Source organism: Capsicum annuum, chromosome 9 (genome assembly GCF_002878395.1).
Source record: "Capsicum annuum cultivar UCD-10X-F1 chromosome 9, UCD10Xv1.1, whole genome shotgun sequence".
Lineage (NCBI taxonomy): Eukaryota > Viridiplantae > Streptophyta > Magnoliopsida > Solanales > Solanaceae > Capsicum > Capsicum annuum.
The window spans coordinates 6,712,073-6,784,161 of NC_061119.1; the positions used below are offsets into that span (position 1 = coordinate 6,712,073).

The window sequence follows — 72,089 nt, forward strand, 5'->3', positions numbered from 1 at the left end:
ATGTTCATTTATTTAGTCATAACTTAGTTCATAAGAGTTCAAAACATAATCTCAAATTTTTTCCAGCTATTTTTGCTCCGACAGTGTAATACCTTTGTTCGATCTAAATCTTGTTGCCTCATGATTCATACTTACCTAAGTTATCACTTCAAAATCCAATGTGTGTGATTTGAGCACAAACACTTTGGGGAAAATCCTAAACTCTCAACATGAATCAACTCCCTAAAACAAGTAAGTTCAAGTCAGGTCAGAATTCAGTTTAATGATAGAAGTTTAAATGTTTCAGATTAGTTATATCCTTTCATAGAAGAAACATCATGTCCATGTTATTCCACACCTTTAAGCTTCAAAGTTCCTACCCATCATTCGTGGATGAATGATCCCAAGGGGGAGATAATGTAACACCCCACATTTTGGGCTAGAATGAAAATAGCTAGTTCTATGTGTAGATGATCCAAAAGCCATAAATCCTATGCAAATTTTCCATGTTAATCAATTATGTAGTATGGGAAATTGAATGAGCTTTCCGTTGATATAAGATTCGCTCAAATCCGATACCCAGGCTAGATGTTATGGCTAATTTAAGTCCTAGTCGTAAAACACCGTCATTTTGGTGCTTGGCGCATCGCGGAGGGGGTCTATTTAACCATTGACAAATTCATGTATCCTAGCGCGATTGTGGCGCGTCGCCCTAAAGTTCTAGGCCCCAACCGGTGGGACAAATCTATGGCTCTGCATCGCGGTGACCCTAAAAATCCCATTCGTTAATTTCTAGTGAGCCACCGCGATAGTGGTGCATCGCGGTGGCCCATAAAATTGGACTCCCAGTTATATCTAATTCTATCTCATTAAGGTATATTGGGTATTTTGCACTCCCTTACCAGCTTATATATGGGATTATACTCCTAAGTCACCACATTATTCATATTTTCATCAAAAATTCACAAGAACACTCTCTAGAATTTCAAACTAAAAACCCAAATAACTCAAGATTTAACCGTGGGTTTTCAAGATTGATTGAAGATTTGGAATCCCCAGATCGTAGGCTTCAAGAATCATGCGCTAAATTCCTAAATTGAGGTACATGGGGTATTCCTAAAAATTCATGGGCAAATAAACATTCTTCAATTCATGCTAAAGATTTAGAAATCCTGATTTTACGAGAGGGTTTAATTTTACCATTACTAGAATGTTTTAGAAGCTTTAATTAATATTGTTTGGTATTTAGGACTTTCCCCAAATTGATTTGAAATCCTATATATATGTGTGCATGTGTTTAAGGATGAATATTCAATTGACAACATTAATTAAAATGAAATCCCTCTCTTGTTAAGATTTTTATTTACTTATGATATGCTATGAATCGTTTTGAATGCATTTTGAAAAGCATGATATGAAACATCTTGATTTATACTATGACTTGAATATGATTTTTTAAAATCAAAAGAGAGGGTTGTGCATGTTGACAAATGTTGAATATGCATATGATGAAAGAGTGCACGATTTTTCCAAAATCATATGACCACCATATGTTTGAAGAATTCTTGCATAGTTTTGACTTATTTTTCGGAACATGAAATCTCTTATAATATTTGCATGTTTGGGTGTTCTGGATTGAGTTTTCATGAAAGAGTCATGCATGGCGCATTATGGCTCAAAAATAGGACTTGCAAGTCATGGTGTGATGACACCAACTCAGACAATGCCATGTTAATTCAGAACAGAATAGAATGCATGTTTGAAATATGATTTTCATATTTTGAAACAGGAATGATGCATGTTTTAGAACATACTAAAATTGGGCATAAAGAAAGCTTAGGTGATTCCTCGAAGAAGGCACGAGTTCAGACAAATCATTGCTCAAAATCATGTTTTATCGATCCGAGTATATTATTATACGCTGGCCTAGTGCCCTGTGGCGTATCAGACTTAGACACTCCAACCCTTGTGGCATATTTGGGTTGGGGGCTTCCCCGCCGAGTCAATGGCGGATTCCATAAAGGTCGTGGAATATCATACTTGTAGGGGAGTGCCACCTAACTCAGAAGTAATACAAAGATCAGAAATTTGCATTGACCAAAGGGTTTTATGATTATCAAAAATGCCCATGTGTTTTGGAATTTATAACCTATATGATGTTTTATTTTTAGCTCTCTATTATTTTATTCATATTAAAAGCTTTATTTTGGATTGCTCTACGTACCAGTCCATTTGTATTGACCCCTACCTTCAAGGTTCTGAGGCACAACCTAGGGGTCCTTATAAGAAGTGGATTTTTTTAGACATAAGTGTAGAGTCCAGTCGGTGAACCTTCTATATTTCAAAAGGACTATTTATTTTCATAAATTTATTATTATTTATAGTTTTGGTCTACTGGGCCTTGTCCCAGTTTTCAAACAGTTGTTTTAGTCATGTAGTAGAGAATTCGCAGACGGTTTTTAGGTGTTTCTAAATGGTTTTCGATTCCATTTTCCATTATTGAATTTATATCAGACTTATGAACATGATCCCATTTTGTTATATTTTCTGCATTTCCTAATCGTGTATGAATGGTGTATATGATTACAAGTTAGAAGGGCTCTCGGGCCTTGATGGTTCGGGATATCCATCAGGGCCAGGGCCCCGGTTCGGGTCGTGACACAAAGTTGTTCAACTTTTAATAGATATTCCAAAAAAACTATATTTAACCTATATATGCAAGAAAAATTTTCGACTAAGGTTGTTCATTTGACCACGTTTGTAGCAACATATCTCCGCCCATGACAAGAAACTTCTAGAGTTGTTTTTGCATTAAGTATCTTTTTTATCATCCAATACGCTTGGTCTACCTATATATTCCAAGGGTCATCACTTTTTATGTATCCATAATATGTTCTTCTTCAAGCATAAGTCCCAAAAGTGTTTACAAATTGCATATTTATTCTAGTCTATAAGGTCAAGGAAATCGATACCACGAATAGTTTTTGGGCTACAAAATTTCTTCTAAGCTATGAAGCCCAATTTGTTGGTGTCTACTCCTCCCGTCTATAAGAACGATCTAGATAATGAAAAATAACTAGTCAAACGGGCCATTTTTTTTGACTTTTGGTGCATGTTATCCCACTGATGTGGGGATGGGTCAAGGGCCTGGGCTTGATTTGTAGAGAAAATTGATCGGCGGTCCCTCACGAGCATTGGAGTGGATTTTGGTTGTCCGATGAGGTAGTTGGATCCATTTTTCAAGTCAAGCGGATGACACGGTGTGAACTATCATTTTTTGCAATTTTCGGTGTGTGTTATGATACGAGCCAAACGGCCATCATAGCTTTTGAAAACATCATTGGAGACCAACACTTAAAGACTCAAACTTTGGTCACCTCAAGGACATAATAGAATGCATGGAGGACTCATTTGGATTACACCATTTAAAGTAATCCTGCACGTGGAAGGTTGTTTGGGGGCTTGCCTTTGATGCATACCCGAGACAACAAGTTGAACCCACAACTTTGGAGCTTCAAGAAGGCGCCTTTGGAGTGTTGGAACTCATTAAGGGCATTTAAGTGATTACATATGTTGATTCCAAACACCCCATGACTGCCCCTCTCATTAAGGGTGTTGTAGTCATTTTACCTTTTATTTGTAATAACCTATAAATAGCCTTCTATTAGGTTATTTGCTCTTTAGCTTTTTAATGATGAAAATATGAGACATTGAAAATACTCTCTCTTGAGAGTAGACCACCATACTGTAGTTCGTACATTGAAAATACTCTCTCTTGAGAGTAGAACACCTTAGTGTAGTTCGTATTTACGGCTTAGACTAGCCACTGTAACTTAGGGCTTGGAAAAGCCAATATTTTTCTTTGCTTGGAAACAATGGATCTTGAGGTGAGTTGATTCCCTTGGCGGTCACCATAAGAACTTGGTGCTTGTTAAAGTATTTTGTAGAGGTTTTAGAGTATTAAGACACTTTTTAGTTGTTGCATTATGAGTTCTCCTTGCATCAAGTTACATATCTTCTTTATCGTTTAAGTTTGTGTTTGTTGTTTCCGTTAAGTGACTTATGCATGTGGACTGTTTGTGTAATTGCAGACTGATTTCGTGCTCTCTTAGATACCGTTTAGTGTCAGTATTAGCACAAAGTTGCTGGGGTGAGATCGGGGTAAGGGCTTAATTTGGTATGAATATTAAGCCGAGCCTCTCCAATGGGTTGTGGAGTGGGTCTAAGTGGTTCGATGGGGCCACTGGGGCCATTTTGCAAGTCAAAAAGGTGAAACAATTAGGGGGTGGGTTTAGAATTTATTTGAGATAAAACTCAACCCGCGATCCCTACTATGGGCAATGAAGTGGATCTTTGCAATTTGAAGGGGCCATGGGGGCCATTTTTTGCAAGTCAAACAGGCAAAACAATGCGAACGGGTCTTTTTTTAATGTTTAGGGTGTGTTAGCCCATGATTGTGTGGTTGGGTCGGGACCCAGGCTTGATTTTAGGAAAAAATAACAGACGGCCTTTGACGGGCTGTTAAGTGGATCTCAGTGGTTTGACTTGTTTAACTGGGGCTATTTTCCATCTTAAATGAGTGAAACGCCGTAAACAGACCATTTTTTAAAAATTATAGTAGGTGTTAGCCCGCGTTGTAGGGTGGGCCCATAGTTAGATTTGATTTTGGGAAAAAATTAATCAGCGGCCCCCTCGTCAGGCTACAGAGTAGACTGGGTGGTTTGGTGGGGCCGTTGAGACCATTTTGCAAGTCAAATTGGCAAAACAGTTCGATTGGGCTATTTTGTGACTTGTGATTCGTGTTAGAAAATAGTTGTGGAGGTGGGATCAGGGCCCGAGCTCTATATACGGGAAAAATCGACCGACAATCCCCTAACAGGATCTGGTATGGATTTTGTCTGATGGACCTGCTGGGCCATTTTGTAGGTCAAACAACCAAAACAGGTCGAACGAGTTAATTTTTTGAGACTTTTGGTGGGTATTGGCCCACGATTGCAAGGTACTCCCGTTGCTAGGGCTAAATTTGTGAAAAAAAATGTCCGGTGGCCCCTGAAAAACTATGGAGTGGATTTGGGTGGTCCGACAGGGCTGCTGGGCATTTTGTAAGTCAAACGGAACGAACAAGCATTTCTGTGACTTTCAATAGGTGTTAGCCCACGGTTGTGGGGGTGGGCTCGAGGTTCGAGCTTGGTGTAGGGAAAAATCAATTGGCACCTATAAAGTGGGTTGATATAGATCTGGGTTGTCCGACAGGGACATTGGAGCCATTTTCCAAGTCAAAAGGTAAAAGCGGCGGAAATGGTCCTCTTTTTGTGGTTTTTTATGGGTGTTAGCCCACAGTTGTGTGGGGTGGTCCCAAGTAGCGAGTTTAATTTATGGAAAACATCAAATCATGGCCTGGGTTGTCCAACGGGGTTGCTGGGTCCATTTTGCATGTCAAATGAGAGAAACACCGTGAGTGGGCCTTTTTTTGTGACTTTTAGTGAGTATTAGCCTATGGTATTAAAGGTGGGATTGGGGCTCTGGCTCAGGTTAGGATAACAATCGACCAACGGTTGCTCTCTTGGCAGACTGTGGAGTGTATCTAGGTGGTCCAGTGGGCTACTGGAGCCATTTTACAAGTCAAATGGGCAAAATGGCGCGAACGACCCTTTTTTTGCTATTTTCTATGGGTGTTATCCGATGATTTTAGTAGTGGTACCAGAAATCGAGCTCAATTTAGGGAAAAAATCAGTTGACGACCCTGGGGTGGGATATAGAGTGGATGGCTTGATGGGGTCACTAGGCTATTTTACAAGTTAAACGAGCAAAACGATTACCGAACGGGCCATTTTTTGCTACTTTAATTGCGTTTTAGCCCACAGTTACGGGATCGATCTCAGTACTTGAGATCAGTTTGGGGGGAAAATTGGTCCTGACCCCCTACAGGGCTGTGGAGTGGATTTGAGTAGTCTGGAGGGGTTACTGGGCCATTTTTCAAGTTAAAAGCGTGAAATGGTGCAAACAGACAATTTTTTACGACTCTTGGTTGTTGTTTGCCCACGGTTACAGGGGTCCTTTTCATAGTCTTGGTTTTGGGAAAAATTGACCGATGGCCCTCTATCGGGCTGTGGAGTGGATCTAGATGGTTTAGGGGAGTCCCTGGGGAAATATTGCAAGTCAAATCAGTAAAATGGTACGAATAAGCACTTTTTTGCAACTTTTGGTGGATGTTACCCAACGATTGCAAGGGTGGGCTCAGGGCTCAGGCTTAATTTGCGAAGAAAATCAATCAAAACCCCTGCCAGGTTATGGAGTGGATTTGGGTGGCCCAGCAGTGTGCTTTTTACTAATAAAACGAGCGAAATACCGTGAATGGGCTATTTTTACAACTTTTGGTGGGCCCAGGTCCTAGGCCCAATTTAGGTAAAAAATCAGTTGATAACCCCTCGGCAGACTGTGTATTGGATATAGGTGGACCAACAAGGTAACTGGGGCCATTTTCTAAGTCAAAAGGGCAAAACCGCGGGAATAGGTCATTTTTTATGAATTTTGGTTGGTGTTATCCCATGGTTGCGGGGTTGGGCATGGGGATCGGGCTTGATTTTGTACGAAAATTGGCCTGCAGTTCTCCAACGGGCTGTGGAGTAGATTTGGGTATTCTGATGTGGTTAATGGGGCCATTTTGAAAGTCAAATGGTCAAACAATGAACGGGCCATTTTTTATGACTTTTGGTGGGTGTTTACACACGTTTACAGGGGTGGGCCCGAGGCCTGAGGACTAAGTTTTCTTTGGATAAAAAATCTTCTGGCAACCTCAGCGGGCTATAGAGTGATCTAAGTGGTCCAGCAAGGGTCGCTGGGGCCATATTACAGGTTAAATAGGACAAACGGCTTAAATATAACATTTTTGCAACTTTCAATGGGTGTTAGCCTATAGTTGCCGGGGTGGACCGGAGGCCTGAGCTCAGTTTATAGTAAAAAATGATCGATGACCCCCAGTGGGCTATCTATTGGATCTGAATGGTCTGGCGGGTTTTTTAGGGCCATTTTGCAGGTTAAACGGGTGAAACAACATGCATGGGCCATTTTTAAGGAAATTTGAGGTCGTTAACACAGTTGCAATGGTGGGCCCGGGGTCATGCTTGGTTTAGGGTAAAAATAAATTGGATACCCCCGACGGGCTGAGGAGGAGATGTGGGTGGTCTATCGGGGTTGCTGGGGCCATATTATAAACAAGTTGTTTTTTGCAACTTTTGATGGGTGTTAACACACGATTGTAGGGTGGGGTGGGCTCGGGGCTCGGACTCAGTTTACGGAAAAACTCAAGCGAAAACTCTCTGACGTGCATCGCGTGGACTATTTTTCAAGTCAAACGGGTGAAATGGCATGAACAAACCATTTTTTATGACTTTTAGTTGGTGTTATCCAACGGTTGAGGGATGTGCTCGAGGGTTAAGCTTGGTTTGGAACGAAATTGACTGGTAGCCTTCCTGGCGGGCTATAGAGTGCTGTGCGGTCTGATGAAGTCGCTAGGGCCATTTTGCAAGTCAAACGAGAGAAATAGTTCAAACTTCAAACAAGAAAAATTGAGCGAATGAGCTTTTGCGGCTTTTGGTGGGGGTTGACCCATAATTCGGGGAGTGGGCATGGGACTCTGGCCCCATTTTTAGCATAAATTGCTCGGTGGCCCCCCGACAGGCGGTTGGGTGGATCTGGGTGGTTCAGCACCATTATTGTAATATTTCTTTTTCATTAAACTGCATCTTCATTGACAATTGATTGCAGGGAGTTATGACAAGCAGCTTTACAACTGGACGTAACTTGAGAAACTTTATGAGAAATAAAATGCTAGATGTAAAGAATGTTGTGTGTTTATTTAGAAGTCTGATTAAACTTTGACAAGATCCTGCCAATTCAAACTATAACAAGCAAAATTGGGCAAGCATTTAGCATTTCCTAAGGATTAAATTTTAGGTATATACAATTCAAACAAGGTATGGGTTTAATAACAAAATATTAATTTATTTTTCAATACTAAATAATAGAAAAATGATCGATGGCTATGTTGTCTAGTCTGAAATCTATTATCAAAAGCATAACAACATTTCGTTAAAGCCCTTCAAGTTTTTAGTAAATATATTTATACTAAAACTAATTTCTATAACAATCAAATAACACTAAAACATCGAAAGCTATTATAAGTGAATCATAAAAGCATCCCTTTCTTTAATTTTATGTGATCAATATATTAGTTGGAGAATCAAATGATGATTTCTCTACTCATTATTGTTTTAAAATACTTTTGTATTATTAATTATAACAATTTATAATACTTTTATGCAATTTCTAAACCTGAAAACTTATTTAAACGAAACATATTACTTCAAATTTATATAAAAAATAACTTATTCAAATCTTGTACAGCTATGAATCTAGTCACGTACTAAATTGAAATAAAACTTTTCCCACTCTCCCTTCTCTCGGAGATCTCTTAAATAATCATTAAACTGAGGCAATTTCTCTCATAAAAAATATCCCTTTTTCCCAACCCTCTTTGTTTTCCTTCCATCTTTTCCCAGAGAAACTCTAAGCCTGCAATGGTTAATTTCTCTTCTTGTCCAGCCAGAAAGGAGTGGAAAAATCTTATATTCACAGATAGAAAAGGTCTGAAAGAAGGTGACCCCTTATCTGCATTTCTGTTTGTCCTTGCTATCGAGTACTTTTTTTTTTTACTAAGCCATCACCTCAGGTTGTGGTGCCTTTGGTGAGGGGGGTTAGGCTTGACCCCTACCATGTCTATTAATCAACAAGATCCATGAAAAAGATCCACAAAAAAGAGTGAGTAAGGAGTAGCCTATACAATCTCCTTGTTTACCAACGCATATATACGTCAACATACAAAGAAATTACATTTTTCATATTTTCCCTCATATAAGGTAATTGCTGCTTGTCTAGTTGAATTAAACCTTTGATATCTTGAGGAAGGGATTGCCAAGAGTAAAAAAAAAAGGTTTCATTTCCACTAGTAGAGGCCATTTTAGCAAAGTAACCTGCTACCAAATTAGCTTCTCGGTAGCAATGGTTGAAATCGACGCTGGTATTTATAACACTATAGTTAGTAACATAAATGATCTGCAGATTGAGATTAGCGTTACCTTTGTTTTTCAGCGCTTGAGCTGACAATTAAGTACAATAAAATAACAACCTGATTTCAGCTTGGATTTGCAGATAACCTCTTACTAATTTGTTGGGGTGATCTGTAGTCTATGTTGTTGCTTCATAATTGTTTTACAGTTTTTTTAAATGCTTTTGGCTTGGTAGCTCATGCAGAAAAAAGCTCCCTTTACTTTGGTGGTGTTCATTTGAGTATACAAGAGTCCATTTTGCAACCTTTGGGGTTCACTAGAGGATCCCTTTCTTCTAAATACCTTGGCAAACCTTTTACTGCCAAGAAGACTACTATCCTCCAATATAAGACACTCCTAGATAAGAAAATTGCTAGAGTAAAATCTTCGACATATAGGAACCTATCATATGCTGGCGTAGTGCAGTTGATTAAGACTGTTATTTTTCATCCAAGTCTACTGGTGTAAAGTATTTATACTTCTATGAACTTATATGTAGATCCAATGAGTGTGTCTTAATGCACAACATACAATAATTAATATAATTCTAAAAAGCAGATTGGATTCAATTAAACAAATCTATGACTAGTTATGAATTTTTCTACATCAGTACATTAGTTAAGTTTTAGCTCACATTCTCCAAAGGAGTTTCCTTAATTCAATTAGTGCAAGAATTTTTATCAATGAATTCCAAGTATAAAAGCAGATAATAAAATATAAATATGATTTAAGATTTATTTTCATTTTAAGCGGCTTGCAGACTTGCATTACTGCGGAAAGCTCAGGTGGCAACCTATTAGAATTAGGGGTTTGGCCCGTCAATCTTAATTTTTCGAATTTTGACTGTTAGCGTGTTTGGTTCCGTAGTAAATGTTAGATTCATCTATTTGGGTAGGTCTAACTCCGTTCTCTTATAATTGCTTACAACTAGATGGGTTCAACAACCCTTTTCTGACAGAGAACTCTAGATCTTCTCTGACGAGAATTCACGATAATCCGAGCACCAGAGAAACTTCATTTTCTACTTTCAGGTAATCTAGTTCACTAAACCTTCATATCGTTTGATTTTATATTAGATTTTAGCCAAGAGAGTTTGTTGAGTAGTATTAAATTCGACTGACATTTCTAACTTGCTTCATCTCGATTCGTTAAATTTGTGCTGTGTAGATATGTAGTTCACTTGCCTTTAACGAGATCTAATTTGTACTAATGACAATCTTTACTAATCCGACGTTGTTATATCAAGTCCGTATTTTTTGACTTCCGAAGATTTTTTTCTAAAGAAATACATTTTGAAAAAATAAATTGATTTCAGGAAGTCAATTTTTTTTTTTAGGGAAAAATGCCGATCTCATGATGTCGATTTTCAATTGCAAAATAATAAAATGCACTCTTGGGATTCACTTAGCATTTTTTCAAGAAATTTAAAAACCGACTTCCTAAAATCAGTTTTATTTTTCAAAAAATATTTCTTTAGAAAAAATTCTCGTAAAGTCAAAAAATACAGACCACATATAACAACATTAAATTAACAAAGATTGTCATTAGTACAAATCAGATCACGTTAAAGGCAAGTGAAATACACATTTATGCAACACAAATTTAACAAATCGAGATGAAGTTAGAAATGTCGGTCTAGATGCTCATGCGAGGAAGATCTCAAATCAAATTTTAAATTGCGAATGAATGAGAATTTAATACTACTCAAAAAACCCTCTTGGCTAAAATCTAAAACAAATTCAAACGATATGGAGGTTGAGTGAATAAGATTAAATGAAAGTAGAGAAGAGATTTCTCGGGTGCTCAGATTATCGAGAATTCCCTATTGGAGAGGATCTAGACTTCTCAGTCAGAAAAATATTATTGAACCCATCTACTTCTAACCAATTATAAAAGCGCGTAGTTGGACCTCTCCCAAATAGATGAATCTGAGATTGACGATGGAACCGAGCACACTAGCAGTTGAAATTCAAAAAAATTAAGATTGACGGTTCAAAATCCTAATTCTCGAATGGGCCATTACCTGAGCTTTTTGCTGTAATGCAAGTCTACAAGCCGCTTAACTTGAAAATAAATCTTAAATTAGATTTTTGTTTTATCTGCTTTTATACTTGGAATTTATTTGATAAAAAATTCTTGCACTAATTGAATTATGAAAACCTTGAGAGAATCGGAACTGTAACTTAACTAATGTACTGATGGAGAAAAATTTTATAACTAGTAATAGTTATGTTTTAATTGAATCCGATTCTTTTTCTTAGAATTATATTAATTATTGAACGTTGTGCATTAAGATGCATTCATTCGATCTGCATATACATTAAGAGTACCAATGACTTTTTGACTTGATTAATGTTGAAGTGATAGATCATTTATTAATGTTATTAATACCAATTTTAGTAGAAGAAACACAATCATTGGGTTACTTGGGGCTTTGGGTTGTAGGTGACTAAAAAGTTTAAAATGAGGTGAGGGTGGCACAAGTCTTAATAATTGAGTGGAGGTGACAATTACTTTATTATGGATTAAGAAAGATAGGTAAGTTTGCGAATAACTCAGAAGTTTTTAAATTTACACATTGATGCAAATGTTTACCTAATATAACGGGAAACGGAGGAAAAAAAGGCGCCTTTCTCCCTCTTCTCATACATTGTTGTTTTTCTCTCTCTTACCGATTTTTGTTGTTTATTGTTGCAACTACTTTATTCATCATCTTCTGCTTCATTATCATCATCTTCTACTTCATTATCATCTCATATTCTTCTTGTTGACCATTGTCAGTGTTGTTACCGCTACTGTTTCTATTTGACCAATTTTTTAGGTCAAATTTTATATCGTACATGACTTTCCCACTTTAGCAGTACTTCATAGGAGACTTTGGTAAGTCAAATTATGATTTTTTGATTAATTTGTCAACTGCATAACTATTATTGTGCTGTTTTTCCAACAATAGATAGAACCCGACCATGAATCCAACATAAGAGCCATCTATTTGAACAGATCAATCATCTGTTGCGACAAGCGAGACATCTGTTTCAACGGAAAACTAATATGTTGGATTTATGTTTATGGTTCTATAGGTCGTAACATGAATCAAACAAATGAGTCATCTGTTACAACTTTATCTATTTAAATAGATTAGTTAACTGTTGCAACGTGATAAATATCCGTGCAACAGATTATTAACCTGTTGCAACAGAACCTGAACTCAATTTCAACAGACGGTAAATATTTGTTGCAACATATTAGTAACCTGTTGAGATAGAACCTGACCTCAATTCCAACAGATCATCATCTGCTGCAACATGTAATTCATCTATCGCAATAAGTTAATTATCTGTTGCAACATGTCATTCATCTGTTAGAATCAACTTCAAAGGTGCCTCAATCCCAACAAATATATAGTCTGTTGCAACATATGATTCACCTGTTACAATAGATGACTCATCTGTTGAAGTCAGCTTCAGGTGCGTAACATGAATACCAACAGGTAAGTAATCTGTTGCGACTGATTACATAGCTATTGGGATTCATTTACGACACTATGAAATCAATAGCAACTTTTTTTAATAAATAACTATATTTAGGTACCGCTAATGGAGGGATCAATAACAATTGGGGTGGATTGTCATGGTCAATAGATTGAGAATAGCAGTCGATATGTACGGTGTTGGAAGGAGGGTGAAATGCTTGAGACGATAGCTATGATAGTCCAAAGAGATGTTTCATATGATGATTTTGTGAACTTAATCATCACCTATTGTGGGATGAATTGTCAATCGAAAGAACTCGTCATCAGCTACATGCACAGCTTCTTTCAAATTCAGAGGGTACTGCCTTTCAAGATATTCGATCAGTTTTGGTTGCGTGCTTATCTTAGTGATTTACCCAGGCCAGTGTTATAGGTGAACATGGTTGAAAAGACGAGAGAGAATGAGAACCATAATGTAGAAGAAGAAGAAAAAAAAGACATCTTTGATGATAGGTTGGATGATCTAGACATGAATACTCCAAATGATGATCAAACACCTACGCCCGTTGATCCGACCAATACGATGTGCAGTTCTTCTCAATCGACACAGTCTGGAAATCTTCAAGATAGTGGGACCGGCTTTTTTTTTGGAATTTCATTCAAGGACAAGAATGAGTTATCTAACACATTATTTATTTCCTTCTTGAAAAAAGATTTCAGAATAAAGAAGGTGGATAATTAGAGCAGTGTCTTTGCTTCAAATGTGCTAATTCGAACTGTAAGTGGTAGTTGAGAGCGGTGAAGTATGCAAGTTCTGACAGATTCGTCATTCATAAACATTAAAAGCATCACACATGTGGTTTGGAGCACATCTCGGGACAAAATTCTCACGCCACGGCAAAGGTGCTCGGTGAATATTTCAGGAGTAGTTTTCCCGATAACAAAGTCCCTTCAACAAGGGTTATGGCCAATCAACTCCTTACGAATTTGGGTGTCCTAGTCAGTTATTAGAAGATATATATGGTTATGGGGATTTCCAAGGACTTGGTTAGGGGGACACACAAGCATGGTTATGCAGTCCTAGATGCCTACCATTACATGATTGAGTCCACGAATCCTGGAAGTAAGACGACTTTGCATCTTGATGAAAACAGAAGGTTCAAGTACTTTTTTGTATCATATGTTGCTTGGATTCAAGGTCTTTTATATTTGAGAAAAGGCATAGCCATCGACGGTACCTTCTTGTGGAGCAGGTATAATGGAGTTCTCCTAACGGTGGAGGAAAAGGATGCGAAGAATCATATCTTTCCTATCGTTTTTTATGTAGTGCACATGGAATGTAATGCCTCTTATTTTTTTTAACAACTGTAAAGCTGCGTTGAAAATACCGAAGAGTTGTGTTTTGTATCAGATAGGCATCCAAGTATTCCAAAGATGGGTTCATGTGACGACCCGAACCGAGGTCCTAGCCGTGACGAGCATCCCGAACCATGATGGCCCGGATGCCCTTCTAACTTGTAATCACATACACTATCCTCATTTGAAAAAGATAATGCGAAAATACATGATGAAACAAAATCATGGTCAATAAATTTGAATTCAAATCTTAATGAAAACTGTAATTCAAAACATCTTAGTTATATCTGAATCAGTCTGTGAAATCTCTACTACATGCATAAACCCAACTGTCTGAAAACTGGGACAAGGCCCCCAGTAAACCATAACATAATAATGATAAATGACTGAATTAAACTAGGCCTTTCAAAATATAGAAGGCTCACTACGTAACTCTACACTTCTGTCTGGAGAAAACCTACTGCTTATCGGGAGCCCCTAGATTGAGCGTCAGAACCTGGAAGGGAGGGGGGTCAATACAGATGTACTGGTACGTAGAGTAATCCAAAATAATATATTTATATATATGTATATCATAAGTGAGAGAAATTCATAAAACATTTTACATATAATATATAAAAACACATGGGCACATTTTAATGACTTTGAAACATTTCTTTGAAACCATGACTCACTCTTTGTCTTACTTCTGAGCTAGATGGTACACTCTACAATCTGTAATTCTATGGGCTATTTGGAATCCGCCCTTGACTCGAAGTCCAAGCTCCCAATCCAAGTTTGGCACAAGGATTGGAGTATCTATAAGCGGTCCACGCCAGATAAAACAGTAGGGTGCCAAAAATCACCAATCAAATCAATATGTCATTGTTGTGCACAAGATCACAAAGCAGGGATCCTAACCATAGTCCCAATTTGGGATGACATGAATCAAGGTACACAAGATCACAAAGCATAGTACCATAATCCCGTGTCAGCAAATCAACGTTTCTAGCATAGAATCTTTCAACACGTACTTTCTTTGGGTAACCATCTAACTTTCTTTAAGCCCATTTTAGAACCTTTTCTAAACATGCATCTTTCTGAATTCATAATCTGAACATCTAATTTCAAACATGTGTTGTATTCTGTTCCGAATTACTACGGCTTTAACTGAGTTGGTGTCCTCGCACCAAGACTTGCAAGTCCTATTTCTGAGCTATATTGTACCATGCATGATTCTTTCATTAAAACTCAATTCAGACCACATAAACATGCAAATAGTATAGGAAATTTCATGTTCCGAAAGCACAAGTCAAAATCATGCTAAGATTCTCATTCTTTCAATAACCATGTGGTGGTCATGTATTTTTGGCAAACATGCAATTCTTTCATTAAAAGTGTATTCACTATTTATCAACATGCACAACCCTTTCTTTTGGATTCAAAATCACATTCAAGTCATAGCAATAATCAAGACATTTCAAACTCAATTCATATCATATAAAAGATGAGAAAAATGATAACAAGAGAGGGATTCTTTAGGATTTATGCTCTCAATTGTATATTCATCCTTAAACACATGCATACATATATATAGAGTTTCAAATCAATTTGGGGGAAGACTTAAAGGCCACAACAATAGTAATCAAGGCTTCAAAAACATGCTAGTAATCGTAAATTGAAAACCTCTTTCTTAAAAATCATGATTTCTAAACCGTTAGCATGAATTAAAGATGGTTTATTTGCCCATGAAATTTTAGGAAAACCCCACGTACCTTAATTTATGACTCTTGAATGAACTCGTGCTTTAGGGATGCTACTCGAAAAATTGATGGGTGGTTCTTGTAGCCCTCGCAATGGGGATTCCAAATCTCGAAGAATTATTAAAAACCCACGGTGGAATCTGAAGATATTTTGATCTTTCGATTGAAACCCTAAGAAGTGTTCTTGGTGATTTTGAAATAGAATGGCCTTATTTTGGTGTTTAGGGGATTTAATCCCTTGTTATGCCTGAATAGGGCGGGTGAAAAATACCACTTTTCCCTTAAAAATGTGAAAACAGGACCTAGAAATTGGGTACATGCGACAGAGCGTGGTTGCACTCTAATCGCGTGTGCTGCTGTCTCAGTCACAAAAATGTCCATAACTTTTTGTGAGGGAATCAGATTTTTGCAAAATTTGTATCGTTGGAAAGATAATTTGAAGAGATTTTATTTGATATATAGTAGGCCCTATAATTCTTCATATACAAAGAGTTATGGTTGATTGAAGTTGACCCAAGTTTCGACGCTCACTCAAACTCGAACGATAGGAATGCTTTCAACTCGTCCTTGAGTTAGGGGACCTCTATGATCTCAATTTATGCTCAAATAGGTTCCTACACTACATAATTGTTTAACATGCAAAATTTGCATAGCATTTATGGCTTTTGGATCATCTACGCATAGAAATGATGGTTTTCATTACAGTTCACTTTTTTTTACAAGTAGCCCCAAGCTAACCTTTTGAGCTTGCTACTTCATATACTTACTTACTTAAATGTAGAATGCATGAACTTTAACATAGCAATATCAAATGGTAAGAAAATATTAATGAAATACTTGGTTTAAACAAACTGAAACTCAAAGGAAACCTCAAAATACTGGTAATCTGATGACTAGTCTGACAAACCTTTACTACTCCAAACTAGAGAGCCGTTGGGACAGGTCCCCAACTGACTCATACTCAACCGACAAGAATTAAACAGCTACTAAATAAAATTGGAAGTCTGAGAATAACCAATCCCGAAATATAAAGACTCACCACGGTTGATATGTAGGTAGGAGTGCTCGAAAGGATCACTGATGAGGGTGAGACTGAGCACCTGAACCTACATTACGAGAATATATGGCACACAGACAAAATATGTAGGTCAGTTCTTTGGGAATGTACTGAGCATATGGGGGAGTGTGCAATTAAAATAACCAATATCATAAGCTTCTATAGAAACCTGCATGGTCTAAAACATACTCACATAGCTTGAAATAAATATATGCCACAAGACTCATAAATCATCATACTTTTTCTTAAAATCTCAAATTATCATGACACTTGAAATTATTAGGACCCTAGCTTTCAAAACACTTATACATTAAAAACTTTGTAACTTTAAGGCTAAAACTCTTTGAAACTTGGAAGGCATTAGGACTTAGAGAACTTTAGGAACTTAGGGAGTTTCTCTTAACTGACATAAATCATGTGAGCTACATAGAGTCCAAAGTCTTACCCATGTTGGAGAGAGCTATTCTATCCTTGCCATCGGATAAATCCTTAACTTTAGTTATCACTATCTTAACCCACTTGGAGTATATCAAGAACCTACGGGGGCACGTAGTTCTGGGGAATGTGACCTTGGAATCAAGCCTAACTCGGTGCTTAATACAACTCCCTTACTTAGCTCAGAACTTTAGAAAATCCACCTTGATAATGGGAGGCAAAATGCATTCCCTTTACTTCAAACTCAAGAATGTGGATTTCTATCTTAATTTACAATCAAAACTCACTTCTTGATACTCTTTAAAAATTGCTAACATCTCATTCTCAATCTTATGCTTTAACCAAAGGTTCAATTCACAACAATAGGACTTGAAATTCACAAAATATGATATAGACGTTGAATTATGCAACTTAAACCATAAATTGACAATTGAAACCATTAATATGCATAATAATATTACAAATCAAAGCTTGGGTAAGACATAATTTCATAAAAACTCACAATGTAATAACATTATAGGGATTCTCCATGAATTTACGAAATACTTTATGAAAATATGTAATATTTGGGCACAAGAACAAAAGGGTGTTCTTGTTCAAAACCACATACCTAAAACTTGGAGCTTTTGTATGACTTAAAAAATTTCAAAATGTTATTCATGAACTATTCGTTGTCCCTCGTAGCCCTCTTAACGTGGAATACAAATATGCAAAAATTATTGAATTCTCACAATTGAATCCTAGATAATTGGGTTTTTATGTTGAAACCCTAACCTTGCGGTTGAAGGTATGCATAGAATTTTGAGATGTTTAATTAAAGAGAATAGAAGAAAATACGTTCTCTGAGAGTTATAAGTCGTGGGAAGTGCAGGAAAAAGATGAAAATACCCTTACTAAACCGCTTCCGAATTGCTGGAAATCTAAGGTTGACGACATTTGTGATAAGTCGTCACAAATGTCGTCACTGGAGGGCTGGAATCTGCCTAAGTTTTACTACATTGGTGATAAGTCGTCACACTTGTAATAACTTATCACAAAATGTCGTCACTGGGGGTGGAAATCTGCCTAAGGCTAACAACATTGGCGATAAGTCGTTACAGTTGTGATAACTTATCACACAATGTCGTCACTGAGGGTGTTAATCTGCCTAAGGCTGACGACATTGGTGATAACTCGTCACACTTGTGATAAGTTATCACAAAATGTCGTCAGTCAGTTTTTCAGGCTGACATGCTGGACTAAAATGGGAATAACTTTTTGCTCCGGTATTGGATTTTGGCGAAATTGGTATCGTTGGAAAGCTAACTCAATTATCTATCTGTTGGTGGGTTATGAGATCAGAAATTCATAGTATAATGACAGATATACTTGGTTTAATATACTATACCAATATCCATCTCAAAAATTCAATCGGCAAGGAATGTTTTGATTCGTCTAATAGCTAGGACACTTTTGAGGCCTTAATAATCATCAAGCTAGATCATGTAGCTACCAAATCAGTAACTTTATTTCTAACAAGATTGAAATAGGGTTCTTCTATTAGTTGGAATTCTCGGGGTATTACAATATCTCCCCCTTGGAAACATTTAGTTAAGCTGGAAATGCAAAGAAACTTAGGATGCACAGTTTGAATAGTTCTATGAACTGAATCTATGTCATTCTAAAATTTTGAGTATTTCTGAGAGTGCACAAATTTGCAACAAAATAGATATATAGCTGAACCTTTGGTTAGATAGGGGCTGAATTAAGAAAAAGTAATACCTCCGGCTTGCTCTGAACTTGTGAAGAAGAGGTGTGGGTACTTGGATTGTATATCTGCTTCGGCTTCCCAAGTAGTACCCTCAACTGATTGGTTCCACCATAAAACTTTGACCAATGGAACTTCTTTGTTCCTTAGTCTACAGACTTGATAATCTACGATCTCAACTGGAACCTCATCGAATGAAAGGTTATTCTGAACATTTAAGCTATTTGAAGAATCAACAATGATAGAATCATCAATATGCTTACTAAGAATGGAAATATGGAAGATATGATGAAAAGCGGGAAACTCTGCAAGAAACTCAACTTCATAGGCTACGTTCCTAACACGGTTGAGAATTCTGTAAGGGCCAACGTAACGGGAACTAAGTTTCCCTTTCTTCCCAAACCTTTTCAGCCCTTTCATGGGCGAAATTTTCAAATAGACCAAATCATTAACTTTGAACTCAAGGTCTTTTCATCTCACATCTGCATATGACTTTTGATGACCCTGAGTGATCTTTAACCTTTCTCTAATCAACTTCACCTTCTCCATCGCCTCAAATACTGCATCAGGTCGAACCAAAGTAACTTCACCCACTTCGAACTAACCTATGGGTGATCTACATCTCCTACTATATATTGCCTCAAATGGTGCCATCTTGATACTAGCATGGTAACTATTATTGTAAGCAAACTCTATAAACGGCAAATGATCATTCCAACTACCTTTGAAATCAAGGGTAAACGCCCTAAACAAGTCCTCCAGAGTTTGGATAGTCCTCTTAGCCTGACTATCTGTTTGCGGATGAAAAATGGATCTTATATGAACTTGGGTACCAAGACCCATCTGAAACGCTCTCTAGAACTGAGAAGTGAACTTAGTACCCCTATTAGAAATAATAGACAAGAGAACTCTATGCAACATGACCAACTCCCAAAAATATAATGTAGCATGGTCCTCAACTGTATAAGATGTATGTATAGGCAAGAAATATGCTGACTTGGTCAATCGGTCAACAACAACCCAGATAGAATCATGATGGCGGCGGGAAAGAGGTAAGCCAGCCATAAAACCCATATTTATCTCTTCCCACTTCCAAGTTGGGATACTAAACTCTTGTATCACACCACCAGGTGCTTGGTGCTCAACCTTAACCTATTGAAATATTGGACACTTTCCCACAAAATCAGCTATATCCTTCTTCATACCACACCACAAATAGATTTCTCGCAAGTCGTGGTATATCTTGGTAGTACCGGGATAAGTAGAATACCGTGCACCATGCGCTTTAGCCATAATTCTCTGTCTCAGATCACCAACATCAGGAACACATAATCTACCCATCAACCTTAACACACCATCTCCCCTTTGAGAGAAAACCTCTACCTTTTGTTCCTTGACTGACTCTTTCAGTCTGACCAAGCTAGCATCTAACTATTGCCTCTCCTTCACTTCCAAAATTTAAGAGGATTCAGAATTACTCTGCACCAAAATATTTCCCTTATTGGAATCAAGCAACTTAACACCCTGTCTATCCAGAAGATGCACATCACGAGCCAACTCTTTCTTACCTTACTCCACATGCGAAATACTACCCATAGACATCATGCTTAGAGCATCTGCCACAATATTAGCCTTGACTGGATGATACAAAACACTTATATCATAGTTTTTTAACAATTCTAACCACCTCCACTGTCGAAGATTCAACTCCTTCTGAGTCAACATATACTGCAGGGTTTTGTGATCAGTAAAAATATCAACATGTACACCATACAAATAATGTCTCCTGATTTTCAAAGCAAAAGCTACAATAGCCAACTCTAAGTCATGAGTTTGGTAATTCTTTTCATGAGGTTTCAACTATCTAGAAGCATAGGCTATAACTTTACCCCTATGCATCAACATACAACCCAAACCAACTATCGAGGCATCACAGTATACCACAAAACCATCTACACCATTAGGCAACGTCAACACAGGGGTGGAAGTTAGTCAAGTCTTTAACTCCTGAAAACTCTTCTCACAAGAATTCGACCAGAAGAAAACTTTATTTTGGGTCAACCGAGTCATAGGAGATGCAATGGAAGAGAACCCTTTAACAAAACGGTGGTAATAGCCAGCTAGACCCAAGAAACTTCTAATATAAGATGGAGAGATAGGCCTAGGACAATTTGTTTCAACCTCTGTCTTTTGGGGATCAACTCTAATACCTTTAGTAAAATAATATGACCCAGAAATGCTACGGACCTTAGCAAAAACTCACACTTACTGAATTTGGCTAACAATTTATGATCTCTAAGAGTTTTTAAGATGATTCTAAGATGGTTTGTGTGATCACCCTCACTACAGGAATACACAAGGATGTCATCGATAAACACAATGAAGAACATATCAAGATATGGGTTAAACATTAGATTCATGAGGTCCATGAAAGCTGCTGGGGAATTAGTTACACTTAAAGACTTGACAAGAATCTCAAAAAGACCATAGCGGGTTTGGAAGGCTATCTTCAGGATATCACACCCCCTTACTTTAAGTTGGTGATAGCTAGATCTAAGGTCTATCTTGGAGAAATAACTCACACCTTGCAACTTATAAAATAAATCATCTATTCTTGGAAAAGGGTACCTGTTCTTAACTATGACCTTATTAAGCTGACGATAGTCAATGCACATATGCAAATAACCATCTTTCTTTCGCACGAAAAGTACATGTGTGCCCCAAGGAGATACACTAGGCCTTATGAAACCTTTGTCTAAGAGATCTTTGAGTTGTTCCTTAAACTTCTTAAGCTCTGCAGGTGCCATACGGTAGGGAGGAATATAAATAGGTTGAGTGTCGGGAAGAAGATCGATCCTGAATTCTATCTCTTTATCAGGAGATACCCCTGGGAGATATTCTGGAAAAACATCAAAAAACTCATTGACAATGTTGACTAAATGGATACTTGGGGTTTCAGACTTTGTTTCCTTAACTCTAACCAAGTGATAAAAGAAACCCTTAGATATAAACTTCCTGGCTTTGAGGTAAGAAATAAAATGACTCTTGGGAGGTAGTGAACTCCTTAACCACTCGAACACAGGTTCATCAGGAAACTGAAATTTGACTACCATCTCTAGTCCATACCAAGGATAACATCAAAATCAACCATCTCTAACTTTATCAAATCAGCAAGTGTAACTCTATGAAGGACTGTAACAGGACAATACTTGTATACTTTCTTAGCAACAACAGACTCCCCTACTAGAGTAGAAACTAGAATTGTCTCAGAAATACTTTCATGACTCTTCTCATAATTGGCAGTAACCTGTGGAGTCACATAAGAAAAACTTGACCCGGGGTTCAATAACACATATACATCAAAATGAAATACATGGAGCATACCGGTAACAATATCGGGAGAGTCCTCCTACTCATGATAGAAAGGTAGGGCATAGAACCTATTTTGGTACTGACCATCAGCAGTACAAGAAAAAGCACCCTGAAGAAGAGCTGGACGGACTACGGAAGCTGATGCACTAGCGGCCTGGGTCTGGGGGGGGCGAGTATCTCTTCTTCTCTGTCAGGCATGTGGGCACTCTCTAAGCCTGTGACCTATCTTTCCACACCTGAAAAAACCACGATGTTCTGCCAAAAACATACCCGAATGGGTCCTACCACACTTGGCACAAGGAAGTAAGTTGGGCTTGCTGCTCACACTCTGCTGAGGCCTGGACCTAGAAGACCTATTTCCCTACTCTAGCCTACCTCTAGGCACTAGGGAACTAGTGGATGAGGGTCCTGGCATAGAAGAACAACTTTTGAACTCAGGGCGGTTCCCTCCCTGGGATCTAGCCTAACTGTACTTGTGTTGTTCAGACCTGGTCCCCTTGTTACCTCTCGCTCTATCTCTTTTCCTTATCTTATTCTTCTCTATTTGTTGTGCATAGATCATCAACCTAGACAAATCTATATCCTTGTTCAACATAGCAGAGCGATATTCTTTCAGTACTCAGCCAAACGCATCTGTCACAAACTTTCTCATACCAGTTCGGGCGTCGGAGATCAAGTCAGGTGCATATTTTGCTAGCTGATTGAACTTTAAGCAGTACTCCTTAACAGTTATGGAGCCCTGCCTCAAGTTCATAAACTCTTCCATCTTTGCCTACCTTAACTCCAAAGGAAAGAACCTATCCAAGAATGCATCTTAGAACATCTGCTAGGTAATGGGAGCATCACCCTTCCCTCTATCCTTCCTCCAAAAAACCACTCAGCCATATGCAATGTCCTTCAACCTGTAAGATACTAAATCCACACACACTTCTTCAGAAACACGCATTACCTGTGTGATCTTTCTTATCTCCTTAAGATATAACTGTTGGTATTCCCCTGCCTTTGACCCATAAAACTCTAGTGGACTCATCCGCATAAAGTCACAAATTCAGGCAGCAGCTAAGTCACCTCCCTACTGCTGAGGAGCTGCGGCCTGATTGTCATCTACAGTGACAGCTTGGGCCAGTGCCTAGAAAACATCCCTGAATTCAGCATGGGATACATTTTCATTCAGAGGATCAGCGGACTGAGGTTGTTGATCGTTAATATTTTTTCAAGCTCGAAGAGAAGACATATTCTGAAATAAGAGACCACGAATTAATAGCTTAGAGAGGAAATTTTCATCACGATGGACTTGAGAAGAAAAAATAACTTTCCCTAAAATGTTTCATAGCCTCTTGCTCATAGATGTGGTGTGCTACACACCAATGATCAAGACTCTACTTAACACGGCTTGTCAGAATCCCTAGGACTCTCTAATCCGTAGGCTCTTATACCAAGTTTGTAAGTCCCAAAAACCGGGTCCAGATACGTCACACGGTGCTTAAGGCTACAAGTAGCCCCAAGCTAACTCTTTGATCCTACTACTTCATATACTTACTTACTTAGAGGTAGAATTCATGAACTTTAATAAAGCAATATTAAATGGTATGAAAATATTAATGAAATTCTTGGTTTGAACATACTGCAACTCAAAAGTAAACCTCAAAATACTGGTAATCTGATGACTAGTCTGACAAACCTCTATTGCTCCAAACTAGAGAGCCGTTGGGATAGGTCCACAACTGACTCATACTTAACTGAAAAGAATTAAATAGCTACTAAATAAAGCTGGAATTCTGAGAATAACCATTCCCCGAAACATGAGGACTCACCACGGCTGATATGTAGATAGGAGTGCTCGAAAGGATCCCTGATGAGGCCGAGACTGAGCACCTGAACCTGCATTATGAGAATATATAGCACACAGACAAAATATGTGGGTCAGTACTTTGGGATTATAATGAGTATATGGGGGAGTGTGCAATTAAAATAACCAATATCATAAGCTTCTATAGAAAACCTGCAAGGTGTAAAACATACTCACATTGCTTAAAATAATTATATGCCACAAGACTGATCAATAATCATACTTTTACTTAAAATCTCAAATTATCATGACACTTGAAATTATTAGGACCCTTGCTTTCAAAACACTTATACTTTCAAAACTTTGTAACTTTAAGCCTAAAACTCTTTGAAACTTAGAAGAGTTAAGGACTTAGAAAACTTTAGGAACTTAGGGAGTTTCTCTTAACCGACATAAACCATGTGAGCTACATGGAGTCCAACTTCTTACCCACGTTGGGGAGAGATGTTCTATTCTTTCCATTGGATGAAACCTTAAATTTAGTGATCAGTATCATAACCTACTTAGGGAATATCAAGAACCTACGGGGGCACGGGGGCACGTAGTTCTGGGCATGAGAGCTTGAAATCAAGACCAACTCGGTGCTAAATACTACTATCTTACTTAGCTCAGAACGTTAGAAAATCCTCCTTAAAAAAATTCAACAATATATATATATATATATATATATATATATATATATATATATATAATGGGAGCCAAAATGCATCCCCTTTACTTCAAACTCAAGAATATGGATTTCTATCTTAGCTTACAATCAAAACTAACTTCTTGATATTCCTTAAAAATTGCTAACATCTCATTCTCAAACTCATGCTTTAACCATTAGGCTCAATTCACAACAATAGGACTTGAAATTCTCAAAACATGATATAGACATTGAATTATGCAACTTAAACCATAAATTGAGAATTTAAACCATTAATATGGATAATAATATTAAAACTCAAAGCTTGGATAATACATATTTCCATAAAAACTCACAATATAATAACGTGACAGGAATTCTCCATGAATTTACGAAATACTTTACGAAAATATGTAACATTTGGGCACAACAACAAAAGGGTGTTCTTGTTCAAAACCACATACCTTAAACTTTGAGCTTTTGGATGATTTTAAAAATTTTGGAAGGCTATACACAAACTATTGGGTGCCCCTCTTAGCCCTCTTAACGGGGAATTCAAATATGCAATAATTATTGAATTCTCATGGTTGAATCTCTAGATAATTGGGTTTTTATGTTGAAACCCTGAACTTGAGGGTGAAAGTGTGCAGAGAATTTTGAGATGTTTAACTAAATAGAATAGAATAAAATACATTCTCTAAGGGTTACAAGTCATGGGAAGTGTCGAAAAAGGGCCAAAATACCCTTACTAAACCGCTTCCCAATTACTGAAAATCTAAGGCTGATGACATTTGTGATAGGCCGTCAGACATTTGATAAGTCATCACAAATGTCGTCAATGAAGGGCTGGAATTTTCCTAAGGTTGATGACATTGATGATACGTCGTCGCACTTGTGATAACTTATCACAAAATGTTGTCACTGGCGGTGGAAATCTTCTTAAGGCTGACGACATTGGTTATAAGTCATTACACTTGGGATAACTTATCACAAAATGTCGTCACTGGGGGTGGAAATCTTCCTAAGGCTGACGACATTGGTGATAAGTAGTCACACTTGTGGTAACATATAACAAAATGTCGTCAGCCAGTTTTCCAGGATGACATGCTAGAGTAAAATGGGCATAACCTTTTGTTCCGGTATCGAATTTAGATGAAATTTGTATCATTGGAAAGATACCTAAATTATCTATCTTTTGATGGGTCATGATCTAATAAATTCATAGTATAATGAGAGATATCATCATTTGAATTTGACTATACCAATATCCATCATAAGAATTCAATCGGCAAGGAATATTTTGATTCATCTAATAGCTAGGACACTTTTGAAGCCTTAATACTCATCAAGATAAATCATGTAGCTACCAAATAACGAAATTTATTTCTAATGATCTTGAAACAGGGTTCTACTATAAGTTGAAATTCTCAGGGTATTACAATACTTTCCAACGATACCAATTTCCATCTCAAGAATTCAATCAGCAAAGAATGTTTTAATTCGTTTAATAGCTAGGACACTTTAGAGGCCTTAATATTCATCAAGCTAGATCATGTAGCTACCGAATCACTAACTTTATTTCTAAAAAGCTTGAAACAAGGTTCTACTATTAGTTGAAATTCTCAGAGTATTACAGCTTGAGTTCAAGTAACACTTAGCCTAAAACTGTATTTGCCAATATGGGTAGATTATTATTGTACACTACCAACGGCCGTGTGGCATAATAGATTTAGAAACTGCAACCCTTCTAGCACACTTGGGTTGGGGGCTTGCCTGTCGAGTTAATGGTTGCTTCCATATAGACCATGGAATTTCAGAGTTATAGGGTATACCACCTAGCGCAGAAGTAAAACAAAGAATGTCTCAAATTTTTTAGATGATTTTATAGAGTCTTTCGAAAATGCCCACGAGATTTCTTACAATATGATATATTTATGAACTGTTTTAAATTGTTCTTATATAAATTATTATTTTGGGTTTGCTCTGCGTACCAGTACATTTGTATTGACCCCTACCTCCCAGGGTCTAAAGCTCAGTTCAGAGGTCCTGCAAAATAGTAGATTTTTCAGACAGTAGTGAAGTGTGCAGTTGGTGAGCCTTCTTAATTCTAGAAGGCCTATGTCTTTCAGATTATGTTATTTATTTTGGTTGAGGTCCACTAGAGCCTTGTCCCAGTTTCAGATAGTTGACATCTGATTATGTAGTAGAGATTTCGTAGACTATTCCAAATGTTGTTTAGTTGATTTCGGATTTCATTCCTTATTGTTAAACTAAATCCAGAGTATGACCATGTTTCCGTATCAGATTGTATTTTTGCATCTTCTTTTATTATATGAATGTTGTGCATGATTATCGGACAGAGAAGGGCATTCCAGGCCTTCTTGGTTTGGGATGTCCATCATGTCCAGGCCTTTGTTTGGCTCGTGACAATTCATATGTTAGACTAATACCTTAATTGATTAATCTAGGATCAGGGGTGAGTTCTCATAGGGTCAACTACAAATTCAATTGAGCCTTTTGCAAATTGCATGATGAGATGGTATTACGTTCCTCCCGACCACAGTTATCGATCGATCACTCTAAGCTAAACCGATTCTTATTACCTCCTAGGTTTGACTAATACCTTAATTGACTAATCTAGGACTAGGGGTGAGTTCTCATAGTGTCAACAATGATATATGGTAGTGCCTATTTAATAATTTACAATAAATGGGTAATCTATTCTGACACATCACACAATTCATTTTATAATTTACAACAGATGAGTAATCTATCACAACAGATGACTTAATCGATTTGATAATTTACAACAAATGAGTAATCTATTGCAGTAAATGACTTAATCTATTTGATAAATTACAACAGATGGTTAATCTATTACAACAGGTCGAACATTTATTTTTACACAATCTTAATTGATTTCACATGTTTGAATGATACCTTAATTGATTAATCTAGGACTGGGGGTGAGTTCTCAGGGGGTCAACTAAAACATCAATTGAGTTTTTTGGTAATTGCATAATGAGATAGTATTGTGTTCCTCCCGACCAGAGTCATCGATCGATCACTTTGAGCTGAACTGATTCTTACTACCTCATATGTTAGACTAATACCTTAATTGATTAATCTATGACCAGAGGCGAGTTTTCATAGGGTATCCTACAACTTCAATTGAGTCTTTTGGCAATTGGATGATTAGATGGTATTGCGTTCCTCCCAACCAGAGTCATCAATCGATTACTCTGAGATGAACCAATTCTTACTACCTCATATGTTAAACTAATACCTTAATTTATTAATCTAGGACCAGGGGCAAGTTCTCATAGGGTCAACTACAATAGATGACAATGCCTATTTGATAATTTACAACAGATAGGTAATCTGTTATGACATATAACACAATCCATTTGATAATTTACAATAGATAGGTAATCTGTCGCAATAGATGACTTAATTTGTTTGATAATTTACAATAAATCAATAATCTATTGCAACATATCACTTAATCTATTTGATAACTTATAATAGATGGTTAATCTATTGCAACAGGTTGAACATTTTTTTTTATATAACTTAAATTGAATTTAGATGTTAGACTAATAACTTAATTGATTAATCTATGACCAGGGGCAAGTTCTCATAGGGTCAACTACAACTTCAATTGAGACTTTTGGAAATTGAATGATGAGATGGTATAGCGTTCCTCCATACAAGAGTCATCGACCAATCACTCTAAGTTGAACCAATTCTTACTACCTTTTATGTTAGACTAATACCTTAAATGATTAATCTAGGATCAAGGGCGAGTTCTCATTGGGTCAACTACAATTTCAAGTGAGTCTTTTGGGAATTGCATGATCAGGCGATATTGTATTACTCACAACCAGAGTCATCGATCGAACACTCTGAGCTGAAATAATTCTTACTACATTATATGTTCAACTAATACCTTAATTGATTAATCTAGTACTAGGGGTGAGTTCTCATAGGGTCAAATATAATAGTTGGCAACACTTATTTGATAATTTACAATAGATGGGTAATCTGTTGAGGCATATGACATAATCTATTTGATAATTTACAACAGATGGATGATCTGTCGCAACAGATGACTTAATTTGTCTGATAATTTACAATAGATGAGTAATCTATTGCAACAAATGACTTAATCTATTTGATAACTTTCAACAGATAGTTAATCTATTGCAACAGGTTAAACATTTGTTTTTATACAATTTTAATTAATTTCACATGTTAGACTAATAACTTAATTGATTAATCTATGACCAGGGGTGAGTTCTCATAGGGTCAACTATAACTTCAATTGATTCTTTTGGAAATTGAATGATGAGTTGATATTGCGTTCCTCCAGACCAAAGTCATTGATCAATCACTCTAAGTTAAACCAATTTTTATTACCTCATATGTTAGACTAACACCTTAATTGATTAATCTAGGACTAGGGGCGATTTCTCATAGGGTCAACTACAACATATGGCAGTGCCTATTTGATAATTTACAACATATGGGTAATCTATTTTGACATTAGACTATGCATTTGATAATTTACAAAATATAGGTAATCTATCGCAACAGGTTACTTAATCTGTTTGATAATTTACAACAGATGCATATCTAATGCAACAGGTTGAACATTTATTTTTATACAATTTCAATTGAGTAAATTGATTAATCTAGGACCAGGGGTGAGTTCATAGGATCAACTACAACTTCAATTGAGTCTTTTGGCAACTGCATGATGAAAGGGTTAAAATTATGCATATCTTTTATAATTTTAAAAAATAATTAAGATCAATTTCGACCAAATTAACATTTTCCAAACTTTTCATTCTTTTCCAAAATACAAATCAACCCATAAAAACATTTTGTTTCCTCATTTCAAATCTCCAGTTCTTACTCATTTTTCTTTCTCACTAAACAATATAGTACAGATAACAACTACTGAACAAATTGCTCAACCCTTCACAATAGATCAATTTTCTTCTCATTTTTGACCACATAGGTGTTATTTTCGTCTTCATTCTTACTTGTATCAGCCATTTTCTCTGTAGTCGTAGGTAACAGAGTTCGAGATGAGTTATATATTTGTTATTTTTTTCTAAAAAATAAGAGATTTTTAGTTAATGATGAAAAATAAAACTTTTAGTTGTATTATCTTCGAGAATGAGTTTAAAATTTTAAGTTTTGATGGTAAAATCTTTCGAAGAACATGAGAAAACCCTAGTTTCTATCGCAATGTTCCATTGACTGTCGTGGTATTGTTGGATGGTGTTAGCGATATTGATGGTGGTGTTAGTGGTTTTCATGGTGGCACTGGTGATGGCTGTTGGTGGCATGAGCTGGTAGTATTTGTTGTGACATTGGTTGGTGGTGTTTATGGTGGCTGTCGGTGGTATCGGTATTCGTGGTGTTTATGGAATTTGCTGGTGATGTTTGTGGTGGTAGTTGTTGGTGTGTCAGTATTGGTTGTGTTTGTAATGTATTTTTAAAAATTTTTGCATACATCAATTGTAATGTAATTTTTATTTTTCTGTTGTTTGTAGGTAAAACATGTCTCCAAAAGAAAAGAAAGTGAAAGTGGATCGATGTCTGACAACCCAAAAAAATACTACAGTACAGAGGGATTTGGAGAAGCTTCTTGAACAAAGTAAATCTAAGGAGAGATATGAAAACAATATTGAGGAAGTGGACAAGGTTCTGTAGATGGTGATAAAGAAAATAAAAGTGAGAAAGAGGAAGAATTAGAAAGTGAGAGTGAGAAAAAGGATGATCATTAACAGGATGATAATGGATTACCAATAGGGCGTGAATTAATATTGACATCACAACATGATTTTAGTATTGACAAGTTTCAAGTTGCGATAACGATAAATGACCCAAAACTATAAGAAGAACTAACTGGTGAAATTGTACTTAAATATCAGATGGGGAGTAAATTTATTTATTTTTGGAAAATTATAAAGAACGAAAACATAGACAGACTTTTTAAGAAGATCTATTTTGGACGCTTTCTTGAACTATCTGAGTACCCTACCCATTTCCATATGAGGATGGTATATGTTCTTCTCAAGCGCAACATCAAGTACGTGAGGGTTGATGAATATTCAAAGGAGAGGGGTAAAAAGATTGATGAAATCTGGATCAACTATTATGGCATGCTAGTTTGTTTTGGCTTGAAAGATTTTTCCATAGTGACGGGCTTGAGATTCCATCATCCAGAAGAACCACCTATCGCCAAGGGAATACCCTACAAAAGATCCAAGGCAAGAAAACTCAAGGAAAAAATAGATGGATTGTTTGACATTGCTCGACGTGGCTACAAAACATTGGATTCATTGATAGGCCTCATGGATAATGCCATACCAAGGCAGTACAGGGAGCAATTATGCTTAGTTTGGTTTTCCCATGCTCTTATGATGGCACGAGACGTTAACAAGGTCATAGAAGATGATTTATTGGCGTGTGCTGAGGATTTAGATAAATTTAACAATTATTCCTGGGGATATCACAACTTCTACTTGACTGTCCAATATTTACTAACAAAGCTATCCTCAGGGATAACCATATTATACGGCTTTCCTTGGGCTTTAATGGTAAAATTAATCACTATTTTTACTCATCCATTAATTTATATTGAATGTAGTTATTATGAGTTTTTTTTTGCTTGCTTCCTGTTTACATTTTTTAGGCCTGGGCATTTGAATCCATCTCTCCCCTCCGAAAGTAGGTAATGGATTACCTGGATGAGGTTTCTCATCCAAGGATGTTTAGGTGGTTGGATGCAAAGAGCAATACTAAAATTAGGAGGTTGATCTCTTTAACCCTCCGGATGATGCAGTACGTCTTCTTCAAGTAAAATAATTTTACTCAATGAAATGAAAGATATTGAATAGATGTTATATCTGGTGCAACAGATGTTATATGAGATGCACCAGATAGGACATCTGTTGGGACAGATTACCCATCTATGCTAATTGGTGCTATAGATAGATAATCTATTGCAACAGATGGTTAATATCTTGTATCATATTACCCGTCTATTGCTTTGGTTCTTTGAACCCGACTCCTAAGAGATTAACCATCTACTACAAATTATGCACTGATGTGTAATCTGATGTAACATATTGTTAATACATATATAGACCATGTGTTGTATAACATGTACCCCAACATATTACCTGTCTTGTGCAACAGATTGGTAATCTATTATGATAGATGATTAATATTTTGCATCAGATTATCCATGTGTTGCTCTGGTTCGCTAAACCCTACTCAAATGGATTTTAACCATCTACTACAAACTATGCAACAGATGGGTAATCTTATGCAACATATTGTTAATCTGTTGTAGAAGTTGACTGCATTAAAACGTAACCCAATTGTGAAAATTATTATACTATATGATTTAAATGTATCTGTTGATTTTCTAGGTTGTGCATCTACGGATCGTGACTACTGAGGAGGAGTCGTTGATGACTTCTTATATTACTCTAGGTTATGTTGATACTATAGAAGACCCAATAGTGGCATTAATAAAGAAGGAATTGGCTGGAGCAACAGCCATAAGAAGAGCAGTTAGGCAAGGTCAACCTAATGCTGAGGCTTTTCAGGAGCAACCTACTAAGACAGATTCGGGTGCTTCTTTGGTAGAGTTGTTGGTGTTAGTGGTAGGCATGCTGATGCAGCCACCACTCATGATGATGAGCATGTTGATGCTTAAGAAAAAATAAAAATGTTTGAAAACACCCCATTTCACCCTTACATAGGTCCCTCTCACACCTCGTTACCCTCGTGTTCTCGTTGTGAATATGAAGAGTGTAAGGACAACCAGGATAAACTCTTTGAAAAAATAGAGGCTATCTCTAAAGCTATGGAGGAATTTAAATCCAAGAGGGGTTTCATACCATCCAAGAAAGTGAGGAAGCCATACACTCCTATAGTGTTGGTTAGGAGGAAGAAAAGAGCAATAACCGGCGTACTCTCCGGTTAGAAATAAAAAATAATTGCAACTCCACACTCTCCAGAAGTTGTTGAAGTTTAGGGGCCATTAAAGAAGGTGGACATATACGTGAAACTTGGCACCAAAGAGAAGAGGGATCTGTGATAGGCTAAGAATGCCAAGCCAGGCACACCAGATTACCCCAGGCCTCCCTTTCTCCCAACACTTCCAGACTATGATAGATATGCTGATACGAGAAAGACAACGAAAGTATAAAAACACACTCCAAATCAGTCCACTAATCTTAAGGGTCCAAGTACCTTTTTGGAGACCACTCTCAGATTCACTACAACAATAACAATACGAGATAACAATGGTGTATTTGACACTAAAACAGCAACCACAAACTAACAAAGAGAGTATCAAGATAACAAGATGAAGAACAAGATGAACAATAACATAATGGAAACAATAAAACACGTTTTTTGACTAGAACAACACCAAAGTGTACAAGAAATGTAAAGATAGATAGATAGACAAAGTGAAGGAACAATATTATAAACCCAAGAGCCTATTCCACTATTGGACCCTTAACACTACAAACTACAAATACCTATCTCTTCGGTGAGCACAAGAGAGACCTCAAGCTCCTCTAGCACCCAACGTTCCAAGCATGAATCCAACATGAATGATTCCACACTCAAGTTGGAAATCCTAATTACAATGTTTCGGCCATAGGCCTTTCTCACAAAAGAGAAATGTTATTCTTACAACTTTCAATATCAATAAACATCTAAGACTAAAAACCTTAAGAGGTTCTATATATAGTGTATTACAGAATAGAATTTAAAATGATAACAATACCCTTCAAGGGTGAGGTGCCCATCAAGTGTAACTTAGGGGCTTTTTTTAGTGCATTTAGGCCCTCTTTCACCCTTTACTTGTGCACTTCCTTTGATAGATTCAATACACACTCGTTATCGTCCATCCTCGTGGTTGTACTCGTATCATCCTCCTTTTCTTGAAAGGGATTCGACATCGAATCCATACCTTGCAAATCAAGACAAGACAAACAAGTACAAATCCTCATGATATGAGGGGTTATGGTTAGCAAAAATAAGACATCAACATGTCATGCCGAAGAGGTACAAATTTGAAGTATAGCCACGCGTCCTATGTTTTAATCAAGAAAAGATTAGTACAATTGCTTCGAAGGAAATGGCTAGGAAAAGCATCAAGACAAAAGGAAAATAGGCCAAGAGTCATCCTTTCCCACCCTAAGATGGTACCGGGATCAAATAAGAGAATTAGCCAAGGGCCAAAGCCGAGGCTAGCCCTTCCTTCCCCTAGAATGTCACTCCCACATTCACACACAAAGATATTTTCATACATATGATCTATATGAACAAAACTAATTGCAATGCTTTTACCACACAAGATGTTCAAAGAGTCATGCGCATTATCAAGATCAATTCTATAGACTCCATCACTAACTTGAAAATTTTTAAGTACTTCATTCACATGCTCAAGTAGTGAACTACATTTAAGAGTAAATTGATCATCATGAACACCAAGTGTACTACCAAGAGTACTCATTTCCGAGACTACACATTCCTTGACCATAAGAGTACTATCATCTTTCAACAAGAGATTTCCATCTTTAGGAGGAATGTTGTCACACCACATTGGGTTATCATATCGGCTATAGCCTTCCAGACAAGAGAAACCATCATTTTCACCACTAGGTTCATTAGGAGTGTTTATATCATCTTCAAACAAAACATTAAACCTAAAGAGAGTACGATCTATCTAACGGACAGATTCGGAACTAGCAAGTGTTTCACTCTCTATAAATTCACTATCAAGTACCAAAGATGTTTCAATCTCTTCTTTATCTTGATGTGGGTCGGGAAGCCCACCTCTTCCTTCGGGAAGCTCTCGGCACAAGGTGTTTGGACAAGGGAAGTTGGATTTTATGGGATAAGTTTAGGTAACAATTGGCGTAGCCTTTTCATGTGCCATTTCATTTCTTCAATATCATCATTGATACGATCAAATGTGGCGTCGAGATTAGTGGCCACCATGGTACCTAAAGAAAAAGACAACAACAAACAAAAAAATAAACTTGTTAGTTCAAAATGCCTCACACACTCACACTCACGGTTTTACCTCACACTTGGTTTCACTAGTGTTGAAAGTCAGCTTGTATTTTGTGAGTGATTGAGGGATGAGTCAATATTTGCCCGAAATAGATTTTCGTTTGAGTTGAATCAAAAGCAAAATTGTTTATGGACTTCAACAAACTAGACACAACGAATTAACAAAAGTGAAAAAAAGCACACAACAAACATTAAACACAAATGAACGAACACAAAGACTAACTATCAATCTAGTAGATGAGTACTAGTTTGCCACTAGTATTGGAACCAACAAATGAACCTATGGAACAATAAAAATAAACTAATAAAATATGAAATATGAGCCAAAATTTGATGTATGAATAATAACTTGATGACGTGGCAACCACGTATTGGTTGCGGTTTCTATAATTTTTATTTTCCAAAGTCCAAGTCTTGACCAGTTTTAATTTGGATTGGTGAAATTTGTTTTAAGGAGGGAAGAATAAGTCTTGGAGCCTTTTTTTCAAGTTTCTCATTTCAAGACTTGACTTTTGTAGTACTTTTCCTTAAAATATGGATCCTTGTTTCATGGGAAAGTGGTAGAGAAGTGACGTAAAGTCTTTAGTATGTAGGAAAAGTCTTTGAGTCACAAGTACTTCACCTTGAAACTTGGATCTATGTCTTGAAAGACTAACAAAATTTACACTCTTTTTCTTCAACTTCTAAGATCAACAACCACTTTATTTGTCAACAATATATGGAGATGCTGAAGAACACCAAGAACACAAACTTTGAATCTTGAAGTTCTAAGGTTCAAGTTGGACATCCCAAACATCAACAACAACTTCCCAAGGTGATATTCCACAACACAATATCAACAATACACGTTCAAAACATGAACCAACAACATATCACACGTTCAAGTCTTGAACCCACAACAAAAATACTAACAATAATCGGCCACACTTTGTTCACATTAACAACATCAACATTTCAAGCTCAAATCTAAGATATAGACTCAGCGAGTTAGTGAGGAACAAAACTAACACTTAGAGACAACAAAGACAAGTAAAAATATTGGCCAATATAAAAAAAAAAACACAATTTTCGTTCAAGAACACTAAACGGACAGGTTGCTCTTTTTTTTTTTTGAAAATTTTCAGTTTTTCAACAACAATTTTTTTTTTGAATTTTATAACAAGCAAGCCCAAGATTGATCTTGTAGGAACAAGATCAAGCCATGCTTTGATACCAAATGATACGAGAAAGATAACTAAAGCACGAAAACACACTCTAAATCAGTCCACTAATCTCAAGGTTCCAAGGACCTTTTTGGAGACCATTCTCGGATTCACTACAACAACAACAATACAAGATAACAATGGAGTATTTGACACAAAAACAGCCACCACAAACTAACAAAGAGACTATCAATATAACAATATGAAGAACAAGATAAACAATAACAAAATAAAAACAACAACACATGGTTTTTGACTAGAACAACAATAAAGTGTACAAGAAATGTAAAGATAGATTGATAGACAGTGTGATGGTATAATCTTAAGAACTCAAGAGCCTATTCCACTCTTGGACTCTTAACACTACACACTACAAATACCTATCTCTTCGGTGAGCACAAGAGAGACCTCAACCTCATCTAGCACCCAACGTTCAAAGCATGAATCCAACACAAATGATTTCACACTCAAGTTGGAAATCCTAGTTACAATGTTTCAGCCATAGGCCTTTCTCACAAGAGAGAAATGTTCTTCTTACAACTTTAATATCAATAAACATCTAAGACTAAAAACCCTAAGAGGTTCTATATATAGTGTATTACAAAATAGAATACAAAATGACCACAATACCACTCAAAGGTGAGGTGCCCATCAAGTGTAAATTAGGGGCTGTTTTTAGTGCATTTAGGCCTTCTTTCACACTTTGCTTGTGCACTTCCTTGGACAGATTCAATACGCACTCATTCTCGTTCATCCTCGTGATCGTACTCATATCATATATGTATGTGGTACGAGGACATGGAAAGTTTATTTTTTCTAAACTAGCCTTCTAATCTACCTCATGAAGAAGAAGCTACACAATAGATGTGAAATTCGTTGCAACAGTTGGGTATTCTGCTGCAACTGGTAGTGGTACTATTACAATTTACTATCCATCTGTTGCATAAGTTGTGTTTGATTATTGATTCAGATAACCCTATGCAATAGATGGACCATCTTTACAATTACAAAGCTATTTAAAAATTGACTTCTTATATCACAACATGTTGACAAAATTATCTGCCTCATGAGAAAAGGCAATTAACGTACCCGAAAGCTTATGACGTTGTCGATAGGATAATGGACCTCGACTTCTTCAAGAAGTTCAAGGATAAGTACGATCAACTCAATTTTGATGTGTCATACTTTGGCGCGAGACTTGATTTCTTACTTTCTATGTTGGACTTGGATGAAGAAAAAATGATAAAATATGTTAGAGGGGAGAGGCCAAATCTACACGGTAAGAGCTAGACTGAGGCAAAGAGGATTCAAGCAGTCATTAACTTAAATGATATACACTATCAAGTTGTTGAGATACTACTTGAGGAGTGAAAGATTAAATTTTATGACTACAATGAATCTTCCGTCGACTAGGTCGATCTTTTTCTTCTCGTGCAGCCACTGAAGGAGCAGTTGCCCATCTTGTTGAGAGAGAGTAAACTGATGAATTGTTTACCAATGGAAGTGTTGATGAAGAAATCATGATATTTTAAAGGTCAAAACAAAGTCATGATGCTTCCAAAACACGATACCAGTTATGCGTGCGGCTCGAACGCTCTTGCACACATCGAATGTTTGCTGACCGGCACAGAAATGGCCAAGCCAACGATCATTCTATGTGAAAACATTGTGGTAAACCTGCAAGAGGGCTGGGCTTATCGGTACTAATTGGATTTTTGGAGCCTGTGTATATAGAAGAGCCAATGAAATAATATTTTTTTATTTCAAGTCACATTCACTTTACTTTAAACTACATGTTCATGAAGTGATAATAATTTTTTTCTGATGAAAGTTGAGTTTTTTTTATAATGGAATAGATTTTCAATCTGTTGTAAAATATATACTATCTATTCTGGCAGATAGTTTATCTTTTGTAATAGGTTGATCATCTGTTGCATTATGCCGATCTTATTTCTATCTTATCTAAGTCTAATCTATTTTAATAGTGGGAGGACTTGTTTGATAATTTCTAACAGCTGACCTAAATTTTACAACATATGCCTAAATCTGTTTGATATTTTGCAATAATTATGCTTGAATATCCATGTGCTCGATAACACCAAACCAGTAGAAAATACACCACCATAAAAATTTTAGCAATTAGGCTTGAATATCCATGTGCACAACAATACCAAATCAGTAGCAATAACGGCAACAATGTTGCATCTTATTGCTCGATTTTGTTTCTCTTCAGAAGCCTTGACTTTTTTCAACAAATCTCAGATTACACGATTTTCTTGTGAAGGGTATCGTTCTCAATACAAATCAAAGTAATCGCATCCACTCAATTTCTTAAAAAAAAAAAGAACACAATTACAAAATAATTACAAGTCAATAACTAATCAACTAATTAAATAAAAAAAATATTACCTTTGAAATCTTACAAATAAAAAACCTACGACCTGGATTTTGTTGAGTCCATGAAGTCTTTAATAGAGCTTCATGACTGTACTTACAATATCAAAAATCATTATCACAAAAAAACAGTGGAAGATGCGCTTGACATTGTCAAGCTCTGTTGGAAAAATGAAAAAAAAGATGAAGAAAAGAAAGACCAAATGCAAATAATTTGAAGAATTTGGACAGATAATAAAAAGATGACGATGAAAAAGAAGATTTGGGAATTTAGGGTTAAATTTTAGGAAGAAGATGCATATAGATGACATTAGGGGAAAAAATGACCGTTGGGGGACAAATCAGAGGCCAAGTCAACAAAAAGTTCCAACATGACACATTTGATGTCTATTTTATTTTACGGGTTTAAAATGAATAATATCTACTTGATGCCTATTTTATTTTAGGTGTTTGAACTGAACAATATCGATGGGTTCTGCCTTTTTTATTTCAATTCACTTTCATTTTTTTACATGTAGTGGCAATTTTTTGTCCAACGAAAGTTGAATTTCTATAATGCAACAGATTCTCCATCAGTTGTTACGGATATTCTACCGGTTCTAACATATAGTTTATCTATTGTAATAGGTTGGTCATCTATTGCATTATGTCGGTATTTCTATATAAGTCTATCTATTGCAGTAGTGGGAAGACCTGTTTGATAAATTTCAATAAATTACCTATCTGTTGCAACATATGTTTAAATTTATTTGATATTTTCCAACAGATGTGCCATCTGTTGCAACAGATATATTATCAGTTGCAATATTTAAATCTAGTAATCCAAATCTAATGAAAAAATAAAATTCATAGACAAAATAAAATAAATCGAACCCTTAAGAAATTCGCTGAAATAAATCAACAAATAAGTAAAATATAAAAAATTATTATGGGTATAGATCTCAACAAATACATCAATAATTTAAGTATTGATGTCAAGGATTCCTAAGTAGGAGTGAGGTTATTACTTTGATAGACTCAAGCTATAAAGATCTACTTAATATGAAAAAGTTGTTCTTCATCCGATGCTATGAAATTCATCTTTGCTCGTCGTGGATCTTTTTTGTCGATTACATTAGGTTTTTCCGCTTTCTTTTCTCCATATTTCCATAAAAAAAGTCGAGTAGCATATTGTCAATGTTGTTCAGCAATAGATTCTACATCCATCTGGAAATATAGAATTGGTCAATGCTAATCATGGAGATACAACAAAATGGAAAAAGATAACTCATCTATTCTATCAAATCAAATAGGTATTCCTCTTGTTTTAAATTATCCCAAATAGATTATATTTCATTTGCAATAATGAATCAGCTGTTGGGACAAATTTCTACATGAGGAAGACCTATATAATAATTTTCAACGGATGAACCATCTGTTGCAATATATGACTTATATGTTGAGTAGATAGGGTATTTGTTGGTACAAATAAAAGAGGTACAAAGAGCTATTTGATTTTCCAAAATATATGAAACATATGTCGCAACAGATACTTTATCTGGTGCAATAAGTTAGTCAACTGTTACAATAGATGTATATATTTGTTTGACAATTTTCCATTGATGTGTCATCAATTGAAACATAAATGTGTGTGTTTGTTAGTTTGAAGACATATATATTCACCTTCTTCGGCTCGTGCTGCTCTCATTTAGACTTCGTACATTTCTCAGTGCAACACACAGACAGAGGAGTTGCAATTTCGCTTTTTTGGATGTTTTATAATGACTTGGAAATCAGTTTCCTTCTCGTCTTAGCCTTAATATCTAATGGAGTGGATGAAAATAAAATCCTCATTGATGGAATCACACTCTCTTAGAAATCAATTCCTTTATAGAAGTAGTTAATGCATTAGTAGCATTAATCACTACATCATGTTTTGCCCTGCAGTCTTGACATTTGCTAGGAGAGGCAAATTTTGTATAACTAGTATGATCATACTCATAATGGTTTTTTTTAAATACTATAAGAGGAGCATCATTAGCAACAACAACAGTACCACTACAACCACCAATAGCTCTAGCACCACTAAGACCATTAACAACAACAATCCCACCCTCCAAAATTATTTTTCTTGTAATGATTGTTGTTCCAAACAATTCAATTTTTACTCTGCTGGTGAACTTAGGGTCCGATTAAGTTTGCACAGGCCATAGAGTAAGTAAATGGCATCTTCAACTCTCGATTGGTCGCAACTAGCAACAGATGCACAATTTAACATAAATCATTACACATATTAGAGTGATGATTAGATCATTCAAGAAAATCTTTAACTAAAATAAAAATGTAATTATAATTGTACTTACTGCATCCTTCGGGGGGTGAAGAGATCAAAATTTTTTACATTTTTATCAGTTTTGTAGACCACCATCTCAGGATTCTTAGACAGGAAACTTCTTCCTAGTATTTCACTTATTGTCTTAAATAAGGTATGTCTTCAAACGCCCAAGCCTATAAAATAACGCCAATATGTCAAAACCATTATTGAGTAAGAAAATAAAAGATATCATAATAAAAGAAAGAAACATTTACCATGAAAGCCCATGGAAAGCCATATAAGTTAACTGTCTTTGGCGCTAACGGAGTCAACAAATATTTGACAATCACTTTTAAGCATACATAACCCCAAGGATAATTGTTAAACGCCTCAAGATGCTCGGAGAGAATTATTAAACCAACACTTATGTTGTTGTTAATATCTCTCGCCCAAAAAATATTATGTACAAACTAAACCAAGCACAATGACTGCTTGTGTTTCTTGAAAGTCTTTTAACTTTTAACGCTTTTATAAAATTTGTATTTTTGAAGCTTGGATCAACAATGGACACCAGTTCATCCCGATCACACGACTTGCCTTTTCCTTTTTTAGGTGTGCGTGGTGCTTTTTTGGGTTAGAATAGGTATAACCTGAGAAGGAGGATAACATTTTAGTCTAGGAACTATGGCTAACTCTTTCCAACCAAAACAAACGGGCATGCCACAGTAATTTATCCACACCTCATCCATCTTATCTTTATTTTCATACATAAACCTATACTTGAAAAGTTCATATACCATTTTCATTTAGAAATGAGCATTATTGTCCTCCAGCAAATCAAGATATTTCCCAAAGAAGCTGTCCCTAGAATAAGCATCCAATTTTTATTCTTGAAGTATTTTTCTAAAGGCGTTAAAATATTTTCCTATGGCTGACTTAACCACAAAATCACCCGTTAAATCTGTGGCACCATAGCACTGCATTCTCACAGGATAACGATCTATGCTGAAGGTTTTGACCAACTCTTCGACGGAAGGGCTATTAGCATTTGGATCATCTCTTTTGAAACATTCCTCTTTCCCATGTTAATCATATTCTGCTCCTGATTGAGATAACGCTTATAAAGCAAGCTCATAGAGAGGTAGATATAGCCTAGCTGATTCACTTGTTTCTTTACTTGGACTTGATTTTGTTTCTGTTCTTTTGCGAGCCACATTATCTAAAATTAACAGAAAGATAAAAAAATATATTATAGTTGATTAATGCATCGTCAAAAAAGGGTAACAGTAAATCTAACAAGAAAAATAATAAAATAACAGTTCCAACAGATCATTTATCTATTGCACCATGTAGTATATTTGTTGCAGTACAACAGATCATACATTATAGCAATATATGAGTGATCTGTTGGAACAGTTAAATAAGTTATTGCAATGGATGAGTAATGTATTGCAACAATACAAAATATATTACTTATCTATTGAGAAAAATGAATGGTCTATGCAGCAGATCACACATCTGTTGTAACCTCATCTGTTGCAACATATGAGTGATCTGTTGGAACAGTTAAATAACCTATAGCAACGGCTGAGTAATCTGTTACGACAATACAAAACATATCACTTATCTGTTGAGAATAATGAAGGGTCTGTGCAATAGATCATACATCTGTTGCAACATATGAGTTATTTATCGGAACAGTTAACAAACCTGTTGAGACGACTAAGTAATCTGTTGCGACAATACAAAAGAAATCACTTATATATTGAGAAAGATGAATGGTCTATGCAACAGGTCACACATATGTTGCAACACATAAGTGATTTGTTGGAAAATTTATCAATGGTCAATATTGTTTAGATTTATTCCAACATAGGGTCGTCTATCACGGTAGATGAATGATCAGTTGAAAAAATCAAGTCTTGGACATGTCATGTTGGAAGAGTGGATCAGATTTTATCCAACAGGAGGTTCATCGGGTGCATCAGATCATTAATCTGATGGTTCTTCCGTTGCATCATATGGTTAATCAGTTTCATCAAATTTTTTATGCGATGCTTCATGTATTGCAATATATGATTAATCTGTTGCGTCAAATAGTTAAATTGTTGCATCATATGCCAAATTTATTGAATCAGATAATTAATTTGTTGCATCAATATTTTAATCTGATGGTTCCTCTAGTGCATTAGATAGTTGAACTATTGAATCATATGACAAATATGTTGTATCAGTTGGTTAGTATGTAGCACCAGATGGATAACCTGTTGGAGAAAACAAAAAACAGTAGCACAATTTTATTCAACAGAAAAACAACAATATCACCTTTTTTACCAAGAACAAAAACAGAACAAATCAACCCAAATCGTTGTTTTGTTTTTATAAACAAAAAAAAAATCAAACTTTAAAATAAATGCAAAAAAAAATAAAAAATCATAATTCACTTCGAAAAGAGAAGAGAACAATACCAGAAATTAGGGTTTTATTCAGATCGTATTTTAAATAAAAACAAGAAAATTAAAATTGTTAACCAGTACTATAAGAGAAGCTGAATCAAGTTGCTTATTTTCTTCAAAACTAAAAAGGCCATAAATTTTTGCCTGTGAAAAAAGATAAAGAACGATGATGAATTCGAAACTGTTGTGGCCAGAGAGCAAGGCTGTCACATCGATTGAAGGTTGAAGAATTTAAAGTTGTTATGGCCGGAGAGCAAGGGTGTTGAAGGTTGAAGTCAAAAAGTAACTCGAAGACCAACTATTTGTCGTTGGATGTTGAAGTCGCCGAGGATTGAAAGGAGAAATATGCAGAACAGTTTTGAGAGTTAAGAGAAGATGCTGAGAGAGATAGAGGAGGGAGACTAGTTGATTTGGATTGAACAGGAGAACTAGAAGCCCAACTATTTATCGTCGAAGGTTGAAGTCGCCGAAGATTGAAAGGAGAAATTTGCAGAACTGTTGGTTGGGAGAGAGTTGAGAGAAGCTGTCGAGAGAAAGAGAGGTGAGAGACTAGTTGATTTGGATTGAAGAGGGGTGTGGGTTGGGTTGATTTGTATTTTTGTAATGATTAGAAAATTTTGAAAATATTAATCAAGTCCACAATAAATTTAATTAAGTTTCCTAATGATGTTTGACCCTTTAAGTTTGTCAATGTCACCAATCCTTCATTCAAGACTTAAAGACACCTTTCCTTCAATTTTCTTGAGTTATTTAGTTGTAAGATGAAGAGTGAGATTTCACATCTGTCGCGCCTTTTGTTGACTATTTTATAAGAAATACTATTTTATGCCATTTAATTCCAACAATATTATTTTTGTAGATAATCACACTATCATGGGATACATAATGAAGATTTTACATGATTTTCCTCCTAATTGTGTTGGGGATTGGAATATTATGGAGTCACATATGCAACACATGAGTATAGATTGAATAACTTAGAGTGTTATCAAACTATAGCAAAATCCTTATCAAAGTCACTTGTGATTTTTTTGTATCAATAAATTTACTCAAATTATATTTGTGTGGTAACTAAAATAATTTAGCTTGAACAATCAGTTTCACTAAAGCATCAACATTTCACTGTTATCCCTTCATTTCTACTTCTCTATACAGATTAGTGTTCGATTCTTTTCACTGATTAAAAAATGCTTGCGTTCTAGCTAGGAGAACCACATATTTCTTGCATAACCCTTCTTCCCAACCTTGCAATGAGCTCTAAAACCATAATTTTTGTCATTCTGCTGCTTCAAGAAATGTTTCAAACTGGCCCTCCTTGAAATTCTTCGCTTCTAGAGTGTTTGTCGCTTCCATGAGTTAAACTTTTATTAGCTAACATCAACATTATGCTTGCTTCTTTTAATGCATGTTTCTGTTTATAACATTGGGTTGCTCTTTGTTTTGACTCCACAGAAGGGTTTTCTATGTTTCCATTTAAACTGATTTTTTTTATGTGGTCAAATTGCATTCATATTAATCAAATTGATGATTAACAGATCTTCCCCTTCATGTGGTTACAGAAATCTTTCGCTGTGACGTTGGACCTGATGGGAGAATTATCATAAAAGGAGAGAGAGTGACAGGATAGAAAAGTTTTGCAAGAACAATATGGTTTTTGAGATGCAAACTCAGAACTTTGGCATTGTGAATTTCTGAGTTTGTGTGTTTGGATCTGATGGTATTTTTGAAGGCATTGTAAAGAAAAAAAAGCAGGTCCTTTAAGTGGAAGTAACATATTTACATCAAAATCTTTTATCTTTGTAAGTACCTTTACAGTCCAAAGTACTTTGTTTAGAGTTGCATGTGCATATTGACATTATTTCTGAACCAATTATGTTATTTCGCCATTTATCTTCCTGATCTATGAACAATCATTCTGCATTATTTTTGGGATGTGAAAATATTTTTTCATGTTGAGATTCATAAAGTTTTCGTTAGTCACTACTACAGAAATGTCTCTTTTACTGAACCTAATTCCGTGTTTCGCTTGTAGATGGTTGGGAAAATGCAAATTTAGAAGACCAGGACCAATGCTGTACTTGATTCCTGGACTTTCTACAGCTATTAGCTTTATTTTCATCAAGCTTTTGTTCTTTCCATTGTTAAGACTTACTAAGGGCATGGCTAACCGAACATAGCCACTTCTACAGATTGGGTTCAAACTAATATACTTTGTATTTTGTATTTAAAGACTAAATATTTTGTCCTTGTTGTTTAATTGGTTTGCTATGGTACTCATATATCCAGTAGTTTGCATCAGATTGGAACTTTTCAAATCGTGGGTTTTTGTTAGGAGGAAAATGATTTTCCAAAGAAATATTTTATGAAAAATTCATTCTTTTATGATATCATTTTCTAGATCATTTATCGATGTTTGATTAGAAGGGAATCCTAGGAGTAGCCGGTAAAGTTGTTGTCATGTGATTAGAAAGTCACGATTTCAAGTCATGGAAACAACTTCTTGTAGAAATTTGAGGTAAGGTTGTGCACAATAAACCCTTGTGGTTCAGCCCTTATTTGGACATGCACATAGAGGGAGATTTAGTGCATCGAGTATCATGGATGATTGAGCATGCCAAGGGTAAAACAGCTCAAGCTAATCTTTATTGGCTATCCTTAGCTTTCTGTATATCAGGATCTTCAAGGGACAACAACGAAATGCTGATGCTTTTGTGAGGTTGATATTTGAGTCATTGATTAGATATTCTTAAAATAAACACAAGTGTCTTTGATAAGGATGTTGTTCTAGTTTGATAACATTCAAAGTTATTCTATCTAATTGTGTGCTACTTATGTGACTCCACTATATTCCAATCCCCTACACAATTAGTGAGAGACTCTTGTAAAATTTTCATTATGTATCCCATTTTAGTGTTATTATCTACAAAAATAATATTTTTAGAAATAAATGACATAAAAAAGTATTTCTTTTAAAATAGTCAACAAAAGACGCGACAGATGTGAGATCTCACTCTTCATCTTAGAAATAAGTAATTCAATGATTGTGTTTATTCTGTGTAACACCCCAGCATTTACGATACATAAAAAGTGCTTGGAACGAGTCTTTAGGACCCCAATATCAAAGATAAACCACCTAAGATTGGGTTTGTATGGGTTGGGGGTGTTTATAGGCTTTCAAAAAGGATTTGCATCGCAAAATAGGGAATCCGTCGGAAGCCCTACGATGGGCTATTGCCTTGGGTTCGCTATGGGGTTTTCCCCACGAACCCCGAGGTTTGCTATGGGGTTCACTCCACGAACCCTGAGGTTTGATTGGGTTCGCTCTGTGAATCCCCTTCCGTACGTCGAAATAGTTTGATTTTTGTAATATTTTAAGAGCTTGTAGGCCATTTCACCCCACCAAGTCATTCTCAATCCCTTGTGTATGAGTGTAGATCCTTAAAAATGCTTTTACACCTCCGTAAATCCAAAATCATCATTCTAAAAGAAAGAGAGAAGAAAACTACCTTCGGTTTGAGTATTCAAAGCTCAACGGTAAACTTTGATTTAAATTCTCTCCATTAGTGGTACGTAGAGCGACCTATATCTTATGGGGTTTGAATTTATAAATGTTTGTATCGCTTTTAAGTGTTCAAGCTTTGAGATTTTCATTCACAACAAGAGCATGAATTTCAATATTTGCATCCAACCTCAATTGTGCTTCTTATGGGTTTATACATATGTATGTTTGCATATTGAATTGTGATTTGCGAAAATGATGAGGTTGTGAATGATTTCCTTGCCTAATTTCGCATGAAGAAGGTTTTGATAATTATCATTTGTTTGATGTGGCTCTTGTTTTTCAATGGTGGTTAATTGAATATGATTGAAAAGAATAATCCTTCTCTTAAAAGCTTTAACAGATTTCATGAATGAGAATCTTAACTAAACCACCATGATTACTGAAAGAGTTTTACTATGTGTTTATGAAAGAGACGACCACCTTAAGAGTTTAGCTTTAAAAGAAAAACATTTTTACTTAAGATTGCATAACAATTTTAAAAGAGTACTCTCTTATGACATTTGAGTCTTTGTGGTGTTCAAATGACATGATTTTGAATAAAAAGGGTTGTGATATGATGTGACTTATACTACTTGCAGATCTTGATATGACGATACCAAATCAGACAAACGCCATGACAGACTCAGATTAGACTAGACTACTGACTTTTCAAACTTCAGACCATGTTTTAAGAAATTATGCATGTTTTAAGAGGTTATAATATGAACATAAAGAGAGTTAGGTGGCTAACCGAGATGGCAAGAGTTTAGATAACTCATAGCCCAAAATCGTATTTTTATGATATGGGATTGATCTTGTCCTGAAATATGGATGATCATTGTATAGTTGCTATATGCAGTTGTACATCAGACTAGACACTTCAATCCTTGTGAGAAACTCGAATAGGGGGCTTGATCAACGAGTAAATGGTGGACCCCGCATAGCCCATGGGATTATTCAGACCATATCGGGAATGTCGCCTAGCTCAGAACTAAAGAATACCATGATATTATTTACCAAGTAGTTTTGGAATGAATTACATATTTTCAAACTGTTTTGATGTCATATGACCCCATGTTATGATTTTTATGATGCCTAGACTATTATGGTATTTTGAAAGTTATTTCTTTTGGCCGTTCTATGTTCCAATACATTCCAAGTATTGATCGTCCTTGTGGCTGTTGCATTTTCTCATAATGTAGGTTCTGAGGCACAGTTCCATGGTGTATCTCAACATTAGATTGCTTTTAGACATTTATAGTTAGTGAACCTCCCTTACTTCAGAATGCGCTTTATCTATATTTTGGCTTCTTTTTAATTTCATGGTCTTACCAGGGGCCTTGTCATGACGTAAACAAACTAGTGTTTCAGTAGAAGCTTCATAGACTGGTTAGACTGTATTTGAGTTTTCATGGAATCATGTCTTGATGTACCAAATTTTATTATGAACCATTTTCATATTTGAGTTTACCTTCAACTTTTCATTTGGTATGATTAATGCTTATGATAATATGCTAAGGAGCTCTTCATCCTTCATGGTTTAGGATGCCCGTCGTGGCCAAGGCCTTGGCTTGGGTCATGAAAAGCTTGGCATCAGAGCTTAATTCAGGGTCCCAAGGTGTCTACGAAGCTGTGTTGAGTAGAGTCCCTTTTATGGGTATGTAGCACACCACACTTATAAGGAGGAAGCTATGAGACAATTAGGAATGTCTCCTTTTTTATTTGTGTTGTGGTTTGTGCTATAGGGTCTGAATATTTCCTAACACATGACTTTTTGCATTTCAAACTATGCCTCCTCGAAGATCCAATGGACAGAACCCCTCAGCCGAAAACTTCATTCTTGTTAGGACAAATGCTGAAGATGTCCTCCCAACTCATGGGATATGGACCCGTTATAGAGCATGTACTCCTAATTTTGCTGCTCCTTCATGGGTTCCACCAGTCCCTAATAGCCCTTCTCGAGCTCTCTAGACTGGTGTGAACCGCACCTAGATCCCATAGAGAGATCTCAAATACTAAGTTTTGATAGTCTATCCACATGTTTTTTCAACTTGTGGCTTTACAGTCTTGTTAGTATTGCAATATGAGTTCAGTTATTGGTTCTTCTGAGATCACTCGGGTTGGCCAATTCATGAGGCTGAACCTACCCGCCTTTATGGGTACCAAGTTTGAGAAGGATCCTCTAGGGTTTGTAGATAAAATGGAGAAAATTTTTAGAGTCATGTATGCCGACGATACTAAGGGGGTAGAATCTATGAATTATCAGCTGAAAAAGGTGTCTCACCAGTTGTTTGAAGAGTAGGAAGAGTGAGGGTTGAGGCTGTTGAATCGGCATTGTGGGATAAGTTTGTAAGGACTTTTATGGATCACTTCTTTCCTCAGGCGTTGATGGAAGCCAAGGTTAAGGAATTTGTTAATATGATGTAAGGAAAGATGAGCGTCAAAGAATATGCACTGAAATTTACTCAGTTGTCCTATTATGCTCAAGAGTTGGTCTGCAACATGAGGGCTCATGTGAGGAAGTTTGCATTCGGTATTTCAAATGATCTGGTATTAGAATGTAAATGGGTAATGCTGAATATTTACATGGATATCTTCGAGATAAGTGTATATATACAGTAGGTTGAAGAGGAGAAAAAAGGCCTACAGAGGTAGAGAAAAAAGAAAGACAGATTTAGAGAGCCAAGTCTGTAGACCATTATACCAGTCAGCAGAAGGATGGAAAATGGGACAAGAAATGTTCCAAGAAGAAGTTTTAGGGTAATGCTCACTCTTCATCTAATGCACCTGCACCCAAACCAACAAGCAACCAGCGTTTCCAGCCTGTGGTTGACAAAGGATGCAAGGCTCTCAGTCTCAAGAAAGAGTTGTTCAATCAGCTAAGTTACACCCTCACGAAAACACCTGCGGGAAATTTCATCCAGGAAAGTGTCAGTATGGGACACTTGTGAGCTATAGTTGTGGTTAGGTTGATTACTTTAAGGGAGATTTTCCCATTGCCAAAGGAACTTATGGGGATAATAAGGCCTAATCTACTTCTTTATCCCTCTAGCTAAGGGTATCATATATAGTACAGGCGGGGGTTGTGAGCACTTGTATGCCTTATCCATATGTCAGGACTTAAATGGTTCACCAGATATAGTAATGGGTATGTACGAATCTTCTATCGTGATATATATGTGTTACTTGATCCTGGGTCTACCTTGTCTTATGTAACCCCTTATGTCGCAGTAATTTTTGGTTTTGAGCTCAAGAATATTTCTGAACCCTTCTTTGTCTCCACCCTTATTGATGATTTTATTGTTGCTAGATGAGTGTATGGAAATTGTGTAGTGTCAGTTTTTCACTGGGATACTATAGTTAACCTTGTAGAACTTGATATGGTGGATTTTGATGCTATTTTAGGATGGATTTGCTCTATTTATGTTGTGCTACATTATATTGTAGAACCAGAAAGGCCACCTTCTATATCCCTAAAGAGCCATATAGAATGGGAAGTGTATTCTCTTACACCTAGAAAGAAGTTCATATCTTATCATAGAGCCTATAAGTCATAACTAAGGGTTGTTTGTATCACCTTGTTCAGGTCAATGATTCTTGCACTGAAAATCATTCTTCCCATTCAGTCCCAGTAGTTAATGAATTTTCTGAAGTCTTTTTTGATGACCTCCCGGGGATACCCCAGTCAAGGAAATAGACTTTGGTATTGACTTGTTGCAAGACACTCTGCCTATTTGTATTCCACAGTATAGAATGGCCCCTGTGGATTTAAAAGTATTGAAAGAGCAGTTAAAAGATTTTCTTGATAAGGGATTCATTCATCCTAGTGTCTCCTCCTAGGGTTCTCATGTTCTCTTCGTGCGTAAGAAATATGGATCCCTCCGTATGTGTATAGATCACTGTCAGTTGAATAAAGTTAATGTCAAGAATAAGTACCCTCTTCCCAGAATTGATGATCGTTTTGAACAAGTTTAGAGTGCTAGATGTTTCTCTATGATAGACCTCCATTTGGGTTATCATTAGTTGAAGGTTAGGGATGCTGACATTCCCAAAACAACTTTCCAAACCTGATATAGTCACTATGAATTAATAGTTATGTCCTTTGGACTGACTAGTCCCTTAGTACGTTTGTGGACCTCATGAATAGGGTGTTCTTTCAGTTTTTGGACCTATTTGTTATAGTTTTCATCGAAGAATTTTGGTTTACTCCCAGAGTGAGGAAGATCATGCTAATCACCTCAATATCATGATTTAGACCCTTAAGTATCATGAGTTGTATGCCAGATTCTCTAAGTGTGAGTTATGGTTCAGTGCAATAGCTTTCCTAAGACATATTATTTCTAGTGACAGAATTAAGGTTGATCCCTAAAATATTAAGGCAGTGTAGAAATGGCCCAAACCCATAACTCCAATAGGCATTCAAAGCTTCTTGGGTTTGGTAGGATATTATAGGAGGTTTGTGGAGAGTTTTTCATCCATAGTTGCTCCACTTGCTAGGTTGACTTAGAAGAAGGTAAAGTTTTTGTAGTCTGAAACTTGTGAGAATAGTTTTGAGAGATTGAAAGACAAGTTGACTACTGCACTTATTTTGACCCTTCCCGAGGGTACAAAGGGTTTTATGGTATACTATGATGCATCTCGGGTGGTACTTGGGTGTGTACTTATGAAGCATAGTAAGGTGGTGTCCTGTGTATCCAGGCAGATAAATTTCCAAGAGAAAAACTATCCCACACGAGATTTAGAGTTGGAGGTTGTGCTTTTTGCACTCAAAATTAGGAATCATTATCTTTATGGAGTACATGTTTACATATTTATTGATCATAAGAGTTTTCAGTACATATTTACCCCGAAGGAGTTGAATCCTAGGCAGAGGTGGTGGTTAGAGCTGTTTAAGGATTATGATATAAGACTGCACTATCAGTTAGGTAAAGCTAATATGGTTGCTGATGCTCTTAGCAGGTTAGCCAAGGGAAATTTTTCTCATGTTGAGGAAGGAAAGAGTAATTTGGTCTAGGATATTCATTGGCATGCTAATTTGGGTGTTCGACTCCTAGACTCCGAGGATGGAGGGTTGTTTGTCCAAGAAGTATCTAAATCATCCGTATGTACTGAGGTTAAGAAAAAACAAGCCAAAGATCCCAAACAGAAGCAAATAAAGAAAGATGTTGTCCAGCAAAAGGTTATGGCATATAAGATAAGAGGAGATGGTATTATGAGATACCAAGGTAAGTCATTTTTGCCGAATATGGATGGTTTACTAGAAAGGATTCTTGATGAAACTCATACTTCTAGGTACGTTGTTAATCCTAGATTTACTAAGATGTATCATGATCTAAAGGAGATTTACCGAGGGAATAGCATAAATTGAAATGTTGCTAACTTTTTAGATAAGAGTTTGAATGGCCAACAAGTTAAGGTGGAGCACTTGAGTCCAGATGGTACCTCCCAGGATATAGCTTTGACTTTATAGAAGTGGGAGATGATCAACATAGACTTTATTACTGGACTCACGTGAAACCGAAACCAATATGGTTCAATATGGGTTATTGTGGATAGGATGACCAAGACAGCTTACGTTTTGCCTGTGAGGACTAATTATTTGGGAGATGATTATGTAGAGTTGTACATTCAAGAGACAGTTTATTTGCATACGGATTCAGTGTCCATTATATCCTATCAAGGTGTGAAATTCTTTTCTCAGTTTGATGGTTTTTTTAGAAAGGTTTGGGCACCCAATTAAACCTTAACACCGTTTCCCACCCTCAAATGGATAGGAAAGAAAAATGTGCCATTCAGATTTTAGAGGATATGTTAAGGGCTTGCATAATTGACTTTAAAGGTAGTTGGTTAGATCACTTGCCTCTAATTGAATTCGCCTATAACAAAAACTTCCACTCTAGCATCCAAATGGCTTCTTTTGAGGCTCTCTATGAAAGGAGGTATAAATCATCAATTGGTTGATATTAGGTGGGTGAAACTCGTTCATTTGGATCGGACCTTGTCCATTAGGAGATAGAGAAAGTGAAATTCATTATAAAGAGACTTAAGACCACCTAAAGTCGCCAAAAGTCCTATGCCAATGTAAGAAAAAAGGGAGCTAGAATTTGAGATTGATGATTGGGCATTTTATAAAAGTCTTCCCTATGAAGGGAGTCATGAGATTTTGGAAGAACGGAAAACTTAGTCCTCATTACATAGGTCTTTATCAGATTGCGAGGAGGATTGGTGGAGTTTCATATGAGTTAGATTTTCTTACAAGTTTAGCTTCAGTTCATCCTGTATTTCATATGTCAATGCTTAAGAAGTGTATTGGAATCACTCACTTTTGTTTCCAGCTGCAAACATTGGTGTGAAGGATTCCCTGTCATATGAGAAAAACCTATAGCGATATTAGATCGGCAAGTTTGGAAGTGGAGAAATAAGGATATAGCTTTGTTGAAGTATTGTGGAGTAAGCAAACGGTAGAGGAAGCTACATGGGGACCAGAGGATGATATGCGTACCCATCACTTTTCGAATCATCAGATGATATAATGGATGGTATTAATGTTATCTTGATAAATTTATTCCATTTAACTCTTTAAATCATTCTTAATGTGTTTCAAGTAATCATTCGGGGATGAATGATCCCAATGGTGTATGTGTGTGTGGATAATGTAATAACCCAACCTTTCCGATGCTTAAAAAGTTCTTGGATCGAGTCTTTAGGAGCCCAATATTTAAGATAAACCACTTAAAATTGGGTTTGAATGGGTTGGGATGTTTTTAGGCTTAGAAAAGGGCTTTGCATCGCGAAATGGCGACTCTGTTGTATCCCCACATTGTGGATATCGCCGCAATGAGATACAACTTAAAGTTTTCTATAAGGTTTTCCCAACAAACCCTAAGGTTCGCGATAGGGTTCCCCCATCAACCTTGATTTTCATGATAGATTTTGCCCACGAACCCTGAGGTATGATGGGTTCGCTCCGCGAACCCCCTTCCGTACGTCAAAATTAGTTTGTTTTTTTAATATTTTAAGGGACTGATTTTCTTTCCCGATTTTGCATGAGGAAAGGTTTTGATAATTATCATTTGTTTTCATGTTGCTCTTGTTTTTCAATGGTGGTTGATTGAATATAATTGAGAGTAATCCTTATAGTAAAAGCTTTAACAAATTTCATGAATGGGAATTCTTAACTACACCATGATTATTGGAAGAGTTTTACTATGCGTTTATGAAAGAGATGACCACCTTAAGAGTTGAGCTATGAAAGAAAGATATTTTTACTTAAGCTTTCATAACAATTTTAAAAGAGAACTCTCTTATGACATTTTAGTCCTTGCGATGGTCAAATGACATGATTTTGAATAAAAAAGGCTATTATATGATATGGCTTATATGGCTTCCAAGTCTTGGTATAACGATACCAAATTAGACAAATGTCATGACAGACTCAGACCAGACTAGACTACAGACTTTTAAGACTTCATATCATGTTTTAAGAAAGTATGCATATTTTAAGAGGTTAAAATATTGTCTTAAAGAGAATTAGGTGGCTAACCAAGAAGGCACGAGTTTAGATAACTCATAGCTCGAAACCATTTTTGGATGATACGGGATTGATCTTGTCCTGAAATATGGATGATCATTGTATACTTGCTATGTGCAGTTGTAGACCAGACACTCCAATCCTTGCGGAAAACTCGGATTGGGGGCTTGGAAGACATGTCAATGTTGAACTTTGCATAACGGTTAGGATTTTTCAAATCATGTCGGGTATGCCCCCTAGATCAGAACTAAAGAATAACATTGTGTTGTTTACAAAGAAATTTTAGATTGAATTACATGTTTTCAGACTATTTTCATGTCATATGACCCCATGTTATGGTTTTTATGATGTTTTTACAATTATGATATTTGGAAAGCTATTTCTGTTGGCCGTTCAATGTACCAATACATTTCAAGCATTGACCGTCCTCGTGGCGGTTGCGTTGTCTCAATAATGTATGTTTTGGGACACAGTCCCGTAGTCTAGCTCAACAGGAGATTTCTTTTGTACATTCAAAGTTGGTGAGCCTCCCTTAATTCGGAAGACACTTTATCCATATGTTGGTTTCATTTTAGTTTCATGAACCAACCGAGGGCCTAGTACCGGCTTAGAAAGACTAGTGTTTCAGTAGAAGCTTCGTAAACAGGATGGATTTTTATGGATTCATGTCTTGATGTACTAATTTTGATTATGAAAATTTTTTATGTCTCAGTTACTGATACAAGAATAATGGCCGCCTTAGCTTTCGATGACATCATTCAAAGTCACTATGTGAAGAATCAAGCTTTGATCACATGGATGGTATGTGATCATACTTGGAGGGGATGCATTGAGCCTACCATTGATCAAACCCGAGTGTGGACGATTGCTTGGAGCTTTGAAGGCTTAAGGACACTCTGGTTTTGACCACCTTTGTTGGTTCACGGTTTTGGTTCCCTTTATTAAGGGCATTTTGGTCACTTAGCCTTAGGGGCATTTTGGACAATTCATATTATTTTCCAACACACCAAGGCCAGCCTTGGTCATTAAGGGTAGTGTAGTCGTTTTTGGCTTCTTTTGTAATATACGATAAGTAGGATTTTCTTAGGTTTTATCTCATTAGTTTATGAAAGATGAAAGATTGAAACATTAAAAATCCTCTCTTGAGAGTAGAACACTTAGTCTTAGTTAAGGCTTGGAAAAGCTAGTATTGCTCTTTGCTTGGAAACGATGGATCTTGAGGTGAGTTGATTCCCTTGGCGGTCGCCGTAAGAGTGCGGTTTCGATTATTACATTCATTAGGGGTTTTTGAGTTTAATACACTCTTTAGTTCTTAATCTTGTAATAATCTTGGTCTCACTATCTATCCTTTACTTTTGTTGTTGTCATCTTTTGTAGTGGACTGTTTTGGGTCCTTTATTGAATCTAAAACTTGTATTATTGTTATTCATCTTGTTCGTCACATTTTTTAGCTGTTTTTGGTGTTATATATAGCATTGTATCTTGCATTCTTCTTTTTGATAGCGAATCCGAGAGTGGTCTCCATCTTGGTCCTCGGATCCTTAAGATTGGGGACTGATTTGGAGTGTATTTTGTGCCTTCTGTTGTCTTTCTCGTATCATTTGGTATCAGAGCATGGCTTGATCTTGTTCCCACAAGATCAATCTTGGGGTTGTTAGTTGAAAAATCAAAAAACAAAAATTTAATAAAAAAAAAAGTTGAAATCTGAAAATTCCTAAAAAATAGCAATCTGTCCATTTTGTGTTCTTGGCCGAAAATTGTGTTCTTGTTGTGTATTGGCCAATATTTTTTTTTCTTTGTTGTCTCTAAGTGTTAGTTTTGTTCCTCACTAACACGTTGAGTCTATATCTTGGATTTGAGCTTGCAATGTGGATGTTGTTAATGTGAACAAAGTATGGCCGATTGTTGTTGGTATTGTTGTTGCGGTTCGAGACTTGAACATGTGATGTGTTGTTGGTTCAAGTTTTGAACGTGTATTGTGGATATTGTGTTGTGGAATTTAAGCTTGGGAAGTTTTTGTTGTTGTTTGGGAGGTCCAACTTGAACCTTAGAACTTCAAGACTCAAAGTTTGTTTTCTTGCTGTTCTTCACTATCTCTATATATTGTTGAAAAAAAAAGTGGTTGTGGATCTTAGAAGTTGAAGAAAAAGAGTATGTATTATGTTAGTCTTGCAATACATAGATCCAAGTTTCAAGGTGTATAACTTGTGACAAATACTTTTCGTACACATTAAAGACTTTACATCACTTCTCAACCACTTTTCCATGAAACAAGGGTCCATGTTTTATGGAAAAGTACTACAAAAGTCAAGTCTTGAAATTTGAAACATGAAAAAAAGGCTCCAAGACTTATTCTTCCCTATTTAAAACAAATTCCACCAATCCAAATTATAATTTGTCAAGACTTGGGCTTTGAAAAATAAAAATTATAGAAATCGCAACCAATACGTGGCTGCCACATCATCAAGTTATTGTTCACGCATCGAATTTTCGCTCAAATTTTAGATTATTAGTTTCACTTTATTTTTTTCTTAGTTTCCTATCTTGATTCTAGAATTAATTAACAACTAGTAATCACCTACTTAGTTGTAGATTAATTGTTGAATCCGTTCCTTTCGTGTCTTCATTATTTGTCTGCTTTTTCTTGTTTTTAACTCCTAGTAACTTGTTTGTTTCAAGTTCGTAAGTAAATTTTATTTTTATGCCTTGAGTCGATCAAACAAGAATCTATTCTGGCCGCCAAGTAGAATTGACATCCTATTGACTACCGGAGTATAAGCAACTTTCAATATTTTCCGCTCCAATTGTGAGAAGGTGAGTGTATATGAGTGTTAGTAGAAGCTTTTACTACTGATCTTGTTTGTTCATTGTATAGGTACAAAGGTGATATAAGGGGAACATGTCTTTGATATACGGGGATTATTATGACTACAACACGGGAGACTATGATTGTAATGAGGGGTTTTATGGCTATGAAGTTGAGGGGGACTGCGGAGTCTATGAAAATAGCCATGAACGAAACTTGGGCAGATTTGGGAGATTCGGTTTTGAGGGAGAAAATGAGGTGAATGAAGTTCCTAGTGCTTATGGTGAGTTTGGAGATGATGTAGGACCTCGTGAATGTTCTTATGATGACGTTGGGGCATGTGAGGAGTCTTACACTTCTCACTTCGAAACTAGATTTGGTGTTAGGTGTAACCCTTTCATTCGCAAAGCTTATGAGAGCTATGATGAGAGTGCATGTGAGGAGTGTGAAGATTCATATTCTTCACCTTGTAGTTCTTCTTATCAACGTCAATATAGTGTTAATTGTTATACTAGTTCAAGTGAAGGTTGTCTAACAAGAAGAAGAGGGTGTGCATCTCCAAAACCGAGGGGTACTTGTGTGCATTATAATGTTGATCTGAGAAGGAGTATACACTCCGGAAAGGTGACCATTTGTGATATACCGGTCTTCCTTATTGTGATGAATGATAGGTACTATAAAAACTACATCCTTCTGTCCATGGTCAACTACTTGGGGTTGTTTAGAGAGCCTTTAATTATTCCATACTCATTGGACGAGTTCAAGGTTACCGAGAGGGAAAAAGTTGTCTTCTCCCAATATGAATACCATGAGGAGGTGTGGTGCAATGTTCTTCCCTTTCCCTACAGTCATGTATACTTAAGTGCCGATTGGTTTCCACTACATCAAGTTCCTAACGTGCAAAGTTGGCCTAGTGTTGTAAGAGACCAATAGGGGAATCGCCTCATGACTTACATGCTGCCCAAGCCACAAATAGAAGTGCCTACCTACTCTAATCCGACTTATTATAAGAGACAAAATATTGAGAGGAGTAAGGGAGTGCAAGGTGGTAATTGGAGAGTTGAAAAAAGAGAGGTTGTATGGAGTGAAGTGAGGGGATTATCACCAAACCGTGCTAACATTGGTTGTCCTTCTTTTTCTAAGGACATTTGTGTAGGTACCAACATGGCAAGCGAAGGTGAACAATGCTGAAAGAAAGTTGCTGCTCAAGATTATAGAGGACCTTCACACCACGAAAAAGAATAATCTACTCAAGAAATTCAAGGTAAAATAGGTAACTCTTACACTTTGGTGCATGAGAATGATATTTGTGTGGATAGTATCCCATTGAGTGTGAGTAGTAACTTACTTACTTGTGAGTCAAATGATTCTTCATCTCTTGTTGATGATGTATATGTTGTAAGTGTGGATATAGTAGTTGATCCTATTGATGACCAAATTGAATCTTCCTGTAAGGTTAATTTATGTCCACCTAGTGTTGAAACCTATATGTTGAACGGAAGTACATCATCTTGTGTAATCGGTGTTGATCAACTTACTTGTGAAAATTGTCCACCACTTGAGTATGTGTGTGATGTGATTAATAGAACTTAAGTGAGTGAAGTACTTGAAAATATTGGTCACCAAAATGGGAGTGAACCCGAGAGCCATTCTTGGGACAATCTTATGCTTGAAATCTCTTTGAAACATGATATTGATCTTTTAGAGAGTGATGAACGTGTTTGTTCCAAATCTGCCCAGGAAATAGACCATGCTCTCTTTATGTATAATGTCTTGTTTGAAGATGATTTAAACACTCCCAATGAACCTAGTGGTATAGCTTGCCTTGAAGGCTATAGCTGATATGCTAACCCACTATGGTGTGACAACATTCCTCCTAAAGATGAAAATATCTTTTTGAAATATGAGAGTACTCTTAAGGGTAAGAAATGTGTATTCCTTCTTGAAAACCCGAGGGCAAAGGTGTCATTGACTCCTTGGGGTAATGTTCCTAAATATGCATTCTTGTTTGACACACTTGTGCCTAAATTGCATGAATTCCAACTTGTAGATGCCAAGTTGTCTAGTTATTTGAAGGAAAGAATGTGTATGTGTTTAAATGCTTATTCTTCACCCGTGAATACCTATGCACGTGATTCATTCCTATACTACCTCTTTGCCTATGATGACGTCCATACTAGATTTGGATTTATTTTATGTCGAGATAGGAAGTTTGTTGGTCTGTCCATGTGTGTGTGATAATGCTATATGGATTTTATGATATTTAGAACCAATCTACACCACCACCACCACCCCACGTTGGTGTGGTCTTTTGATGAGATAAAGAAGCAATGGTGTTTTATAGCTCATAAGCTGAAGGAAGTTCTACCTTGTGAATTATTTGATGCCATTAGGATCTATGTAGTTTCTTTATCTCTTGGTGATTCCCGTAACCAAATCCTTTGTGCACCTTTTATTAAACTTTTAATATTTAATTCAAAGGATCCTTGGTTATATTGCAAATATGTGCAACCTTTGCAAGTACAGATGATTTTTTGTGCTAACCCTAACCCTCATTCCATATGGAGTTTGTATTTGTTTGCCCTCTCTTCGGTTTTGCAAGGTTTGGATTCGAGGTGGAATCCTTTTCAAGAAGGTAAGGATGATACAAGAATAATGGCCGCCTTAGCTTTCGACCACATCATTCAAAGTCACTATGTAAAGAGTCAAGCTTTGGTCGCGTGGAGGGCACGGGATCATACTTGGAGGGGACTTTTCGAGCCTACCATTGATCAAACCCGAGTGTGGACGATTGCTTGGAGCCTTGAACACTTAAGGACTCTCGGGTTTGGACCACCTTTGTTGGTTCATGGTTTTGGTGCCCTTTATTAAGGGCACTTTGGACAATTCATATTGTTTTCCAACACACCAAGGCCACCCTTGGTCATTAAGGGTAGTGTAGTCTTTTTTGCCTTCTTTTGTAATATACTATAAGTAGAATTTTTTTAGGTCTTCTCTCATTAGTTTATGAAAGATGAAACATTGAAACACTAAAAATCCTCTCTCTTGAGAGTAGAACACTTAGTCTTAGTTAGGGCTTGGAAAAGCTAGTATTGATCTTTGCTTGGAAACGGTGGATCTTGAGGTTAGTTGATTCCCTTGGCGGTCACTGTAAGAGTGTGGTTTTGATTATTACATTCATTAAGGTTTTTTGAGTTTAATACACTCTTTAGTTCTTAATCTTGTAATAATCTTGGTCTCACTATCTATCCTTTACTTTTGTTGTTGTCATCTTTTGTAGTGGACTGTTTTGGGTCCTTTATTGAATCCAAAACTTGTATTATTGTTACTCATCTTGTTCGTCACGTTTTTTAGCTGTTTTTGGTGTTATATATAGCATTGTATCTTGCATTCTTCTTGTTGATAGCGAATCCGAGAGTGGTCTCCATCTTGGTCCTCGGATCCTTAAGATTGGGGACTGATTTGGAGTGTGTTTTGTGCCTTCCGTTGTCTTTCTCGTATCAGTTACCTTCCACACCTCTTTTGGTATGAATAATGCATATGATAATATGCTAAGGGTCTCTTTAGCCTTCATGGTTCGGGATGCCCGTCGAGGCCCGGGCCTCAGCTTGGGTCGTGACATTCTATTAAAACTAGTATTAATACCATTAATAAAGTATCTATCAATTTACCATTAATCAGGTCAAAAAGTGAAAATGATTCTTCAATGTATTTATAAGTAGGTCGAATGAATGCATCTTAATCCATAACGTACAACAATTAGTATAATTCTAAAAAGAAGATTTCATTGAATTAAACATAGCTATTACTAGTTATGAATCTATTCTACACCATTACATTAGTTAACTTCCAATTCAGATTCTCTCAAGGAGTTTACGTAATCGAACTAGTTCTTTCATCAAATAAATTTCAAGTATAAAAGTAGATATTAAAACAAAAATCTAATTTAGGATTTATTTTCCTTTTAAGCGGCTTATAGACTTGCATTATTATAGAAGCCTCAATTTGTTGAGTAGTATTAATTTCTCCTTCATTCGCGATTAAAAATTTGATTTGAGATATCCCTTGCATGTGCATCTAGACTGACAATTCTAAGTTGGTGGATCTCAATTTGTGGTGTTTAGACATGTATTTCAGTTGCCTTTTTCGAGATCTAATCTGTAGTATTGACAATCTTTGCTAATATGATATTGTTATATGAGATCTGTATTTTTCACTACAAGAGATTTTTTTCTAAAGACTTTCTTTTTAAAAAAAAAAAATAACTAATTTCAGGAAGTCAATTTTTAGTTTTCATTTTGAACAATGCCAATCTCATGGGGCAATTTTGAATTGTAAAATAATAAGATACACCATTTGTGATTCAAATTTCATCTGTAATATGGTAGAATTTATTTCTATCGGCGGTTACTTTTATAAAAAAATAAATAGTAATTAAAAATTTAAAAATTGACCTCTTGAGATCATGTGCCAAAAAAATATATATTAAAAAAGAAAATACTCTATTACCACTTTGAACAATAGACGAAAAGATTGGGACACACCCGAACTTTAGGAGGGTCCTAGTAGCCCTGGACTAATTAAAATCATATTTTTGACAACCTTAGTGCCTGCATGGCACATACGTGGCACAACACATTGAAGGGTCCACGTAGGCAAACGTGTGTGCCATGTAGGTACACGTGTGTGCCACATAGGCACACGTGTGTGCCACGCAGGCACTAAGGTTTTCAAAAATATGATTTTAATTAGTCCTGATAGGACCCTCCTAAAGTTCGGGTGTGTCTTAGCCTTTTCGCGTATAGTTCAATGTGGTAATAGAGCATTAAAAATCAATCTCTAGAGGTTGACTATTGCAATATTTTTTTTTTAAATGAATTTAGTCATAGGAGGTTAATTTAATTTTTTTACTTTTTTTTTTGATGCTATAAAAATCAATCTTAAGATGTCGATTTTGTTTATAAAATTTTAGAATATTTGTTTAAGCGCCAACCTCGTGGGACTGATTTTTCTCCACCACTTTTGAAGTCAGTTTTTTGGGATCAATTTTTTGATAGTTTTTTAACCCTATACAACAACAACAAACCCAGTATATTCCCATAAAGTGGGGTCTTGGGAGGGTAGAGTGTACGTACTCCATACCACTAAATCTAAAGAGGTAGAGAGGTTGTTTCCGGTAGACGCCCGATTCAACATTAAAGATTTTTAATCGTATGCAAAATTAAAAAGTGAGCTTAGTGGTATAATCCAACAATATATTGCCTTCCCTTAGCATGAGCCAAAATAACTTTTTGTTTAGCACTCATTTTGTTAATGTCGTGAACTACCTTGCTTACGCATCAAGGATAATTGCAAACACCATTCAATTTTTGAAGGTAAAAATTCTTTTATACTTGAAAATTGAATATTATACATTTTAGGATAATGGATAGATAATATTTGTCCAACTATCTGGATAGATTTCAGTTATAAATATGTAATCTTTGTATATACTAGTGTAAATAACTTTTAACACTTAGATATAGGAGAAATTGTTAGAAATGTAAGAGCTAAGAATGACAAATATTAGGCGATACATAGATATCAGGTATTCATGGCAGATATTTAGGGATGTACAAGGACAAGTCCTTCTATTTAATGACAGAACTCTCAACTTGAGAGATAATTCAACAAAATTGACATTGTATTATAGCCTTCTTTTCGGTGCTTTAAATTTTAGTGTCTTGAATTTGTCAGACTTTTTCTATGACGTTTAAAAGAAATCAATTTTATAACTTTTTATGACTCATAAAAGAAGCTGAATAAGTTTTATTATGGAAATTATTTTGATGGCTTTGACAGAATAAAGACAAAGTTGTGTTACCAGTCAAAATGTTAAAATATAGTCTCTCTCTCTTTTCCCTTTGACGTACGCGAGGAACCTTCGAAAATATCTCTCTATCTTTTGAGCGATAGAAGTAAATTCTATCCACATTTTGTCTCTGAGAATCCCACCCAAGCAATTATACTGGACATATTTTTGTTGTTGTTGTTGTTATTGTTTTGTGTTGTTGTTGGAATCTCTCTTTTCCATTCGACCAACCCGAGGCTCTTTCAAAAACAACCTCTCTATTTTTCGTGACATAGGAGTAAAGTTTGTTGTTGTTGTAGTCTCTTTCTTTTCAACTTGATTAGCTCCAGTAACTTTTCGAAACAGTCTTTCTTTCTGTTCGAAGGTAGAAGTAAGATCACTTAATCTAGACCCTATTTATGAAATTACACTGAGTATATCTTTGTCATTATTATTGTAATCCCTCTAGTCTATTAAATTGCATCTGCATTGAAAATTAATTGTAGGGAATTATGACAAGCAGCTTTGCGATTGGACATAGCTTGTGAAAACTTTCTTAGATAAAATGCTAAATGTAAAGTAATGTTGTGTGTTTATTTAAAAAGCTGATTAAAGTTTGACAAGATCCCGCCAGTTCAAACTGTAAGAAGCAAAATTGGGAAAACATTTAGTATTTTCTAAGGATTGACTTTCAGGTACATACAATTCAAATAAGGTATGGGTTTAATAACAAAATATCAATGTATTTTCAAATTCTAAATATTAGGAAATTGGTTTATGGCTATTTTGTCTAGTCTGAAATCTATTTTCAAAAGGAGAAGAACATTTTGTTAAAGCCCTTCAAGTTTTTAGTGTTATATTTAAAAAGTTTCTTCATGTTATATGATAATGATACCACAATTATCATTATTATCCATTATAAAACTAATTTCTATAACAATCAAATAACACTAAAACTTTGAAAGCTATTATAAGTGTACAATAACTATCATCCCTTTCATTAGCTTTATATGATCAAGATGTTATTTGGAGAATCAAATGATGATTTCTTTTCTCATTATTGTTTGGGATAATGCTCTATTACCCCCTGAACTATACCCAAAAAGGCTGAGATACACTTCAAATAAATGGGGTCCTATTACACTTGAACTAATTAAAAGTGTAATTTTGATACCCTTAGTGCCTACGTGGCACAACACACTGAAGGGCCCACGTAGGCACATGTGTGTGCAACGTATGTGTCAGCACTATGAGTATTAAAATTACACTTTTAATAAGTTCAGGGGGTAATAGGACCCTCTTTAAGTTGAGGTGTGTTTCAACTGTTTTGGGTATAGTTAAGGGGGTAATAGGGTATTTTCTCTTATTGTTTTAAAATACTTTTGAATTATTAATTATAACAATTTATAATACTTTTATGCAATTTCTAAATATGAAAATTTATTTAAATGAAACACTTTACTTCAAATTTAGATAGAAAATTAATTTATCCAAATCTTGTAAACTATGAATCTACTCACATACTAAATAAAAGTAAAACTTTTTGCCACCCTCCCTCCGCTCCCAGATCTCTTAAATATTCATCAAACTAAGGAATTTTTCATAAACAATATCCCATTTTCCAAACCCTCTTTGTTTCATTTCTCAACTTGTCTAGCCAGAAAGGAGTGGAACTATCTTATAAATCATGCTAATGGCGGGGTTGTCCTTATTGGATCAGCTTTGTAGGGAAAGGTCGGGCCACCTGCACCAGTTGACATTGGCTAAATCCGAGGATGATTATTTATTTTGTGTTTCACTCCCCGATGTCACAAAGGGAGTGAAACACGAAATAAATGATCATTCTTGGATTCACCAATGTCAACTAATCCAAGAAGTATCCCAGCCTTTCCCAACAAAGCCGATCCAGTAATGGCAACCTTGTAGAGATTGGCAGAAGAAAGGTGTAACTGGGAAGACGTTCTGCTAACTCAAGATCGTTAACTAAGATCGGAAGATTCAACTAAGAAGAGGAAGTTATGAAGGTAAAGGAAGATATTGAAAGGAAACTTGGGTATAGAAGAAGACTACTTAAATTGGATTGTTTTGGGTTGGTTTTTTGGATGGTTACAAATGTAAAATGTGACTCCTATTTATACTTGCCTATGGAAGATTCTAGATATTTTTCTAGATACTTCTACAAGAAAAATCTAGTGATTCTTATCTTCTACTACTCTAGAATATCCACATAATTCAATAAGATAAAAATCTAGTTATATTTATCTTATACCCTTGCTCTAGAATATCTAGATATTTCTTCAAGTGGATTATCCTAAATACAAGACTAGACTATTCTAGAAACTTCAGCAGAAATCTATGATTCCAAAAATCTACATTGATATTTTCACACTCCCCCTTAAAGTGATTTTTTGGAAGCTATCCTGAACTTGTCGTGAAACAAACTAGAATTCCCAACTGCAATTAAGAGTCAACTGATTGTACTAAACTCACTCAAGAAATTACAAGATGGAGATCTGTAATGGAATAATAAAGAAGACTACAGAATATAGAAGAAATAGGGAGATGGGAATAGAGATACTAAGAGAGTGGCAAGAAGTAGACACTTGCTTAGAAAATCTCTTCCCCAATACAATTTTTGTTAACTATTTATTTTCCTTGTGTTGCAAATCCTATGCCCCTCTTTTACATTTTTTCCCCTACTCCCACTATGAAGTCAGCAAGTCTTTTGGATGGAATCCTCACGCGCTCACTTCTTCTCTTAACTTCAACCCGTTGCTGAGTGTGTGTCCACGTCAGCAGGTGAGGTGTCTTCCACGTTAGCCTCGTGGGTCACAACAATACCTCCATCTTGTGAAAGAACCTTATCCTCTAGGTTCAGAGATAAGTCCAACCGACCAGGATCAGCCAAACCAATGAGCTAAAGTGGTGCATTTTGTTAATCTGGTTCACCCGTACATTGCTTGAGCAAAGAAACAAGGAATACCGGATGTATGCGAGCTTTGTCGGGTAACTCTAGCTTGTAGCCAACCTCACCAATGTGTTTAATGGTTTTGAAGGGTCCAAAGTAACATCTTCCCAGTTTTGCATGTTGTTAAAGATGCACAGTATTCTGATGATATGGTTTGAGTTTTACATAAACCTGATCCCCTATCTCATAAGTCACCTCTAGACGACGCTTGTCAGCTAAAGCCTTTATTCATGTCTGTACTTGGACCAAGTTAGCCTTGAGGAGGTCCACTATGGCATCGCGGTCTAACAAATAGGTCTCGATCAGATCACTAGGACTGCTACCCCAAATATAACATGCAACAGTAGGCGGATCCCTTCTATACAATGCCTTGAAGGGTGTCATTCTTGTTGAAGACTGATACGATGTATTATACCAATATTCTGCCCAATGTAGCATGGCAACCTAATTTTTTGGATCATCAGCCACAAAACAATGAAGTTGCTGCTCCAAGCATTTCTTCAAAGCCTCGGATTGTTCGGCCATCTGAGGGTGGTACGCGATACTCATTGCCAAAGTAGTGCCTTGCAAGCGATTTAGTTCCTGCAAAAATTATGTAAGAATCAAGGGTCATAAGCAGTGATGATAGATCTTGGGGTACCATAAATTCGAACGATCCCAACCACGAAGGCCTCTGAAACTGACTAAGCAAAAAAAGTATACGTAAGGGAAATAAAGTGCCCATATTTGGATAATCTATTCATCACAGTCATGATAGTGGATTTCCTTTTTGAACTAGGCAAACATATGATGAAATCCACTGCGATGTCTTCAACTACCATAGAAGGGACTGGTAGAGGCTCCAATAAGCCAATGGGCAGATGATGTGAATTTTTCATTTGTTGGCAAACATGGCAAGCAGATACAAAACTTTGCACGTCCTTCTTCATACCTTTTCAATAGGAATTGAAAGATATTCTATGATAAGTACGAGCAACCCCAGCATGCCCCCTAATTTAGTTCTATGGAATTCGTGAAGTAATTTGTGGCAGAAGCCCGAATCAGCTGGAATAACCAAGCAGCCACGAAAAAATAACAGACCATTCCAAAAGTGAAATATCGAACTTGTAGAATAGGGGTCTTGCACGAATTGCTACAGAGCCACTAATTCGGGATGAGTTTGGTTTAAGGCCTTGAGCTCATCTTCAATATCATATCCTCTGACAGAGATACTGAAGAACATAGATTCACCAGTTTGTGAGAGTGTATCAACAACTTGGTTTAATTTCCCAGGCCGATAGATAATCAGAAAATCAAAACCAACTAACTTACTTAGCTATTTTTGCTGCTCTGGAATTTGAATTATTTGATTTACCAAGTTTTTGAGGGATTGCTGATCGGTGTAAATGGTAAATCTCCACCCAAGCAAGTACTGTCTCCACTTACTAACCGCTTGGGTTATAGAAAACATCTCCCTATGATTGGTGGATGCCCCTTGCATTTTATTGCTCAATTTGTTGATATAATATGCCATAGGGTGCCCCTTTTGCGCAAGCACTGCTCCTATACCTTTTCTGGATGCATCAGTTTCAAGCTCGAATGCTTGAGTAAATTCAGGTAAGGCTAACACTGGTGTGGAACTGAGTTTTCTTTTTATAGTTTCAAAAGTTGTGTAAGTTGCAACCATCCAATGATAGGAATACTTGAAAAGGAGGTCCGTGAGTGGCCCAGCAATGGCTGCATAATGATGTATGAATCATCGATAATATCCTGCTATCCCAAGAATACTCCATACTTATTTCACATTCTTAGGTTCTGGCCACTGTTGTATTGCAGAAATCTTGGAGGGATCCATACTAGGACCTTGATATAAGATTACATGCCCCAAGTAATCAACTGAAGTTTTTCCGAATTACATTTGCTTTGCTTGGCAACTAACTTATCCTTCTGCAGCAAATCCAACATAATTTTCAAATTCTTCAAATGCTCCACCCACGAAGAGCTATACACAAGAATGTCATCAAAGAATACAAGGACAAAAAGACGTAGACATGTTCTAAACACCTCATTCATGATAGCCTGAAACATCGACGGGGTATTAGATAACCCAAATGGCATCACTAAACACGTAATGCCCATTGTGAGTCCGAAAGGCTGTCTTTGCTACATCATCTGATCTAACTTGTATTTGATAGTAACCAGACAACAAATCAAGTTTAGAAAAGTATACAACACCAAATAGTTCATCAAATAGCTCATCAATAGTGGGAATCGGGAACCAATCCCAAATGGTGACTACATTTAAGGTTTTGTAATCCATGGAAAACCTCCATGCACCATCTTTTTTGTGAACCAACAACATAGGTGAAAAAAAAGGACTTTTACTGGCTCGAATTACTCCTTCTTGGAGCATTTATATAATTAAATGCTCCATGGCTTGCTTCTGAACATAAGGGTACCTATACGGTTTAACATTAACTGGTTCTTCCCTGGCCACCAAATGTATTGCATGGTCTCATGGTCTAGATGGTGGCAGCCCCTGTGGTTTTTGAAATACCTTATTGAATGATTCCAGTAGTGCAAAGAGGGTAGGATCAAGCTTCTTATCAGTACCAGGCGTAGGGTCCACTACCTGCAAACAGTAGTAAGATGAAACTACATCTGTGGCCAAGCATTTTCGGAGGCTATATAACTGTATTAGTTGAGCACAAGAGGATTCCAACCTCTTTCAACAAATAGTAGATCCCTTGTTGGTGAACTCAGATAGGCATTGGCCATAGTCAGTAACCACTCTTCCCAAAGTGGAGAGCTAAGAGATACCTAAAACTACATCCATTCAGTGTAAGGACAACACATACAAGTCAAGGGTGAGATTGAAACCTTCAATTGAGAGCATAACTTAGAGTGAAACGCTATGACTCGAAGACGCTGACCACTTCCCACCACCCCCCAAAAACTCAAAATGGTCTCGATTAATAGCTGAAGGAAATTTCCTGCTCTATCCTGTATAAAGTTATGATCACTACCCCTATCCACTAGGACTTGGACCGGAGATCCATTCACATGGCCAAGAAATTAAACTGTGGAAAAGGGATTTCCACCAGCCAAATCATGATAGGAAATAGCTGAATTTCCCTGGACCTCTAAACATTACAATTTCTCTGTTTCTATGTCATCAGGAACATTTGGCTCCGAAATGGGATCAATATCGGAATCATTTGTGAGAAGCAATAATTTGGGCGAGGATTTGCATTGCTGCCCAGCTGTATATTTTTCTTCACAATAATAACAGAGCCCAAGCTCATGACGGCTCTGGATTTCAGCATGTGAGATACACTTTAAGGGTGGTCGTGAAGCTGCTCGGATGGAGGTACGGTTTTCGGCTTTCGTAAACAATAGAGGCTGATTAGATGAGCATGAATTAGGACTAGGTAACAGAGATGTACCTTTTCTAGAAAGCGTTGGTCGGGTTGGGCCTTTTTCAGCTTGGATTCAATGCTCATGTATATGAGCATGTTTAAGTACCTCATCATATGTGTTGGGCTCATGACTTAGGACTGAGTTCCTAATATGACATTACACGAAGCGAGAGTGCATGGTCAACACAGATTTAGGGCCGGCAGGCGGGTCTAGAATAGATTCCCCAACGAATCCTGGACCTGATCTTGAATCCTACACCGGTTAGCCGATGGAAGGTAGCTGCATGCAGCATAAAAGAAAAGTCTATTGGAGATATGATCTATTTCATTAGCAATAGCTTCAAATCTCCCTTGTAGCTCTGAAACTGTGCTCACCTGTCGAAGTTTAACTAACCATCCCTCTGCTGACTCGAGTCCCTTATACTTGAATCGAATGCAAACCCTCTCCGTAAAGTGCGTCCAACCCACTAGTTGCTTATTTCGAAATAACCACTGATACCATTCTAGCGCTTCACCATCTAGGTAGAAGGATGCCATAGTCAACTTTTGTCCATCCTCGATGCCATAAAAATCAAAGTAGCACTCTGCTTGCAATATCCAAGCCTCTAGATTTACACCACAAAACCTTCCAAACATCAACGACGCAGGCTTATGATGGAGGGTAGGTGTCGCCAGTGGATAAATATGGTGTGTCGTCTTGTTACCAACAACCTCCAAAAGCATACCACGAATTTCTTCTAGTTTCTTAGAGATTGAAATATTTTCTTCGTTAACCGATTTTTCTACAAGAGCCTTGAGTATGGTAGGCTCCTCCATTAAATACCGCTGGATGATAGCTCCAGTCAAACAAACTAGAATTTCCAACCAAAATTAGGAGTCAACTAATTGTATTAAACTCACTCAAGAAATTACAAGATGGAGATCTATAATGAAACAATAAAGAAAACCACAGAAGATAGAAGAAATAGGGAGATTGGAATAGAGATACTAAGAGAGAGGGGAGAAGTAGACACTTGCTTAGCAATTCTCTGCCCCAATAAAATTCTTTTTAACTAGTTATTTTCCTTGTGCTGCAAACCGTATGCCAGGCTTTTACGTTTTTGCCCCCACTCCCACTATGAAGACAGCAAGTCTTTTGGATGGAATCCTCATGTGCTCACTTCTTCTCTAAACTTCAACCCATTGCTGAGTGTGTGTGTCCATGTCAGCAGGTGAGGTGTCCTCCACGTCAGCCTTATGGGTCACAACATGTCGTGGAAAAACTCAGAAAAAGCTTTGAACCATGCCTTACTGGAAATTCTTGCAATTTTTTCTCAACTCCCCTAACTTTATAAAATAATGAAGTTTTTCTATCATTATTTAATCATTCAAAAATATGTGTATGTGTAACAACAAAATTTTAATCTTTGTAACATACCTACATAATAATATTACCTTCACGACCCGGTTATACAACCCTCTTTAAAGGCCAATTTAAAACATTTAACACACATTCCTGATTATTAACCCATTTATGTATTAAGGCATGCCGTTGGTATCATCATACCAACCCACTTGCAAGTTTATAACATGCCATGACAAACATGAATAGTCCATAAATAACCATGAGAAATAAATTTAGAGACCAATCATGTCAAAATCCATCAACCATGTGAAAACCCTTATTTTCAATCACATAAACAAACATGTATTTTTATAAAATAGAGATATTTAGTTTAAAGATAGATTCACATGCTGAAATACTAAGATTTATTAAGAGAACTCGACTATTGAGCCTTTAGATGACCAACTTTTTTGATACCCTAAGTACCTTTCTTGAGAGAATTTTTAGACATTTGAGAATGTTTTGGCTAAGTTGTGAATGAGAAATAATCCCCTCTGGTACTTTATGGTCGTGGGGACTAAGTAGGGAAAGATGAGAAATGACCAGAATGACCTTAGTGGGAAGACTAAAAATTTGGTTGCCAGTGACCACGAATCATTACAACTTATCACCACGAGTCGTAATCAAATCAGTGTCATATGAACTACCTACGACCCTACTACTTACATCATACGACTCTTAAGGGACCATACGACTCGTAGGGCCCATGTCATAGTTAAGAAAGAAACACTTGGGGAACATTCTAAATTGCCTATTATTGGGACCAAATGACTCGTACTGAGTTTTTACGACTCATGACCATTAGTCATAGTCACAATAATAACAATTCAGCATCATATTGGTCACCTTACGGAGGACACATAATGACTCACAAGGAGTCCACAAGAATCATTGGGATCCACTCATTCTCAGAATAGAAGACTTAGCCACACATACTGATTAGGAAATGATTGGGTCCTTAATACCCATAAATACACCCTACGACTCATACAGGGAGTCTTTGTCTAGGCAGTGAGGTCAAGAACTTGGAATTTTCAAGGGCCCAAAAACCGAGGTGTTTCAGTCTCCCCCTTTATGATCATTCATCCTTGAATGTTGGGTCAAGGCATTCATTGGCACAATTTAACACGAAAATAAAACCACACTTCCCTTTAAAAAGTTGGCAAACAAAAAAGTCAACAAATCTTCTAGTTTTCGTTTAACAAACCTAGAAAACAAAGATGTAAAGAACAAACATATCATAAGCACAATTTTCTAAAATAGGGAATAGGAACGGATACTTGGACTTCATGTCCTCCACGTTTTATCGAGTAGCTTCCTCAAAATTTTGGTTCCTCTATAGAACCGTTATTGAAGCCACGTCCTCCTTCCACAATCAATGAATTTGCCGATCAAAGATCATCATCAGGACTTCCTTATAAGA

The 72,089-nt window shown here is 36.4% G+C and overlaps 1 long non-coding RNA gene across 2 annotated transcripts; it reads left to right on the forward strand.

The window, feature by feature from the left end:
- The first annotated feature begins 46,380 nt into the window (after nt 1-46,380).
- LOC124886995 lies at nt 46,381-55,649 on the forward strand. 2 transcript variants are annotated; one of them, XR_007044399.1, is made up of 2 exons: nt 46,381-46,774; nt 54,993-55,649. It is a non-coding gene; the product is annotated as an uncharacterized LOC124886995 (long non-coding RNA). The 2 variants fall into 2 exon arrangements; XR_007044400.1 differs by having other exon boundaries at nt 46,381-46,742.
- Nucleotides 55,650-72,089: the final 16,440 nt, after the last annotated feature.